Source organism: Esox lucius, chromosome 18, assembly GCF_011004845.1.
Source record: "Esox lucius isolate fEsoLuc1 chromosome 18, fEsoLuc1.pri, whole genome shotgun sequence".
Lineage (NCBI taxonomy): Eukaryota > Metazoa > Chordata > Actinopteri > Esociformes > Esocidae > Esox > Esox lucius.
The window spans coordinates 2939730-3008388 of record NC_047586.1 but is presented as its reverse complement, the minus strand read 5'-3'; the positions used below and the strand labels follow the sequence as shown (position 1 = coordinate 3008388).

Below are 68659 nucleotides of genomic sequence, written 5' to 3'. Positions count from 1 at the left end.
CGTTCCTCCCTGTCCTTCTGAAGTGGATTGTCACCACTCTCTATAAACATCCTTGACGATAAGAACGTTGGGCGAATGAGGATGATGACATGTAACAACATGCCCCGCCCGTCAGTAAAGGTCTCGCTGTCACGGGTCAGCCCCCAGGGATCTCCGCTAGACCACACCCGCATCAGACTACGGGTCAGGTCACAGAGGTCTTGGGGCAGACACCTTGACCCTGAACTAGGGCTCAAACCCTGTTTAAACGGCCTGGTTTATTGTAGTTTGTCCCAGAGGTGGTGTCACTTAACCCTGTTAAACAGAAGCCGGGGGCCTCTTGGTCAAAACGGTCCATGTTCCACTGAGCAAGGCACTGCTTAACCCTAACCTCTCCTGGGTGTGTCTCTGGATGACATCATTCGATCTCGTAAGGATTGCACTCTGTTTCGCTTCACGTATCAACACCGACACCTGGTTTCACAAGGCCAGGCCTCCCCTCAAATATAACAGATGCTCTCCCGAATCTGATCTCCATCTCCAGCTGTCCAGTAGACCTGCCCCCCCCCCCCGTCCTCCCCCCACAACACAGTCGGTGTCTTCAACACTGTGGAATAGTCAGGCTAACATTCCTTAGCCATTACCTCAGGATCTCAAAGCTGAAAGCTGTGATTTAGGAATCTCCCTCATTCGTAGTGGTACAGAGCAGCGGGTTTTTGGCTGATGAAAGCCTACCAAGGCCACATCAGGCTGCCTGCTTTGCTGTGTGAAAGGTCAAAGGTAAAGGCTCTCTCATGGAAATAGAGTGATTGAATGGCCACCATAAATGTCTGCCCTTATTTGTCATGTGCAGTGGGATAACTGTCCTGTGTAGTTCCCTACTTGAGACCAGAATCCTCTAGGGAAAGTAGGGCACTACAGAGGAACCATGTTGCCGTTTGGAACGCGGCCATGGTTGTAATGAGGGTAGGATTCCAACATGTGTTTTTCTCCATGCGCTTGGTTCCTTCAACCTCCCCCGTGGTGATTGGGTACAGGCTCCAGTATGTGGACCTCTAGGTGTTTTCTGAGTGTACTGTATGTTCTGTGAGTCCGTCTGGACAGGGCCGTGGTCGCGGGGGGGCTGAGTGTATGTCGGGGGGCGCTGAGTGTGTGTCGGGGGGGCTGAGTGTGCGTGCGGGGGGCTGAGTGTGCATGCGGGGGGCTGAGTGTGTGTCGGGGGGGGCTGAGTGTGTGTCGGGGGGGGCTGAATGTGTGTTGAGGGGGCTGAGTGTGTGTCGGGGAGCGCTGAGTGTGTGTTGAGGGGGCTGAGTGTGTGTCGGGGGGCTGAGTGTGTGTCGGGGGGCGCTGAGTGTGTGTTGAGGGGGCTGAGTGTGTGTCGGGGGGCTGAGTGTGTGTCGGGGGGCTGAGTGTGTGTCGAGGGGCTGATTACTGGTTCTGGCCCTGAATGGGGCAGTTGGACAAACTCGCTAAACATCAGTATGACCCTCATATACACACACACAAACAAACACAAATGCTTGTTTTACCATGTTTGTTGACCCCAGCAAAAATATTCCTTTAAAAAAATATATTTACCCTAAACCTTTACCTTGACCCCAAACCACAAAAGGATAGAACTGCGCCCTGTTTCCTCACTCCGTCCCTCACTATCAGCAGGTGTCCAGTCATCTCTTCTGTTTGCTCACTCCGTCCCTCACTATCAGCAGGTGTCCAGTCATCTCTTCTGTTTGCTCACGGCAGGAATTCTGGGAAGGCTGTTTACATAGCGTTGTGATGAACTCCACCACTGGGTGATTTATCTAGCAGATACAGTCCCTTCTTGTGTGTGTGTGATATGTGATGTGATAGGTCCCTGCTCATGTGTGTGTGTGTGTGTGATATGTGATGTGATAGGTCCCTTTCCATGTACATTTTAATCCTTCTGTTCCTCACTCAAAACTTTCCTTTTTGACTTTTTTGGAAAGGAAAGAAAAAGGTGTAGTGGTCTCTTAATTTTTTCCGGAGCTGTATGTGTGTGTGTGATAGGTGATGTGATAGTTCCCTTCTCGTGTGTGTGTGTGTGTGTGTGATAGGTGATGTGATAGTTCCCTTCTCGTGTGTGTGTGTGTGTGTGTGATAGGTGATGTGATAGTTCCCTTCTCGTGTGTGTGTGTGTGTGTGATAGGTGATGTGATAGTTCCCTTCTCATGTGTGTGTGTGTGTGATATGTGATGTGATAGTTCTCTTCTCATGTGTGTGTGTGTGTGTGTGATATGTGATGTGATAGTTCTCTTCTCATGTGTGTGTGTGTGTGATAGGTGATGTGATAGTTCCCTTCTCATGTATATGTGTGTGTGTGATAGGTGATGTGATAGTTCTCTTCTCATGTGTGTGTGTGTGTGATAGGTGATGTGATAGTTCCCTTCTCATGTAAATGTGTGTGTTACTATAAAGGTTTCAGTAGGTTCTGTTGTTTTTGATTGCATGCTTCCAATCTCAATGTAATCATGTATTAAGAAAGCCCGTTTTAGGCCTTTTTGGTCTTCTGTTGGTTGTTCTCAAAGTCTGGTACCCAAAGTCTTGAGCCCTTTTTACATGATTGGTTGTGGTTCCAACTGACGATAATATCGTGGGTTTCTTCCTCTCTGAGAAGCCAAATATGGCTGCTACCAGCTCATCTCCGGCTACTGTCTCAGAGTACAATTGATGCTTTTCCCTCCTTGTATTAGTTTATGGAGTGAACGCCGTTTGAGGGAGTTTCAAAGCAAACACCTTCGTTCCCTTTTGCTCTTTTCCCTCCATTCTGTGTTGTGCTTGTTCTTTCTGGGGAGAGGAGTTCACCGCGGAGGTCACGACCCCCACTGAGGTGCTGTCATTGGTACTTAAGGCCAAACCAAATGTATGTGGCAAGTTGACGCTCAGCAGCCAGTTCCTTCAAATAAACAGCCCAGTGCCAGACCTAATAAAACTGATGCGTGAGATACACACGCAGACACGCGATATGAAAGCACAGACACAAGCGCACGTGTGTAGACAGCACACACTCTGACACTCGCTCGCAAAAACACTGAAATCCAACCCCTACACTCCTGAAGTCTTTCCCTGAGCAGCCATGTATGGGAGTAATTAATATAAAACAGCCCAAAAGGTTTTCCTCTCAAGCTACTGTATGGTAGCCATTTTATTTTATCCCTCTATCAAATTTATTTATTTGTAACTTTTCCAAATTTTAAAGGTCATTTTTGATCTTGCCAAGATTTACAGCTGTCCCCATGTGGGTTTGTGAACGTGGGAAAACAATTTTATGATTGTTTTTTTAATGTAAAAATATTCACACAAAAAACATGTAATTTTTGGAGAAGTCTGATTGGACAGAACACTAGACATATTGGAAAGACCGGTTATTAATAACGAGAGGTGGGAAGCACATCACTTAAAGGGGAAGTCCACCCTCTTTCACATACACACCCCACGCACACATGCACACATTCCAGGACCCTGCATCAGAGGGGCTCACTAAGCCTGTCAAGAACCCCTGGCAAATGGACACTTGCCCCCACAGATACACCCCCTTCCTCCAACTGACCCAAGGGACCCCTGGATCACTAGTTCCTGTGAGTAATTGAATCAGAGCAATCCCAGTGATGAATGAGAGGTTCAGGGGATATTGTATCATCTCCTCTGGTTCTCTTAAGTTAAATGCCATGCCAGGTGCATTATGGGACCTCTAACCCTCCGTCCCAGAGGGTCTCCTGGGACGGATGAGGAGCCTGACAGGATAAGAGGGTTGCGGTATTTGGGGGCTGAGTGATTTGGGATGGTGGGGCGGTGTAAGGTTGGCTGGGGAAATGAGAAACAGGGTTTGAGGATGGGGCGTGGTTTAAGGAGGTCCCTGTGGGTGCTGATGTACCATGGAGACTGGCTGGGGTTAGGGTTAGGACCCTGGAGGTGAAGAGGTTCTGAACCGGTGCAATGATGAATCAGCGGCGTCTTGTACGAGGGCTCAGGGTTGTTTGGGCGTGGAATGCCTCATGTCTGTTCCTCCATGACAGAATTCAGGCTTAAAACGCCACAGGGTGACAGATTGGAAACACAAATTTGATAGTTCAAAGACACCTTCTAGAGTCGCCCAGAGGAGGTGAGGGGACCCAAATGACACACTATTTCCCTTTGAAGTGCACTACTTTTAATCAAGGCTCATGTGGGACACCTTTCCTACTAGTATATTTAATTCCTCGTGTAACGCCACATAGGGCTCCATAGGGCCCGGGTCAAAGGGGTCCATAGGGCCCGGGTCATAGGGGTCCATAGGGCCCGGGTCATAGGGGTCCATAGGGCCCGGGTCATAGGGCTCCATAGGGCCCGGGTCAAAGGGGTCCATAGGGCCCGGGTCATAGGGCTCCATTGGGCCCGGGTCAAAGGGGTCCATAGGGCCCGGGTCATAGGGCTCCATAGGGCCCGGGTCATAGGGCTCCATAGGGCCCGGGTCAAAGGGGTCCATAGGGCCCGGTTCATAGGGCTCCATAGGGCCCGGGTCAAAGGGGTCCATAGGCCCCGGGTCATATGGCTCCATAGGGCCCGGGTCATAGGGCTCCATAGGGCCCGGGTCAAAGGGGTCCATAGGGCCTGGGTCAAGGGAAGTGCACTAGGTAGGCCACAGAGTGCTACTTGGGACGTCTATGTGATGGAATCGAGTCGTCGTCTTAAAGAGAAACGGACCAGCAGATGTCAAGGGTTTTCTTGTTTCCAGTGCTGACTATTTAAAGAGCTTCTGCAGGCTTATGGGTTGGATTTAGAGTGAGACGAGAAGGGGAGGATTAGGTTTAGGCATAACAGTTAGGGGACTAAGGTAAATGCTAGGGGTTATGGTCTAATGGTCAAATTTTCTGGTCCCTACAAGGTTAGAGGAAAAAGTGTGTGTGTGTGTGTGCATGTTTGTGTGTATTGCCAAAGCCAGAGCTTGTCTCCACTGATTCTGTTTCCCTATGCCTGATTCCCTAAACCTGATTCCCTAAACCTGATTCCCTAAGACTCAGGATGCCATTTCTGATGGACAGTAGACCACCATACATGGAGAGAACAGAGATGTGAGGTCCAACTGAGGAGAGAAAGAGCAGCGTGCTTCTTTTTTCTTTTCATTCTCCTGTCATTCATATTCTCCCTTTTTTCCTTTCCATGTCTCACAGCAGATGGATCCAATCTGATTTACTGTTGTTGGAAAGTACAGTGACTGACTCTGACGGGACCCTGGGCCAGCGGTATCTTGAGCCAGACGGGTACTTCTGCAACTTATGAATGACTAAAGTTAATGACTAAAGTTAATGACTAAAGTTAATGACTAAAGTTCCCACGTCTGTACAATTTGCACACGGTTGAGGTATCAGAAATTAAACACCAAAGTGACAACACCGCCCTTCTGCTAGCGTTTGGATTTTGCCCAAAATGTCAGCCTTTCTTATCTACGTAACTTGTGATGTGTTTTGAGAGTTGTTCATCTGAAGAGAATACTTCTGAGGAACAATTTTCTTCTCCATTTCCAAATGTGAAAAACTAGCATTGTTACCAGACCTTGTGTTTTTACCCAAGGTCTACCCAGTTGAGACTAATAGGCAAGTATTACTTTGAGTACTACTACTGAGTTACTCATAAAGACACCGGTTATGGGATCGTCACTACTAGTATTTTAACTGAGTAGTACACAAGGAATTACACAAAGAAGCCATATTGGTTCCTGTTTGACCCTCAGTGCAGATATAGCCTACTTTCTGAAAGATCTTCAGATTTATGACATTGGACCAATCCTCTTTCATCATTGAAGAGCCTGTCTCTCTGTCCTGCATGTAAAGAAACAAGGCCTGTTTTCAACAAGCCAACAAAGTAAATCCAGGAGGCCTGTGCTGCACTGGGTCTGGGACCCCACACCTCAAAGGCTCTAGGGGTCAAAGTTCACCCAGAAGTAAGCCTAGCACACCCCTGTTCAGAACATCTCAGAACCCATAACACTGTTTTAAAAAATCATGTTCACCATAACACTGTTCAGAACATCTCATAACCCATAACACTGTTCTAAAAAATAATGTTCACCATAACACTGTTCAGAACATCCCATAAACCATAACACTGTTCTAAAAAATCATGTTCACCTTAATACTGTTTAGAACATCTCATCCCCCATAACACTGTTCAGAACATCTCAGAACCCATAACACTGTTCTAATAAATCATCTTCACCATAACACTGTTCAGAATATTCCATAACCCATAACACTGTTTCAAAAATCATGTTCACCATAACACTGTTCAGAACATCTCATAACCCATAACACTGTTTTAAAAAATCATGTTCACTTTAACACTGTTCAGAACATCTCAGAACCCATAACACTGTTCAGAACATCTCATAACCTGTAAAATTGGTGACCATATCTCAGAACCCATAACACTGTTCAGAACATCTCATATCCTGTAAAACTGTTCAGAACATCTCGTAACCCATAACAATGTTCAGAAAATGTAATATCCTGTAACTCTGTTCAGAACATCTCAGCACCTGTAAAACTGTTCAGAACATCTCATAACCCATAACACTGTTCAGAAAATGTGATATCCCTAAACACTGTTCAGAACATCTCAGAACCCATAACACTGTTCAGAAAATGTGATATCCTGTAACACTGTTCCGAACATTTTAGAACCCATAACACTGTTCAGAACATCTCAGAACCCATAACATTGTTCAGAACATCTCAGAACCCATAACACTGTCCATACCATTTCATAACACACAACAGTGTTCATAACTCCAGCCAAAACTGTCCTGGGCCGACCTCTAAACCACATTCCAGGTGATTAAGTGTTATAACAACAAAGTGTGGTTACAGTTCACATCAGAAGCAGAACTGAAACGACGTCAAACCCTGAACACTGGACAAGTAGTGAGGTTCGAATGCCAATAATGGCATTAACTCTGTTATTTCTGTTCTGCAGTGATAGTTTGGCTCTTATCTGTCTTTCAGTCAATTAGTCACGGTTACGTTTGTCTGCTGTTGCCCATACGATGTGAACAGAACTCTCAGAACCCAGAGGAATACTCTGGAAATCTACAGAGAACAACATTACATTCAATTAAGATTTTTGGGATGCATTTTCAGGATTTTTTTGGTGCATATTTTAATGCATGCTGTGCCAGATTGTTGTCCGAGGCCGTTTGACTACCCTCCTCGGATCATTCAGCTTCTCAACAACAAGGTTGATTTCCTTTTCCATATCAAGTGAATACAGAACATTGGTTGTGAAATGCAGTTAACTTTCCAAAGCAATCCCTAAAAAGAACATTAGCTTTTCAGAAATCCTGGTTCTAAAATTCCAGGATGTTTGGAAAACCTAGGAATTTTGGGACCGTTATAGTTTGCACATTAGATTTCTGACACCAGAGGGAGCTAGAACGAGGTTTCTCTACACAGGGCCAGGATGGTTTCCAACATTCAGCCGATTGGTCAGTTTATCACCGGCTATGTTTTACCAGCCTGGTGTCAGAACGGTCTGCGAATCATTTGCCAATGTGGCCGGATAGATGTCTCACATGTACACTCTGCGTGTTAACAGTGAGATTATTATGAAATCATGGCTTCTCTGTCAATCCATCAGTATGCACAAGATAGCTAACACCTGATGGTTTGATGTTGTTGGATTCAGACTTGGTGATAACTTACATAAGCCTTGGAGAATAAAAGTATGCATTAGGCTGGTCGGACTGAAAGTGAAGATTTGTACCGGCTGACACTCATGAAAGTGAACAGACATGCACACACTACCACACACACAAACACACACACACACATTCCTCTCGTCTTGCCTCTTGGAATCGCTCTGTCCTTTTTACTATACCCTCAGTTACCAGGACCATAACTGTCAACCATCAATGGAAAGCTGACATTTTACGACCTGTGGGCCAACCCTTACCAGACCTCACACACACACACACACACACACAGACACACACACCCCTTGAGACCGCTTCAAGACGGCATATCTTCAGATCACAGAGAGGAAGCTTCGGTCACATTCGGTAAAGGTGTTGGGAGAGCCCCTTTGGTGATCTTCAGAAGGTTTAATAAAGTTAGTCACACTCAGAGTCTCCCTCCCATATCAGTATGAAGGATGATGTCATTGTGTTGAAACAGGGCATGATGTCAGATTACCACCCACTCACAATCTGCTTCAGCTCGGATGACTTTCATGTCTTGCACTGCGTGTCTTTGAAAAAGGCTGAAACGTGTCTGTAATGTTCAGTGATTCATTACTACACGTTTTGTATTCTGCACCTGTTTCAGCTAGGTAAACAATTGTTTCTCATGCCAATGAAGCTTTAATCTGAAATTAAGGGAGGTGGTGCAGTAGCACGGGAAGGGGGGGCGCGGGGGGGTAGCGCGGGGGGGTGTAGCGTGGGGGGTGTAGCGCGGGGGGGTAGCGCGGGACGTCAAAGGAGGTTTAGGGAGAGGGGGAGAGATAGTGGGGGGGGGGGGTTTAGAGAATAAGTCCTGATGGTTTCTGTCTCTCCTTTGACCCTCCTTCATTCTCTCTCTCCTTCCTTCCCCCGTCTCTCCTCCCCCTCCCTCATTCTCTCTCTCTCCTTCCTTCCCCCGTCTTTCCTCCCCTCCCCCATTCTCTCCCTAGCTCAATCCATCCACTTCTAGTTTCCTCTCTTTCTGTCTCTCTATCTTTCTTGCTACAGTTCTCTGTACCTCTATACCCTTTATCCCCTTTCTGTCTCTCCCTTTCTCCCTCTCTCTTTCTTTCCCTTTCTCCCTCTCTCTATCTTTCCCTTTCTCCCTCTCTCTAACTCTCCCTCTCTCCCTCTCTTTCTCTCTCTAGCGATCTGATTTCCAGGATGTGTCAGATGTCTGATCTGAGGCGTGTACTTCCTGTCCGTGTCTGGAGGCACACATGGAGCGGAACTGAGAAGGGCAAAAAGGAGGGAGGAGGTGGGGGTTGGGAGGGGCCGGGCAGTAACAAAAGGACACGCCCTGACATGACCCCTTCCTCCATCATTCATTCGGTCTTGTGCTCTCTCTTTCCCTCTGTTCTCTCTCTTGTCTTTCCTTTTACTCTCTCTATCCCTCTCCCCTCTCCTCCCCATTATGCCTGCCCCCCGACCCCGCCGCCTCCCCCCCGCCGCCTCCCCCCTCCCCCGGTCTTAGGGTGGTGTACTGTAGACAGCATGGTGACATCATGATGGCTGTGTGAGCTGAATAGCAGATCAGCGGACGAGAACGGATGCTCAGTGGTGAAACCAAACACCTGCTCTGCGACCGGGAACGGCAGACCTCCTGGTTACCACGACTCCAACACGCTGTGCACCGCTGCAGCCAATGCATCAGCCACAGGTCCTTCTCTGAACGCCCGTCGGTGATGTCACCCAGAGATGATGTATCATCCTTCATGTTTTTAAGGTTTCCTGTTGAAATGAACACGTCATTCTGTGGTCCACGAAGGCTACACAGGTGACAACATCAGGCCATCCCAAACCTCCTGACAGAGGGAGAGAGAGAGAGAGAGGGAGAGGGGGGGAGGGGGAGACAGAAAGGGAGAGGGAGAGAAGGGGGGGGACAGAGGCATACAGGCAGAGAGACAGATAGGATGCAGTGTGATACATAAAATGAAAACAACGGACTGAAAAGGATTTCTCTTTGTCCTGTGTTTACAGTCAGGGAGACGTAAATAATTTAGTCATATCTTGTGCTGCCTGGCACACACACACACAGCAATACACCCACACCCAAATTCACACAGCAATACACACACACATATATACACACACATGGAAACACGCACACAGAAACACACACAGTACCACACACACAGAAACACACCCTCATCCACTCCTTCCAAAGATATTGAAGGGTTAACATCCCTCCCCCTCCCTGCGCTCTCACCTGATTGGCTGCAGGTGCTGAATGCTGGCACTCAAGTGGACCAATCCCAAGCCTTGGCAGTGATGTCATGGGGAGAGGGACTGTTGCTGATGCTAGGCTGTATCCAAGGAGACAGCCAGAGAGAGAGAGAAAGAGAGAGAGAGAGAGAGAGAGACGGCCTGATAACTGGGACTCACAGCAGCATCCTTATAACAGGCAGGGACCGCTCCGGAGCAGACGGGGACAAATCCGCATCTCTTCCAAACAGAGACGCTCAGAACCAGGGAGATAGAGAGAGGTTGGTGACGCAGGTGTGTTCCGTTAGTTATTGGACCGGTGTGTTCTGTTCCGGTAGGATGCGATGGGAGACGCGCTGTCGCTTATGGACTGCAGCACGTCTCTCTGAAACATCCACACGGAGAGACAAGGAAGGGAGACAGGCAGGGAGACAGGGAGGGAGACATGTTGGGAGACAGAGAGGGAGACAGAGAGGGAGACAGGGAGGGAGACAGGGAGGGGTGAGGCAGGGAGGGAGGCAGGGAGGGCGGAGTATCTCATCAGTGTGGTTATTACGGTGTTATAAGATATATTTCAGTTGTTGTACGAGGCAGTTTTGATAATATTATGGGATGGTGTAGAGGGAGGTGACGTGGAATGCGCTTTGATGATTCAGGGTCTATGGTCTGGAGGAGGCGATCAGTTTGTATCCACGCACTGTGCTTCGATCTGCTCTTAATACTGGAGCCAATGTTGAATTTCTGCCCTGACGTGCATGTGTGTGTGTGTGTGTGTGTGTGGGGAGGGGGACACACGCCTGTCTCCCCTTGTGTCTGACTGTTAAAAAGAGATTACATAAGACATTGGTTCAGTATTTTCTTTGGGGGGGGGGCGGTGCGGGGGTGATGTCAAAAATAACCTTAAAAAATATGTTCAGCAGTGATGTCTCATTAGCTTAAGAGTTCGAGAGTCTGTGTGTTTGTGTTATAACGGGAATGTGTTATAACAGGCAAGAAGAGGAGAATATAGACAGTAGACTTCATTTTGTCACACCCTGGTGAGAGAAAGACAATAGAGCAGAGAAAGACAGGAAGAGATGAAGACAGGAAGAAAGGAAGACAGGAAAAAGATTATAGGGTTTAATGTCTCCTTCATTGACTGTAAATGACCACCTGACCCTGCAGAATGCCGGTATCCAATCACAGTCTACCGGGTGGTTATGCTGGAGGGTGGCGCATGTGTGTGTCTGTGTGTGTGTGTGTCTCTGTGTGTGTGTGTGTGCGTGTGTGTCTGTCTGTCTGTGTGTTAAGGGCAGGGTCTCTCCATGGGGATCTGTGTCACAGGATTGGTGATTATGTAGGTATGGGGACAAAGACAGAGCAGCTATCAATGAGGCATGCTGCAGTGTGTGTGTGTGTGTGTGTGTGTGCGGGCAGGCGTGGTCTCCGTGGTGATTATGTTTCTGGACAGGCAGGGACCAGACTGCCATGTAGGCTTGGCTGCAGTTAACATGCATGTCAACAGCATCTCTACTGCATCACTACGGTATCTCTACTGTATCTCTACGGTATCTCTACTGTATCTCTACTGTATCTCTACTGTAACTCTACTGTTTAGATGGATGTTGGTGGCCATTAAATGGCTCTGTTTTCAGCGCCTGCTGTTCGTTTCAAAGCCTTATTTCATCCAAGAACCTGCAGTATACTACTGCTGAGAAAGAACATCTTCTGTAAGAAAATGTGTTGTTATTTTCCAAAGATGTTGTTGAAGAGACCACCTGTATAAGGAGAGAGTGGAGGAGGAAAAGGAGGTGGAGAGAGAGAGGGGGGGGAGAGGTGGAGGGGGTGAAGAGAGGGGGGTGGAGGAAAAGGGAGGTGGAGAGAGAGATGGGAACAGGAGTAGGAACGTGCAGGGAGAAAGGCTCGCTCTGTCTCCATCTTCCTCTCCCTCCCTCTCTCTTTCTCTCCCTGCTCTCTCTCTATCCCTCCCTCCTTCTATGCCTCCCCCTGTTTCCTTCTCCCTCCTTCTCTTTCCCTTGTTTAATTCACTTGGCTATGGCTGGAACACATCCAGTATTGTAGCAACTCAAACAAACAAACCCTATTTAACAGTTAAAACGGAGTACATCAAAGATTTTATAAAACAAAGGAATTTAAAATGTTCAAATTATTACCTATGTACAGAAAACAAACAAACCAAAACAAATCTATCCATCTTTGGTCTAAAACTTTTGAAAAAATAGCTCTCTCACCCCTTCTCCTTCCTCTCTCACCCCCCTCCCACCTCTCTCTCACCCCCCTCCCACCTCTCTCTCACCCCCCTCCCACCTCTCTCTCACCCCTTCTCCTTCCTCTCTGTTTGTCTTTTTCTTTCTCTCTATATCATTCAGTCTCTAGTTTCCTCTACATGCATCACGACATTGATTCATCACATTGCAAGGAGAGACAACATATGCTTTTGTAAACGCCCACACACACACGCACACACACACACACACACACACACGCACACACACACAAATATTCACCCATAAACACGTATGACCACACTCGTAAACACACAGCATTGCGTGTTGTATAGAGAAGCGCTACAATATGACGAGGGATCTTTCACCAACATGAACAGTAACAAATGTACATCAGATTTAGGTCATTCGTTCCCTTGCTTATCAGAACCTGCACGTACACTTTGAGTAGCTTGTCTGACATTACATTTGATGGGTGACTTTGTCAATCGTAAGACATTTCTCAGTTAGGCTCCCGTGCATTGTTCTCTTGAACAAAGTGTGGCCAAAGGCAGTGTGGTAACCCACTTCTCTACGAATCAAGAACTCTTCTGAAGCAAAGCCTCCCACAATCTTACTAAAGCTCTCTGGCTCTAAATCGTTCCCTTTCTATCTATCTTTCTACCTGCAGGAACTGAAGGAACAACATTGTAAGGACAAGAGGTCATCTCTGAAACTAGACACAGTGGAAAAATGACCCTAGCTGGTAAGATTGAACTTATATACAGTTTGTATATAATAAAGATGATTCACATATACATACTTTCTGTTAGTGACGACATGACCCCAATATGTTGACCATCATGGAGACATAATGAATGTACACAAATGAAAAAATATATTATTTTCCTAAATATCACTCCCAGGGTACCTTGAACAAATACCCTGAAGAACACAGAACATTGACAGAAATACATGGATTATACTTTAACAATACATTACCTCATGGATTATACTTCTACAATACATTACCTCATGGATTATAATTCTACAATACATTACCTCATGGATTATACTTCTACAATACATGACCTCATGCAATGTCAAACAAAAGGTAACTTAGATTAAATGTACTATTGAGAGGTAGAATTGCAACACAATGTATCATTTTCAGACATAGTTTTGGATATAGTTTTGTGTATCAGCAATTTTTAAGCTAAAGACACTCAAGTTAGCGAAATAAATAAGCAACCAGCTATTTAAATCTGGTCCACCCATTGATTTTGTTAGTTGCTCTCACTCAGATACTGTATATTAAATAATGAATGTATTTCCCCCAACGTAAACATGTGGAGTGTTGTAGTCTTTTTCTCCACCCCAGTTTGGTTACCTGAAAGGAGTTTCAAATTTAAATAATCTGTCCCTTTGCACAATGTGTGAAATTGATTTAAAACAAGATCTCAGTGCTTTGACTTTTGACTAAAATGTTATGACTTAATTAAATGTCACAATGGCAAAATTTGTACAGTTCCAGAGGCATTCTGGATGAGGATACGCAAACCTGTGAACCATCGCAGCCCTTTGTGATGAAGTCAGATGTTTTCTCTCCAAGCCACGCCCCCATGAAAGTGGCCCTTCCCTGTTCTGCTACTGCTGGGTGATAATGGAAACTGTTCATGTCCGTCCCCAGAGCCAGGTGAACGCGTGCCCACCAAATCTCCTGTCTCTGGGGACGGACAAAAACTGCCTAATGAGCCAAATCCAGCAGGATTCAATGTCCTTTTCCATATACAAGCCATTATCACTGGATGAAACTCCTTGTACCTCAGAGACCATTAACCCAGTAATACGCTTGCAGAGCAGCTTCTGTGTGTCCAGCTGCCTGAGAGACAGTGTGCTAAACGCTTTCAAACATGGCCTCCGAGGATAATGCTTTGTTTATTATTGGAAGGTCGGCCTGACTTCAGAATCTAGCTTAGCCTGGGCTCCATTTACTGGTTGGCATGGAAGGTTTACACTTCCAGATGGGTGGGCACTTGGCTGTGCTGCACCTCGACCAACCCTTCTGTCCTCGCCTGACCCGCTTCACACCTAGGGATAAGAAAATGATGTGCTACATTTTAATTAAACAAATACATCTCTGGTCAGCTTTTCCATTTGGCCTTGCGCTGAACACTTACGTGTTGACTGTCATGAGAAATGTGCATGTGTGTGTCTGTGCGTGTGTGTGTGTGTGTGCGTGCGTGTGTGTGCGTGGGTGGGTCTGTATGTGACCTACAGCTTACAGAGATAAGGTGAAAGAGCTCCCCCTGGTGTCTCTGTTCTGTTCCTGCCTGAACCCTCAGACTGTTGATGGAGTGCCCACCTACAAAGCAGAAGGTGAAACCCCCACACTACAACCTTTATTCATAAACCTAGTAAATACTTTATCACTCAATTCATACAGTTATTATAACATTCGTAGATAGAATTGAAAGAGAATAGACAGCATTATTTTTACCTTTAGAGAAATCAAACTGAGACCAATGTCTCTTTCATAGCTGAGGCCTGTATTTCAGCAATAATAACACATACAAAGTGGAAATAAAAACATACATTGAGAAAAACAACCACAATAGCCTGTGTTCGGTCACATTTGGAATCCAATAAATACGTAAGGAAACGCTAGAAGCGGTCAAATCGCGCGGGTTTACATAAATGGTTTATTATAAGTTTGTGAAATCCACCTGGTCCTCCGAGGCTGGAAACACTCAGTCTGTTTATGGGATTGTGTTTCGAAGTGCTTCCTTCTGCTGCCCTCCCTCTGCTAGATGCGGTGGATCTGGGCTGGTGTGTCATCAAAGATGTGGAGGTCATTGAGTTGAACAAGCGTTCCTCAGGTCAGGCCTTTGAGGTCATCCTGAAGCCCCCGTCGTTTGACAGCATCCCAGAGCTCAATGCTGCGATGCCCCAACGCAGAGACCTCTCCATGGAGGAGATCCAGAAGAAACTGGAGGCTGCAGAGGAAAGGAGGAAGGTGAGGAGGAGAAGAGGGAAGAGGAGGAGTGGGGAGGAGGAGATGGAGAAGGAAACATTCACAAAGATATACGTATTCACACACACACACACACACACACAGGCATTAACATTTAAACATACAGGCTTAAAAGACACACCGATACACACACACACCATGAACACCAGTGTCCTAAGGTGATATTCTCCTCACATCGCCCTTTAGTGTCAGGAGGCTGAGTTGCTGAAGCACCTGGCGGAGAAGAGAGAGCACGAGAGGGAGGTGATCCAGAAGGCCTTGGAGGAGAACAACAACTTTATTAAGAACGCCAAGGAGAAGCTGGAGCAGAAGATGGAGGCCAACAAGGAGAACCGAGAAGCTCTGCTGGCGGCCATGTTGGAGCGACTGCAGGAGAAGGTAACGTTTAAGTTGGTCTGTGTCTCCTCTTGAATTCCTCTCTGTCTATCTCTCTACCTCTTTATCTATGTTTTTATCTGTCTGTATCTATGGTCTGTGTCTTTCTGTCTCTATGTTTTTGTGTCTGTCTGTGTCTGCCTATGCTGATTAATACAGGAAGTATTTTAATTACTATGTTTAATCCCAGGTTTTACCTATTTAATTCTATTGTTTTCTTGAAATTAAATACTGTAATTACTGTTGTTTAATTTTTCTGTGTGTCAGGATAAGCATGCAGAAGAAGTGAGGAAAAAGGTTCTTGCTTTGGCCGATGCGGTGGATCTGGGCTGGTGTGTCATCAAAGATGTGGAGGTCATTGAGTTGAACAAGCGTTCCTCAGGTCAGGCCTTTGAGGTCATCCTGAAGCCCCCGTCGTTTGACAGCATCCCAGAGCTCAATGCTGCGATGCCCCTACGCAGAGACCTCTCCATGGAGGAGATCCAGAACAAACTGGAGGCTGCAGAGGAGAGGAGGAAGGTGAGGAGGAGAAGAGGGAAGAGGAGGAGTAGGGAGGAGGAGATGGAGAAGGAAACATTCACAAAGATATAAGTATTCACACACACACACACAGGCATTAACATTTAAACATACAGGCTTAAAGGACACAGCGATACACACACACACCATGAACACCAGTGTCCTAAGGTGATACTCTCCTCACATCGCCCTCTAGTGTCAGGAGGCTGAGTTGCTGAAGCACCTGGCGGAGAAGAGAGAGCACGAGAGGGAGGTGATCCAGAAGGCCTTGGAGGAGAACAACAACTTTATTAAGAACGCCAAGGAGAAGCTGGAGCAGAAGATGGAGGCCAACAAGGAGAACCGAGAAGCTCTGCTGGCGGCCATGTTGGAGCGACTGCAGGAGAAGGTAACGTTTAAGTTGACTTAGTCTCCCGTTCTCCTTTCTCAAACTCAGTCTCTCTTTTGTCTTTCTCTCATTTCACTCTGTTCTATTTTCTCCCCCTTTACTTACTTTGTATTTCAGTCTAGTTTCATTCTCTATCTTTTTCTCTCAGCTGAGTTCTCAAATGTCTAGAGTCCTGTTGAATAATATGTGGTGTAATATAGTATAATATACTGTATGTGTCTTGTTTGATCCTTTTCTTGTTCTGTAACTCCCTTGTGGAGGTATGAATGCAGGAATATATTTGGGTGTTTTTGTTTCACGCTGTTTACACTGAATAAATGCTAATGTATTCCTTGTTTGCTCTGTGGCAGGAGAAACATGCAGAGGAGGTGAGGAAGAACAAAGAGAGGAAGGAGGAAGCCTGCCGGTAGACGAGTCAAAGACAAACGGAGAGAAAGTGAAAGAAGGACTGGTTTTGTGAGTCAATAAAAAAATTAATAATGAGATCAAGACAAATGAGAAAAATAAAAAGGAAAATATAACCCCCATCAGGACTTTGAAGGGTATCATTTTGTTTCAGTACAATTTGGACACTTGAGGGGAATCCAATAATTATCAACAAAAAACGTGATTGGATAAAAGAGAGGCGTGTTTTGTCTGGGTGGCAAATAAACTCTTCATCAGAGTGTATAGGTTGATATTGATGTTGTGATGATGATGGTGGTGTGTCGACAGAGGGTGCATGTTGAAGCAGAGGTTTGTGACGAAGCTCAGTACGAGTGGTGGCAGGTTGTCTTTAGGTTTTCTTTTCAAAAATACAATCAGCGTAGCATACGTATGTCCATTCTTCTTTCTCACTCATTCACACACACAGACACACACAGACACACACAGACACACACAGACACACACAGACACACACAGACACACACAGACACACACAAACTGGCTGAGTTCATACAGGCAGATCAGTTCTGATCTTTTTCCCAATCAGTGCTGATCTGTTTGATTTGGGGGACAGAGGAAAAAGGGTCCCAGTGGAAACCAAGCATTGGTATTTAACACACAGGCGCTCATACATAAAACCTATTTCTACTGTGAAACCTTCTCCCGATAGCTCTAACAGGATGCTGCAACCAGCTTCATGCACGTTTAGTCAAGCACTGCACTATTTTGAATTTACCAGGGAAAGCCAGATGATACACGATTTGTGAATGTCAGATTAAGGGTTGGGTTGTGTCATTTGATGAAGCTCAAGGTGTATTTGATGCATTTTTAACTTTCCTAGGAACTTTATCAGCTAGCTATTAGCTACTAGAAGATAGAACTTGTGCTTCTAGCTAGACTTTGAGCACAAAATGCACTCTAGCTCATTTAGATATGTTCACTTTTTTTAAACTCAAAAGCACACAGATGCAATATGGTAGAAATGTTTAAAGGGCAGTACACAGTTAGGATATTTGGGAAGACCTGGTAAAGCAAAAACCTGGTTATTATTTCTTGATCGACCAATGCACAGGATGCTAGACTGCTTCACCTGTCAGACCATCTAATGCTGCATTTTGCTTTAGCATGAGGGCACTGTGCTTGGTTAACTGTAATTGGTTAATGTTTTTACAATGTGGGAAAAGAGAAAACCTGAAAGTGTGGTGAAAGAGGGAGAGATGAAGAGAGAGATAAGAGAGCAAGAGAGGAGATAGACAAAGTGAAAGAAAAGAGAGAAAGTGAGGAGAAACTGAAAGAGAGCAAGGAGAGAGGAAGATGAGGAGAGAGAGCTGGGGATTGATGTTTTCCCTCTGTACATGTCCTAAATGACACCCACTTCCCTTCATAGTACACCTCTTACGCCCAGCGACTCATGAGCTTGGGTTAAAAACAGTGTTCTACATGGGGACTAGGGCACAATTGGGACATGTCCACTTCAATGGGGGGTTGTTGTGAAAGGTTCAATGTTTCAACTGTTATTGGGAATGTGGGGTTTTAACAAGCTCTCTGTGTGTGTGTTTATGTGTGTTATACAGACCAAGTTGACTGTCTCTCCTTGGCATGGACAGTAAAGGTGTCTCTTGACTGAACTAAATCTCGCCTGCTTGTCTGAAAAGTGTTTTAATGTTTTCAATGGTTATTTAATTGGTTATTCAACAGGCACTCTTGTACAGAGCGATGACAACAACGATTCATAACAGAATAACAACTGATTAGTAAAAATCTCTCTTACACAAAATGTATTCTTTATTGATTATTATTATTTATGTGTACACAACATACTTTCATGCATTTTAAGAATATTTCATATTTAAACAATCTACTACTGACTAGAGAAAATATTATATTTGGTCACAAGCTATAGATCACACTGACTTTTGTTCATACAGAGAATTCAACCTGAGACATTGAACTTGTTTACAGTTGAGCCCTCAATTACAGCGATATTAAAAAAAGTAACAATACATAGATATAGATGGAGATAAGATATAGAAGTACACAATAAGCAATGAAAACAGTGAACAATATGAATTTAATTTATAAATATTTGAATTGCCTAATTGACCACAAGACAACTAGCTTACTGTTAGTCTGCAAGAAAGTCCATGTTTTCCAGTTTATATTTGAGGTAAGATAATATTGAATTTAACACAGATATTTGAATTAGAAGTGAAAGAAATTATGTCAATAAATTAAAACTTGAGAAAAGCATGAACAGAATTGTAAACCTCTATTTGACCTCAGATGTTACCAGGTAAAGGTCAGAGTTTAGGGGTCACTAATACATCACTACATCCATGAACACAGGTCAACATCAAAACAAATACATCATCCTCCTTATTCAGTCCTTTGACATTTAATCCTCAGTCAAGCTTCACTGAAATGTACAAAGGAAGGCGCTCCTCTCTACACCTGGGGTCAAAATTAAATTTAGTTCAGCCAACTTTGAATGTGTACAAACATTATAATTCCAATTGGGACACTGAAAATTCTAAAGAAGACAGTTTCCTGACTTCACTGAATCAGTGTTTTCAAATGTATTTGGATCCCCATTAGCTTTGGAAGGAAGCCCCTCCCACTGGGGTCTAGTAATGAGGTAGCTGGATTGGCCTCACACAGGTACAGCCCACTGTAACAATCTCTGTTTTCAGTGTGTAGAAATATCTCTTCCCCTTCCTGTTCTTCTTCACATTCCCTTTCTTCCTCTTCTCTTTGCGGCCATCGTCTTTCTCAACTCTGCAGAGAATTCCGACAAATCAAACAATCATTTCACAACATGTAGGGCAGGCTAGACAGAAAAGGAAGTTTGCCAAGTTACCAAGCAATTACTTCTCACTGGAAAAAAAGAGATGATAAACTGAAGCTCCTTTTTGAATGGCTCTTCAACCGGTTGGATGCTCCTTTCTGTCTATCTTGAGAACAATTCCAAAAGTAAAAGCAATTTTCATGTGTTCCACCTCAAACTGTAATAAAACAATCTGAAAGTATTCCAGCTCCAATCTACACTGATTGAAATCCATCTCTGTTCAGATATTATTGGTTAAAAAAACATATTCCTCTTTTGCAAAAGCTCTGTTGAAAGCAAAAACTCAAAAGGTATCTTCAAATATGATTTTATTACTGCCACGTAACACAAAACATCAAATGTGGTTTTGTTCCACCAAGGAAATTGTTAATTTAAAGAACAATAAGAAGGAGAACGTTATAATCTTCTAGTTTTTTTTATTCAACCCTTATTTTACCAGGTATATTGACATCTTATTTTACCAGGTATATTGACATCTTATTGTACCAGGTATATTGACATCTTATTGTATCAGGTATATTGATAGAATACTCAGATGCAAGAGAAATAATGTGCCTACCTTAAAGCATTCACAAAGAAAGAACTAGGTTATAATGTTTAGTTTCTTTTTTAAAATGGCTCTTTTGCCTGAAACGTATGCAGTGTGCTGTTTATGAACACATAATATACTATAGATGCACCAGTAATAAAAAACACCTAATCAATTAATAATTCAAATATTTTTTGGAAAGGTAATACACCAATTTATTACTGTAAGAAATTATCAAAGCAACTATTACATTTGAACATCTAAACATGAAATTCGTTAGGAAAAATTTATCTCAGACAGATGTTGAAAAGAATGCGTCGAATTTTTTTTTAAACCAAAAATAAATGACTAGCTGAAACACATTCACTACTTCACTACTCCTGAACACCACCTTCTGCCTGGGACAAAGTTAAAGTGAGATGAGCTGAGTTAGGTGAAATGTAAATCGACTTCATTCGTCCCTACAGTAGTATCATAACATTAATAATCGATTTACGTTAATAATCGATATGTTAATAAACGTATTAACGTAACGTTAATAAGGATCACCTGTGTAGCACCAGGATCTGATACAGAATGGGTTTGGACTCCATGGACAAGTCCTCCCTTCCGTCAGGCGTTAGACAGCCAGACATCTGGCACTGAGCCTGGGCAATGTATTCAGGAAACCGGTTCTTAACATGGGAGTTCCTGGTTAGGCATGGGAGGAGAAAGTGTTTATACATAAATGTGTAAACACATAGCGTGTTATTCACGTTAAACAGATTAAACCCAATTTAAATGTATTTTGAAGAATGAGAACACAATGAAGGCGTGCGTAGTGAGGGCAAAATGTAAAAAAGTGCTTCCCCGTGGGACACCGGAACCAAATGACCAGTGAAGCCTCACCTGAATGTCCATGGAGACAGGGACCTGTTGGCTACAGAGGACACTGAGAGGGTGGGGGTGGCTATTTTAGAATCCAGATAGAGAAACGTGGTGTCCTCTGGGCCGGAGCCTTTCCCCAGCCTCGCTCGGTTCTTCGAACCTTTCTTCAGTCCATGCAATGATGTGACCAGACCCAGCACCAGCAAACCTCTGAAGAACTAAGAGAGCTACGCTTCAATACGATGTCTCCTGTCTCTAATGTTTTGTTATCTCTGAAGAACTAAGAGAGCTACGCTTCAACACGGTATCTCCTGTCTCTAATGTTACGTTATCTTCAATAATTCCTTACAAAGAAGCAATCTAACACCATGCAGAACAAAGATGAATTACAAAAAAGATCTTCCAGTATTTGCTTGAATTGAAATTAGTATTTTTACCAATTTAACCCTATCTGAAATAATGACCTGGGTTGGGGTCGATTCCACTTCAAGTCTAGTCAATTCTGAATGTGCACAGAATTGAAATACGATTGACCCTAAACCTGATCCTAGCAGCAGAGTCCCTTCCAATCTTCAGAGTTTCTGAAAACCCTCTTTGATGAGTATCTTAATTAACTTGTGTTTCCCCACCATCCCCAGAAAAAAAGAAAGCACTTAATTTTGATTTCTCTGGCAGCCAACTAACGGCTTTGATGAAGGAAAGTATATTTATTATGATTGTCAGATGTTGGTTTTCCAAGACACCTCAAGTGGAAGGCACTTATTGTACGTTTCTCTGGATAAGAGCTTCTGCTAAATGAATAAAATGTAAATGTACACATTGAAAGACCTTTTCCTAGTCTGAAGAAGAACACCACTCACCGCGATCAGAAGCATCTCTGTCTCTCGTCGTCTGTCTGTCTGTCTTCAGTGTGGAATGTAACTTCAGAGGTTTTTTATCCAGGCTTTGTTCTAGAAACGTTTAGGTGCAGACAGTTTTCTGAAACAGTAAGCATTTCCGCTATGACTGTCTGACTGTGATCAAGAGATAAAGCAATCAGATAGACGGTAGATTTTATGCAAAATCTTATTTATGCAAATGCTAAACCGTACAATATCTACACAGTACTATGCTTATTACTTTTACAAGGTATGTGCAGTTGGTTTTACATCAGACAAAGATCTAAAAAAAGGCACAGATTCAGGAAATTTATTGTTAGCCTAAATATTTCATTAAAAAGCCAACATACAGCACTGTTAAACTCTGTGTGAGTGTTCTGCAGTAGTGTGACTTAAATAAGGTAGAGTACATAAAATACTTCCTGTATTATACTAAGTATAAGTGTGACAAGTTTGGAAACTCTAATGTATAAAGTAAAATATGTATTATTTTCCTCAGGTTTTCCCTGATGTCCAAAAGTAGTTTCTCTTGAGAAGTACTTAAATGTCCAATGCTTTGCAGGACAGGAAACATTCAAATCCAAATTACACACATATCAAGAAAACACCACCGGTCATCCATAAATCTTCTGACCAGGACTTTTGCGGCAAGTTAAGGTTATCATTTTTTATTATTAACGTTCTACTAAAATACTGGTTTTTCAGTCTTTCAGTTGGTCTTTTAGATGCACCAGCAGCCTGAATATTAGTTATTTAATAGAAGAAAATGCAATGACTAAAATAGCAGACTAATATGACCATTATTTTAGTCACAGCATTATATGCCAATGTAGAAAGATGCTAACGTGTACATTTTAAAGTCTTGCCCAAATACTGAACAGCTCAAATTCAAAGAGTTAAACTGAAATAGCTGCCAGAATTCACACTACTGAACACAAATGCTTTGTTATGGATCACATCAGTATTGAAATGTCCCTGACTATCCTGAAACATAACTTAATATAAACATCATACCTTTTGGTTTTCTTAATGTGAAGAATAAGAAATGTTACGCAATTTTGTCCTTTAAGCAAAACATTTATAAAATGTAATGTTTCACTGGGTGACTCACTTTCAGTACTTTTTATTTTGGGTATCTTTATCTGCTGGGTATACTTTGTTATAATTCTGCAACACTTTTTGAGCTGAGCTCCTTCTGCAATACTGTTAACAAATCTTTAGAAACTGCACAAATAGACCTGTTAACCCAATTCCCTAGTTGGTTGACAGGAAAAACTAGAGCTCTGAAACTCATGACCCAGGGGTGACATGACCTAGGATGTGACAGGTATTCACATGTGAGAGTAACACTTCCTTCACCCTAAGCTATCGAAAGAAGAGTAAAGGTGGCTCAGAGTTTTAGGCGTTCATTTGTAGCACCAAGCTGACCACCACAGTCCAGGTTGAAGTCTTGACCGGGGGCGTTAGTTGACAAGAGGCTGGGAACCCCCAACAGAGCTGCTGACTGGTCATCATTGCTTGGGTTCGGGGGGTTTCCCTGGTCTCAATTGGCTCAGGTTTTGCCGCACTCCCTAGACTAGTTTCCCATCGTCATACCATGTACAAAAACATGGTTAAGTACAGTATCACAAATGGCATTATTGTTCTATTGTTATTGTTCATTCTTCCTCTGCCTGTCCCTCATTATGATGTTGTTACAGTTCCAAAACATAGGTGCTCTTACCTGTGGTCCTTTTTATTCACGCCAACATCCTGATTGTGTGTCTACATTCAACTCTGACCAGTGTCCTGGTCCTGGATGATGAGAAACATCCCCATAACATGATGCTGCCACCACCGCACTATGCGTACATACTTCACAGTAGGGATGTGGGAGGCTGTGTTGGGTTTAGGCTAAGCGTAATACTTCGAATTAAAGCCAAGAAGTTCTATTTGGTTTTATCACACTACTCAGTATGGACTTTCTGAGGAAATAGCATTCCTCCGGCCACCCTGCAATACCGGCCAGATATGTGGAGCATTTGGGATGTTGTCACATTAAAACATTTCTTGGCCTGTAAGCCTTTAGATCGGTCAAATTTGCCATTGGCCTCTTTGTGGCCTCTTAGGTCAGTCTGTCATCCAGTTTGGGGGGATGGCCTGATATAGCCACTACGTAATAATCATCTTGACTGTGCCCTGAAGGATCTTCAAGGCCTTTGAAGTAGTTTTATCAGCGTCCCCTAATTTGTCTTTCCACAAATGTAACACGTAGTTCTATTGTGAAATCCTTAGTTCGGACATTTGCTTTGCACTGTACTTCCCAAGACAGATAACCTACGGAAAACTGCTGAATATATCCTGAAACGATGCAAATCACTACAGTTTAACACAGGGAGAGGCTGTTTAACTTGGCACCGGACAGAGACCCAGCCCTTATTGCTGACAACAAGAAGATAGCAGACACGTAACAGAGCACTGCTGTGGTCTTGAGAAAGCCGTCGACAGAGGTCTTCAGGGACAGTCCACCCACTCCTCCAAATGCACTCCTATCCAGGTCACAAAGACGGCGATTGGTTTCTCAAAATGACTCAGCATTACCTCTGTTAAGTCAGGCTGAACCCACTGACACAGGCACCATAACCCCCCCCCCCAAATGTTTTTTCCTGAGACAGATCATTTACCCTAAATACCAAATAAAATGAGAACCATCAAGCACTTATTACCATTTAGTTGGTGAACCAGTAAACTGATGTTAGGTTTGCAGTTCTCGTTAAAGGGGAATTTACTTGAAGGTGATCCACCCAAAAATATTTTTTTGAATTGCATTTGTTATGGAAATAATTGGTTTTGGAATCTTACCAAATCATCACTTGCATTTAAGGTAATTATGAAGACACATCCAAATGTTAGATTTAACTTTCCACAAAAAGCCTGACAAAATAATGTAATCATTATTTTTTGGTTGCTTGCTCATTTTAAGAGCATTAAACAATAACCTTAAATTTCAAATCAGAGTAATAATATTTAGAAGACAAAATAAAATGTTGGCTTCAGCTTTGCTTTTCATAAAAATCTTACAGTACAATTGAAATAAATTAAAATGTCTGCTTGCTGGGAAAAAAACATGATACAAAGACCCAAACGTGCAAGAGATTGTTATCCATGATGGGAGGTATTGTTCAATTAAAAGCTTTCATCAAAAACCTTAGGGTAAATGATTCCAACATTATTCAGGCATTTTAAAATGTTCTAATCAAATTCTAAACACATACCATATTCACCCTCGTTGGACCTTTCCAAAATTAAATCAGATTAAATAATTTTGTTACAAAATTAATTCAGAATGGACTAAATGAAGTTTTGCCACTCATCAACGCAAAAATATCTATTTAACGTCAGAGAAAAATAAAAACTACAAATGTAACATTTACTTTCACAAATACAAAACAGAAATGAAAAAGAACCCCACCACCCAAGCTGATAAAGAGCTCTTCAACACCTGAAACTACACCTGACCTGTGTCATCATTCCAGTCCTGACTGGAATCCACCAGAGGTTAAGATGGAGGTCAGGTGTGGGCTGAGTTACCTGCCAGTCGAGATGACTCAGCCGTGGGTATGGAGAGTAGCCGGGGTGAGCCCTCATCTCGGAGGCGGCTAAGGCCCCTTCGCCGACATACATTTACAGTATACAGCACAAGCCAAATAAATAAATGTCTGTCAGTGAAGGTAGAAACTTCTGGCTGTACAGGGTTGTCACCACTCCGGGGCCCTCACACCCTGCTAAATATTTACACTCGTGGTGTAGTATTTTCGAGGACCATAGTTCTTAGAAGCAAGGCTTTTTTGTTTGGTTCTCCTGTTTTTGTTTTCAGTATTAAGGGTCAGTGTTTGATTAACGTAAAGGTTTAAGACAGTGGCGTCGTTAAGCCTGGGTGTCCAGGGCTATAGCCCCAAATTGAGCAAAAAATTGTTTAGGGGTCAGCGTTTGAATTAAGGTTTTGGTTTATGGAAAATAGGTTTCAGTAATGTAACCAAGTTACATCATGCAATTGGTTCAATTAAAATGTAAATGAAATACATCTGCTCCTCAATAGTACATACGAAACTGACCAACACAAGCTGTTAGTTTGCTGAGAGCAACCACCCACTCAACGCTCAACATTAAAGGTTTTAATTTTCCATCTCAATAGTTAACAAACCTTTACAATGAAAACCTGTTTGAACAATATTTACAATAATCTTTCCCTGAAAACAAAACTGAGGCAAAACAAAGGCAGGGGCTGTAGAGGAAATGGTTTGTCAAGCTCTCCGCTCCTCATTTTAACCAGACCATGTATCCAAGAAGATTTAATAGTTACCTAAAAACACTTTAAAACAAAAGCATTATACTTTAAACCCCTTTTTTATCGTACACAGACAGCTACTGACCCAAATCCAACCGTAAGAAGCAAACAGGACCCAGAACCCAGATGAAACAGGCAAAGTGGACTTCCATCATCCATCTTCCTTCAGCTCTTCCTTCAAACAGTCTTACAACGGGAAAACTTCTCTCCATTCAGACTTTCCTTCCCCTCTTCCTTCTCCCGTCCCAGGAGGAGACGACCCAGACATGGGTCATTAGATGAGGAAGATGATGTCATCAGCCACCATGATCTGGTTGTCATCCTGCATGCGAGCCAGGGCCGCACGGACCTCAGACTGGTCGAAGGGCTCGTCTCTGTCCTTGTTGACAGACTCCATCACAGACTTCAAACCCACGGACTGGGCATGTGCAGAACGGAACACCTCCAGGAGAGACGACTTGAACTCCTTCAGCCTGCAGGAGGGAGGGGGCGAGGAGTTAGTCAGCCTCGCATCCAAAACATGCGGAAGACAAAAACTACCCTTTCTAACATTGCGACTTGAGTCGCTTGCCAAACATTTCTGAATATGACATGCAATTCTCCAGCGCAGAGCCACAAATACTCGCCAATTCCTTTCCAGTAATGTGGTCCCTGTGTGGTGAAAGCATTTGATTCTTGTGGGTTGACAGAAATACTTTCTGCTTCCCCGAAAAACTTTTTCATGCTTCCAAGTAGGCTTATCTGGCGGATGTATTCGGTTTCTGTCTAGATTGTACTGGTGTAGCAACCTTTGCCTTCAAGAGGTTAATCAGTAAGGTGCTCACTAAACTGGCACATTCAAAGTGAGGTGCAATTAAAGGCATTCAAAAACACAGACGGAAAATACAAATCACCGACGCTTTCTGTCCACGTCCTGTGATTCAACCTTTCGATTTTTTAAAAGGATTATGGGGGTTCAACGGTTTACTCCACATGGTAGATTTCATTGGGCCCCGTCGACACCCCGCAAACAAATAATGCCTACTGACAGGTCAGTTCAGTCTCAAAGCCCAGAAGCGAGGACACGGTTTCTGAAACGGGAAGACTGGAAGTGGCGGATTTGACCTAATTAAAATTTACTTAAGTTTGATAGATTGACCCCTGAAGTAGCAAAAACACTGGTGGCTGATCCAATGCAAAGAGCTCAACATGCATTTTAATAACCAATAATATACTGTTAAGTCGGTGTCTCCCCAGCTTGTTTGGTGCTCCAGCTCAGGTCTGATGTCCGTTACCAACACTGGCAAAGAAACCCACCTGTCGGCAGACACCTCCGTCTGGCTGTCTTGGCTCGGAGGGACTGGGGCGTCCACGGACGGTTCGTCCTCGGTGGGTTTGGGCGTGCCAGCTTGGACTGTTGAGAATATATAGTATATGGTCAGACAACAAACAGTCACGCACGCACGCACGCACGCACGCACAGAAGGTCAAATTCTTACTCTCAGGGATGTCCTTCTCTCCAGCGAAGTCATACGGGTCGTAGGTCTCGGTGCTCTGGGAACCGCGACGACTCCTCTTCCTCTCAGAACGAGGGGTCCGCTGGGACGGTGCTTCCTCCTCCTGTTCCTCTTCATCAGAGTCCTGCTCTTTTCTGGAGCGTTTCTTGTCCTTCTCCAAAACCTGAACGACGCAGAATATATTACAACCAGACAGAACTAACAACGTGTCCCCAACCAAGTCAGTCCCGGTGTTGTTCGGTAGCTTAGCTTAGTCTGCTCAAAGGGCTCAAAGGGCTAAAACCCAAAGCAACCGGGTACCTTTAGCTGACTGAAGACACCGACACAATAATTCAATCAAGTCCGCGTGGCTAGCTGAGGCAAGCTGCTGACCTTTTTGAAGTAGGCGAACTGGACCAGTTCCACCGCGACCTCAGAGTCTTCCAGCTCCACGGCTTTGCTCATCCGGGCTTTAGCGTGGGCCGTGGACAGACGAATCAGGGTCTCCAGAGTACGAGCGGTCACCGGAGACGTCTGGAGGGAGGAGTTAAAGGGTTAGTGACTGTGTGTGTGTGTGTGTGTGTGTGTGTGTGTGTGTCGGTCTACACTACTCACCCGGGCAATGTCGGAACCCATCTGCTCCTGGCTCCTCAAGCGGGCGTATTCTTCTGCAATGTGATTGGCTGCCTCCTGGGTCAGTGTCGGGGTCAACACCTTGGCGATGTGGATGTACTTCCTCATGAACTCCTTACTTACGATCTTGTCCCTGCCAACAAACGTGCACCACCATCCGTTTAATATTGGGAGGGACTTAGAGAACAGAAAGCCTTTGAGGCAGTGAGTGACGGGAGACAGGAAGAGACACAGCCTGAGAGACAATCAGTCAGGGAGTGTGGCCAGTCGTACAAAAAAGTAATAATAATAATAATAATAAAAAGGGTTATTTTGTGCTTGTGGTTAGGATAATATTATGGTTAGGTTTAGGATTATATTATTACATTAATTAGGTTTAGGGTTTGGATTATATTAGGTTTTGGAATATATTATTATATTAGGGTTAGGTTTAGGTTTAGGATTATATTAGGGTTAGGTTTAGGATTATATTAGGGTTAGGTTTAGGGTTTGGATTAGATTATTATATTAGGGTTAGGTTTAGGGTTTGGAATATATTATATTAGGGTTAGGTTTAGGATTATATGAGGGTTAGGTTTAGGGTTTGGATTATATTAGGGTTAGGTTTAGGGGTTTGGATTATATTAGGGTTTGAGGTTAGGGTTAGTATTAGGGGTCAAGGAAAAATAGAATTGTTTAGAGAAAAAAGATATTAGGCCCTAAAAAGTGGTCACAAGTATAGTGAAAGAAACAAGAGTGTGTGTACCTGCGTCTCTTCGATCCATGCAGGAGGTTGTTGTGTTTCTCGTAGACCTGCAGCTCCTCCTGCTCGTCCTGAGCTGCATCCGGATCCTCGGTGGCCAAGATGTCTACTGAGCCGCCAAAGGCCATCGCTGAGACACACACACACACAGAGATTTAAGTACCGAAACTCAGCAGATCACATATCAGCAACCACACACATCCATGTTCAGAAAGGCTAGGCACTAAAGAACCTGATTTAGAGAAAAACCGTCACAAACAGTTCCCCTAGATTAGTCAGGATGAATCAGGCCTTCACACCCAGCTACCACTCCAGGTGTCTTGACATTTATGGGGAGTTTTTCCCAGCCACTGTGCTCTAACATCTGATTGCTTGCTCTCTAGGGTTTTCAGGCGGGTTGTATAAGAGATAAGGTTATATCCTGAGGGTACAGTGACATCTAGAACAGTTAAATTCTCCAAAAAAAAAAAGGCCCTTTTCAATTGCTGAGAACCGAAATTAAATGCTGAGATTGCTGAGATATCTATACATTGATATTTACTATATATGTGTAGTATATCAATTTATAATATATAAATGTATAGTAAGTCATTACGCTGTGTAGTTGCATAGTAGGACGGTTTATTATTTGATGGATGTAACACTAGGCTTGTTCCTAGGTAATTCTTTTTCACTTGGCCACATCTCATAACTTGGTGCATTAAAGGAGCCTCTCTACTGCCCCCTGGTGGATAAAATCAAAGCCTCCACTGCCCCCTGGTGGATAATCATATAGCAGCCTCTACTACCCACTGGTGGATAATATCAAAGAGACGCCTCTCTGCTGCCCCCTGGGGGGAAATAATATAACAGAGCATCCTCTCTCCTGCCCCCTGGTGGATAATAATATCACAGAAGACTCTACTGCCCTCTGGTGGATAATATCACAGAAGCCTCTCTGCTGCCCCCTGGTGGATAATATAATATCATTGAGAAGCCTCAATCCCATACTTTTTCAATGAACCGTGCATTGAATAGAAAAAACTATTAATGACAGCATTTCTCTTTCCACACCCCTACGGTGTGACTAATCCAGTCAGATCTGGTGTGTGTTACCCAGTCAGATCTGGTGTGTGTTACCCAGTCAGATCTGGTGTGTGTTACCCAGTCAGATCTGGTGTGTGTTACCCAGTCAGATCTGGTGTGTGTTACCCAGTCAGATCTGGTGTGTGTTACCCAGTCAGATCTGGTGTGTGTTATCCAGTCAGATCTGGTGTGTGTTACCCAGTCAGATCTGGTGTGTGTTACCCAGTCAGATCTGGTGTGTGTTACCCAGTCAGATCTGGTGTGTGTTATCCAGTCAGATCTGGTGTGTGTTACCCAGTCAGATCTGGTGTGTGTTACCTGTTCCGTCCTGTTCGCGGGGGTCCCTGTATCGGTGCATGCGGAGGACATGGTCGGAGATCTCTCTGTCTTGTTCAGCGTCCATCTGGTCCAGCATGATGAAGAGGAGGTCGAAACGAGACAGCAGAGAGTCCTGCAGCCCGATGTTCTCCATGGGGGTTTTATACTGGTCATACTGGAGGTGGGGGGGGGGGGGGGGGCAGAGACGGACGTTACTCTACGTTCTATCACACACACCACCACGGTTCACCCGCAGAGAAGATTTAAAGGGGAGGAGCCTTGAAAACGTCTGGTTCCACGGTCACCGCTTGCCGAAATGTCTCCACCTACCCTGCCATAGACCGGGTTGGCAGCCGCCAGGACGGAGCAGCGGGCGTTGAGCCGGGCATGGATGCCGGCCTTGGCGATGGTGACGCGGCCCTGCTCCATGACCTCGTGGATGGCCGTGCGGTCCATGTCAGACATCTTGTCGAACTCGTCGATGCAGACCACACCCCTGTCCCCCAGAACCATCGCCCCGGCCTCCAGACGCCGCTCCCCTGCGAGATAAAGAGGGGGGTGTTTGGTTTGTTCAGTTCGACCGGCATTTCCTCATTTCTGAACATGACCCTGTGTTATTCTGCATGCTGGTTGCGAGCGGACGTGTCTTTTTTACCGGTCTCCTGATCAGTGGTGACGGCAGCGGTCAGGCCGACCCCGGATGACCCCCGGCCTGTCGTGGGGATGGCCCGGGGAGCCGTGTGCAGGACGTATCGTAGCAACTGAGACTTCGCCACCGAAGGGTCACCTAGAGGACAGAGAGAAAGGTTCCTGAAGAAAAGTGACATCTCACTAACCTCCACTGTCTTTTTGTTTTAAGGAGGAAAACTTTTTTTTACTTAATAAAGAGAGTACAGAGCAAGGAGAAGGAGCTGTGTCGCCCTACCTATGAGCAGTACATTGATATCTCCTCGAATGCGCGATCCATTATCCAGAACCTTCTCCACACCTCCGAGCAGCAGACACAGAATGGCTTTCTTAATGTACTCGTGGCCATGAATACTGGGGGCCAGGGAGTGTGCCAACTGGTCAAACACATCCTGAGGAGACCGACAGAGGCAGTTAGTTCAGACGGAGGGGGTCAATTATGTTTCATCAAACAGACGCTATGGATGAACTCATCAAACATCCTGAAGAGGAGAAGACGAGGGGTGAGAAAGTGAGACAGCGGACGCCTGGAAGCCAATGACAGACTGATGTTGTATCCAGAGTGATAGCTAGATGATTGTATTTTATTACCACCAGGCTTTTTACCAACATCGTTGAGACGATCAGTCTCTTCTGGATAACAGTGACTGCTAAAAGACGTATGAAACCCGGCTAAATGTATGTCCTTACGATCTTCGACTTGCTGAAGAGTTTGATCTTGGAGACGTCGTCAGCAGAGAAGAACGGAGACACTTCCTTACTCAGCTGTTTCACCTGGCAGGCGATCATGATGGTCCTGGAGGAAGAGCGAACACCATTTATGGTCTCCATCAACCCATCAGAGTATAAAAAAAAGACTCCAACAACACACATCCTCCCGTGTTTTACTGGCCTACCTGAACGCTCCGGATGTAAACCCTCCCTTCTTGCCCGGCAGGCAGCGGTAGGTCCCTATGACCTGAACCCTGTCCCCCGGCTTCACCACGTCCACCAGGTCATTGTCCAGGATGATGTCCACAGAGCGTGGCAGCTGGCCGGCCGGGGCCTTCTCCGGCATCTCCTGGACGGTGATGGACTGGTGGTCCTTGTAGATGGACAGGCCGAACTCTGTCTCCAGCGGGTTGTTCTCCTCATCCTGGTGGGAGAAAGACGGGAGGAGGGGGAGATGTGGTCAGTGGGTGTGCTGGTCTGGCAGTCCTCAGATGGACCGTGTGTGTGTGTGTGTGTGTGTCTACCTTGGTGGGGTAGATGGCAGAGGAGGGGAAGGCATCAAGACTGGTCATGTCAGTGTATTTCCGTTCCATCGTCTTCTTTGTGGCTGGACAGTAATGGACACTTCTCACCACTTTGGGACGTACCAGAGAGCCTGCAGGGAACAGCAGAGACAGAGCATCTGGACCTGGTTCCCACAAAGGCTGGAGACCAGAACAGGATAGCAACAGTATGTCCCGGGACATTCTACAGGCTAACGAGGCCCGGGACATTCTACAGGCTAACGAGGCCCGGGACATTCTACAGGATAACGAGGCCCGGGACATTTTACAGGATAACGAGGCCCGGAACATTCTACAGGATAACGAGGCCGGGACATTCTACAGGCTAACGAGGCCCGGGACATTCTACAGGCTAACGAGGCCCGGGACATTCTACAGGATAACGAGGCCCGGGACATTCTACAGGATAACCAGGCCCGGGACATTCTACAGGATAACGAGGCCCGGGACATTCTACAGGATAACGAGGCCCGGGACATTCTACAGGATAACGAGGCCCGGGACATTCTACAGGATAACGAGGCCCGGGACATTCTACAGGATAACGAGGCCCGGGACATTCTACAGGATAACGAGGCTGGAACATTCTACAGGATAACGAGGCCGGGACATTCTACAGGCTAACGAGGCCCGGGACATTCTACAGGATAACGAGGCCCGGGACATTCTACAGGATAACGAGGCCCGGGACATTCTACAGGATAACGAGGCCCGGGACATTCTACAGGATAACGAGGCCCGGGACATTCTACAGGATAACGAGGCCCGGGACATTCTACAGGACAATGATTCTAAATGTGAGAGGAGGATTCTGCATTTGTCTGGGTGAAGACTATGAGGAAGAGGGGCTGGACTGGACGCCGTGGTACCCACACTTGGTGACGATGCCCTCCACACAGACCACGGAGCCCAGAAGACGGGAGGTCAGGGTCCGGGGGGTTACGTGCTTGTTGCCGAAGCTCCCCTCCAGACCAATGAAGAACTCCTCGTACTGCTTGGCGTATGTAGCATCCACAGACGCCACCAGGTCCTTCAAAGCACGCTGGAACGCCAGCAGCTCGTCAAACGCATTATTCATCAATCTGGGAAGGGAGGGGTGGGCGGTCATTAAAATCTACAATAAGATGGGGGTGTTGTCTAATGATCTGTAATATTAGAACATTTAGAAAAATTCTAGTATCTTTCTCAAAACGTCTGCGTTAAATGCCTGTATGCAGCAACTCAACAACTAAATGGTACTGAAATAGAGGGTCAAAATCCTCAATTTGTTTATATTCGATTCAGAGCCAAACAGACAAAATGCATACTAAGTTGCAAATTCCGTAGTTAGATCAAATGTATTGCATAAATGAGTGCATAGCTGCATATAAAATATATGTGTGCGTGTGAATCCTGTCCAGTTGCGTTTATACGCAAATAAACTAAGTGCCACATCAGAACAACAGCAGTTGAAAGTCTGAACAACATGGCTGCGGAACATAGTCTTGGACCATTTCAACAGATTTTCCGGATACTTAAAGCAGTCACAGTCAAACACAGTATTGCTGGTAGAATATAGTGTGTAGTGTTGTGATCTTCCTACTTGGCCGCCCGAGTTTCGTTGCGTCTTCTCAGGTCGTTTATGTTGACGATAAGTCGGTTCTTGTTCTCGCCGATCATGTCGCGTACCTTACTCTGGTAGACCCCCTGGTCTTGCTGCAGCCGGAACACAGACAGAGAGGATATTAGGCTATCAGACACTATCTAAGGCTATTCAATGCAGTCACTCACTGGCAATCAATATACGATGGTAGAGATTAAATGTTGGTTCGATGCATGTAGCTAGGCAGCGTACTCATTAAAAGTGTATGCTGTTGTTTATTGACCGGATATTTTACTTTGAAGACTAGTTCTATCAAAACAGCTAACATTGTTCAGTCCCGCAAGCTAGCTAGCGGCAGGGTATTCCTCTATTGTCACATAACCCCGCGTGGTTTCTTTTCCAAGGTACTTTATCAACCCATTCTGCCACTTACATCATCATCTAAGAAGTCCAGATATTCTCTTTGCGCCTCTCTCATCTCCTGATCGTCCACCGAATCACCCGCCATTGTGTAATTAGTTATTTTCCAAAGACAAAAACTTCTACAGATTCTGACGTTATGGTGTCAGCAGATGTTGTTACAGAACTGCAGGACTTTCGCGCCAACAAGTACCCGATGGACACACATCCGAATACTGATTGGTCCATGTGATAAATTATATTTTACATATTCGGCGCGGAATCTGTATCTGTCCAATCAGATAGCCTATTCTTCAATGCAGACTCGCCCCCCCAGCAACTAGCGGGAAACTTTCAGCGAAGGTGGGGGCACCAAGAGAAGTTAGCCTGAGTTCCTGCCCAATGTTTGTGTTTTGTGACTTTTTTCCGTTCTCTTTCGAACGACGTTGCATTGACTTTTCCTCCTTGACGTCCAATTAGCTTTCAGCAGATCAAAAGGACAAATTCTTTACAAGGAGTGAAATCATAACTATCAACTCCTTGAAACTCATTATGTCTGTGATTTTCACATGCGAAAAAACAAGATCTGGGACCAGGCTATGGATCTATCAGAAATAGGATATGCGCAGGAGGCAGCTGACAACGCTCTTCCACATGTAGTACAATAGATGGCGCTATTTAGCTATGTATTCGTTGTTGTGCATTTAATGTTATACTTAGTCAAAAATAGCCCTTATGATTAGACACCTAATTATAAGGGCTAGTTTATGTGGCCTAAGCACTGGTCTGTTGAGGTCATATATCAATACATTTAAGAATGCCCAAATGACCTAAAATGACATTCAGTTTGATGATAAGATCACATGCTCTGATTCCACAGAAGTCATGTGTTCTCTCCTGTGAGTAATAAAAGGTTGTGTACTGCGATAAGTGCATCTGAATAAAAGCCTCTGCTAAATGACTCAGATGTTGCAGTAGCTTTTGGATTAAGGTTATTTATTTAATCGCGCCACTGGCCGGGAAAACAATGTAGGTCAGGAGTTGAGTTTGGGGCGTTCTGTAGTCCGCCTTTTCTTTAGCCACGCCCACTTGCCCAGTCTCCCAAAATCTCATCTTTGCGGCGCGAGGATGCTCTTGCCGCTTGTTGCTGTATTTCAACTCTACTGCCTTGGAGCTACGACCACTGGCTCATTGAAAATACACCGCTGCATCGTTCGGCATGAGGAACTGGGTGTAGAGATGAAGAAAAACGGTGTTAATGGGAGATCTAGTTTAGTCTAGACTAGAGCTTCACCAGGATTTTCATACTGCGACTTCTCCCAGCAACAGGTGTTGTTGTGTTGTCAGCAGACACAAGCAGGTGAGATGTCCGTGTCATTGTTTCTACTGATCAGTTCCGTTTTTGATGAGGACAACAGCTTGCCTAGTATGTCCTTTATTCATTTATTTAGATATTGGTTGTTCTACAAGCAACATTTTACTCTAGACATACCTCGCTTAGGTAATTTCACTTCTAAACTAGATCTAAGGGCTAGATCTAAGAGCTTTTCATGCAGTATTAAGACAGCTGTAGAATGCATGGCAAGGAGTTGTATGATACCCTAGAGTGGTACTGATCCAACTGCAGAAGCCTTACACCCACAGAAGACACCTAGGAAATTCAATCAACCGTAAATGTCACCAACAGTCATTCACACTCTGATCCAATCTGAAAGATTAGAGTTTTACAAGGGTCCCTTTCCAGGTGTGTCACAGTTCTGTTCTCCTGGTGGGTGCAGTATTTGTCTTGGTTCTCCATTTGTTCTTGTTGGCATGGCTGCCCTGGGGAGTGTAGCTGTGGTCACTTCTTACAGTACCATTGGATGTCTAGGGCAGGCTGGCAACAGGCTGAACAGGTATGACTGCATGTTATCTCTTTCTGTTGGTGAAGTGTCAAGGGCAGAGTTAGCAAAACATTCAGTGTGGGTTTTAGCTGCAGCTGGTAGTGTGGGCAGACAGGAGTTCAGACTTCACCCATTTTAAATCTATGAACAATGACTCTTGTGTGCAAGAATCTGTATTGAAAAAAAGCTCAGCGACTTCGGCGCTCCAATCCACCTTCACTGGTCACTGCTCAACTCCCATGCAAAACTTTATGTTGAGGTCAATTGCCTGGGGTAGTGAGAGTACAGGTGATATAATAGCAGACAAGAGACAGGTGTTAGCAGACAGGTATTACCGCATGCTAGCATTCCTACCTGTCTACCTTGAGTTGACGACAGCTAGCGTGTTAACAGGAGAGGTCCTGGGTTGTAATCATTCCTTCAGGTTCATATTGTAAAGATTAGTTCGGTTTGACAAAATGTTTCTCAGTAAAAACCTTTTGTTTTCATTTTCACAGCATAGGCAAGTTCCCAAGTCAACCCTTGACCCTACTCCTCCTTGACCCTACTCCTCCTTGACCCTACTCCTCCTCTTTCCAACCTCATCCCTCCATCCTATCCCACCCTCACCCCATCCCCCGCTCCCTCTCCTCCATCATGTCGGGCGGAGCCCTGGGCCGTCTCAGCACCCTGAGCCTGAGTGTGAAGCAGCTCAGCCGGCTTCTCCTCCTCCCCTCCCTGCCCACCTCCCTGCCCTCGCCCAGCCCCACCGTCCCGGTCTCCCACGTCCCTGCGCTGTTCCGTGAGCCCTACATCCTCTCTGGGTATCGCCCGGTGGGCCAGGACTGGCGCTGCTACCTCCTCAGCGTCTTCCAGAGGCACAACGAGACCCTGAACATCTGGACCCACCTGCTGGCGGGCCCCCTGGTGCTACTGCGCGTCTGGGCCTACGTCGGGGTGCATGGGCTACCCCTGGACGCGGCCTCCCTGCCGCTCTGCCTCTACGTGCTGTCGGCCCTCACCTACCTGGGCTGCAGTGTGACCGCCCACCTCCTGCAGTCCCACTCCGAGCTGGCCCACTACTCCCTGTTCTTCCTGGACTACGTGGGCGTGGCGGTGTACCAGTACGGCTGCGCCCTGGCCCACTACTTCTACTGCTCGGAGCCGGCGTGGCGGGAGAGCGCCGTAGGTACCTGCCGTTTATCCGGCCGTTTCTCCGCTCTGTGGTGCACATTATGGCACTCGGGCTGCTTCCAGAATTAGGCCCTGTTCCCTGGGTGTGGTGTGCTCCTGTTGACCAGGGCCCCGGTCCAAATTAGTGTGCTACACAGGGAAGAGGGGGCCATTTGGAACGCTGTAAGTACTCAGGGATCTTTTTTTAAAGATGAGTATATATGATAGAGGATTGGGGGGGCTTAGTGTTATATTATTGTCTAAAGTTGTTACAGGTTACGACAGTATCTTCAATTATTACGGTATCTACAGGTTACGACAGTATCTTCAATTATTACGGTATCTACAGGTTACGACAGTATCTTCAATTATTACGGTATCTACAGGTTACGACAGTATCTTCAATTATTACGGTATCTACAGGTTACGACAGTATCTTCAGTTATTACGGTATCTACAGGTTACGACAGTATCTTCAGTTATTACAGTATCTACAGGTTATGACAGTATCTTAAGTTATTACAGTATCTACAGGTTATGACAGTATCTTAAGTTATTACAGTATCTACAGGGTTACAACATTATCTTAAGTTATTACGGTATCTACAAGGTAATAAAGTATGAACAGGTATTATGTAGACGACCTTCTCAAAGTGGTATTGTCCACTGTGGCATTTTGTTCCTGCTTTAGATGTGAGGGATTCCACTTTTTAGCGGATTTTTGAGAATTTGTATCCATCTTTTGTACAAAATGTGGGTATTATGACCTCGGGAGATTTTAATATTCATATTATGTTAGTAAAAGTGTTATGTTGCTACTAAGGTAGCATCAATATGCCCCTCTCTTCACTGCCTCCTCCTGTGATGATCTAGTAAATATTTCAATCCAGATTGCTTTCTCACCACAGAGATCATTAAAGGAGTAATCCTCACTTAGAATGTCATTCATCAAGCTCGAAGTGCTAACGTATGTATCTCGATGAAAATGGAGGCTTTCTTCTGGCAACAGATCCAAATAGCCTGGAGAGGATTTTTTATTTAATTTGGAAGACCAGGTGACCGCAGGATCATTGACTCCTCCTGTTTTTTAAGGCTATTTTTGAGGTATTTTTCAGGCTACAATCTACCTTGATTTTATGGAGAGAGAAAGAAAAATCAGCTTTAACCCATCTCTATATATGGAAACATACTTTGATTTTACTTGTGTTTTTATGGCCTGTGATTGTAATATTGAGTTGGGTGACACTCCACTTGGGTCACATTTTCCCGAATCTGATCCTAGACCTGTAGGCTCCACATGACCGTGGCGTGTGTTGGACTGGAGCATGACGTTCCTTCTGCCTCTAGGTGTTTGGTTCCTGCCCGGTGCCGCCCTGCTTGCTTGGCTGTCCTGTGCCAGCTGCTGCTTTGCCAAGTATCGTTACCGACGGCCGTACCCACTCCAGAGGAAGATCTGCCAGCTGATACCCACCAGCATGGCCTACTTCCTGGACATAAGCCCCGTGGCCCATCGCCTAGCGACGGTATCCTGGGGACAGGACCCCGCCCTGCCCCTCCACGCCCTGCAGGTAGGCGGGTGGGCGGGTACGTTTGCATTCGTTTGACAGACTTGTGTGGGTTTGGCTTCCCGGGTTCAGACTAAATTCATCACCGAAAAGCGTGTTCAATTGAGAATGTGTGCGCGGAGGCCTTTGTCCTGTGTTTTGGCAAATCGTCACACAGAAATGAAAACAGCTAAAGTTTCAACATATTTTTTGTCTAAAATAGGAGATTAAAATATAGAACTTAACGCACTGCGACAAATGATTATATGAAAAGAGACGAAATACGATATTAAGTTTTGATGTTTGTGATATTAGGTTTGTTATGTGATAGCTGAAAGAACCAGTTCCCTGGGCATACAGGACATAAATAGGTGTCCCTTTTTCCTCACCTAATTACACCCATTTTCACAGTTCGGCATCATCGTCAAATTCTCATGATCCCTTTTTGCACCTGTTACCCTAAAACACCCAAAATGTGGGGGAAAACAGGAACCTGCGAAAACACCCCCCCTAACCATTGCAGAATCTCAATCGACGATCCAAGCTTTTGATAATACAGGCTTTCTATGTTTTAAACATTTCACAGTAAAATAATGCATGAACAGAAGAGCAACAATTCTAAAGCTTCCGGCTCAAATACCACCATGGTTCACACCCATGGGAGGGAAAGCTGAGCTCCACCCCTGCAGAGTTGAAAAGCACTGAAAGCACCTCACACAACTAACAGTGACTTTTCCCCGTTATCGATTGTCCGTTTCTAGATGGCCTTCTTCCTGCTGGCCTCGCTGTTCTTCTCCTGCCCTGTTCCCGAGAGGTTCTTCCCGGGTCGTTGTGACATCATGGGCCAGGGACACCAGGTCTTCCATCTCTTCCTGTCGCTGTGCACCCTGAGTCAGCTCGAGGCCCTGTTCCTGGACTACGGCAGGCAGAGGGATACGCTACTGGAGGTGTCCGGGGAGAGGGAGCTGTGGTCCGCCGGCGTGTCCTTCCTCGGCCTGGCACTAATCAGCGCCCTGACCGCGGTCGTCATGAGGTGGCACGTACGGAGACGACTGGAGAAAAGTGAAAAGGTTCAACAGTGAGGAGAGGAGAGGAGTGGCAGAAGGAGGGAGATATGACACATATTCATCTTTGTTCTGAATGTAAGGATGACCATGTGCTCTGACTGTAGCGGTTATGTATTCAAACTAAAGAACAAATTTGTCTTCTTCTGATGAAGATGCATTGCCTTAAAGATCATTAGATTTCTTTACAATTGGACAGTTGGTTTTTTCTTACATTTTCTCTGGACAAAGTGTAAGTTATTCTTCATTATCCTCTTCATTGAACTAATTGGAATTATTTTGTGCTGGTTCTAGACCAGTCTGGGCTCAACCCACAACCCGAACCCAACACGTTATGTCTTATGTTGTTATGTCCAGGACCAGAGGGTTTTTATGACAGGGTTTCCACTGACATTTACATTTGAGTCATTTAGCTGACACCATTATCCAGAGCGACGTACAGTAGTGAGTGCATAGATTTCCAACCTGGTCCGCCGTGGGAATCAAACCCACAACCGCTGGTGTTGCAAGTGTCATGCTCAACCAATTGATGGGCGACGGGATGACATATGACCCTGTTGTGGATGACATATGAGGTTTCCAGGACTCAAAAGTAGCTATGGGGTGACACAGTGGTTAAATACAAATGTGGAGTGAAGAAGACTGAGTGGTGATTAAGAAGTGGAAACAGGTGCCAAAATGGGTGTGGCCTGAATCAATTAGACAGGTGTTGGCCAGCCTTCAGAACAGGATATGAAAGGAGGAATGATGACAATTGTTCTGCGTAAATATAAGTGGGTAATAAAGTATTTAATGTAAAATTTGCACAACTGGCTAATGAGATTATTTTTTCAAACATCATAAAATGAGAATTCAAAACAATGATCTGGGACCAGGCTTGAGATTCATCTTATTTATGGTTAACCCTTGAGGTAGCCTGGATGACCCGACAAAGCACCATTTCCAGAGAGCCGGGAGTCAGCCAGGCTGGCCATTAAGGGGTTTTATGGTTGAAGTTAATAGAATTTCTGATGATGTGTCTCTCTCAGTGTCTGTAAAATGTTAAAACCTGATACTGGGTGTTTCTTTTCATCCTAGTGAGTCTGGTCAAATTGGACAAGACAGGCTGTGTGGAGACAACAAAGAAATTGTTTTATTTTGCAGCGACCAGAACGGGCTACAATTGGTTCTTAGTGACTGGCAGACTTTTTGTTGTGACTAGAACAGGATATAATTGGTTCTTAGCGACTGGTAGTCTTTTTGTTGTGACTAGAACAGGCTATGATTGGTTCTCAGTGACTGGCAGACAAAACAGAATCTGCCTGCGTGTGTTTTAGAAAAGACTACTGTAGTGTTCTAAAAGATCAATAATGGATGACAGTGTGACCTAAGTGGTCTAGGGATGAGATCCATTATGGATGACAGTGTGACCTAAACAGGCTAGGGGTGTAATTGTTTTATACAGTGGGTCATATAGGACTGACTCAATACCATTTTTAAAGGACGTGCAAACACACTAAAACTTGTTTGGTCAAATGAAAAACACGACACCTGTCAGAATCAGAAAGTATGACGCTGACACCCCCAAATCAGGGTGTCATGGGAACAGGAACGTCCATTCCATCAACAAGGCTACAGTGTCCCAAAGAAAGATGTGTTCTTCATGTAGCACCGCTGTGGAATCGACTCAGCTGGAATCGACTCAGCTCTCCTTGCAGTCATGAAAACCACGCCAGCACCGGACCGGCTGAAAGAGCTGAGCAAACATTGGGTCCCAAATGGCACCATCTTCCAAATGGACCAAAGCCACAGGGTGCAGTTTGGGACACTATCTCTCCCTAATACTGCCACCAGACACACTCCATCAGGTTTTTCTGTTGCACACCACTGAGTCCCTGTTTGCATCCCAAACGACACCTAATGCCCCATAGCATCCTGGCCAAAGGAGTACACTATGTAGGGAATAGTGGTCCATTTATGATTGGTCACGTGATTATTTTTTTCAGCCCTGATTGGCCCGTGTCTAACACTGACGGTGGTGCTGAGTAACAAAGATATTCCTGTGGACTTAAGACCTTCCTTGTGAAAACTCTTATTATGGGGATTTAGTCAACCTGGAGTGGTGAACATAAGACTCTGAGAATTTGGCTCATATGAAAGTTCTTTTGTTGAATGCAATATTGCTAATTCTCTGACTGAAACAGACCTAAGAGGGATATTATGGCAAGAAATGTTTTGTGACCAGCAGTGTCAAGGGACAGCAGGGTATCCTAGGGGTTTGGTCCTCTGAACAGTGAACAAAAGATTGCTAGGTTGAATCCCAGAGACAGAAAGTGAACATTAGCTCTTTCCTTGAGCTAGGCAGTTAACCTCAGTTGTTCCCAAGAAGTTACTGAAAATGAGAGAAAAGTCAAAGAATAACAATCCATTGATTTACCAGATTCAACTACTCAAAGTCTTTGATGATAAGTTTCATCAAGTGTTAGAATGTTGGCATAGCCGGGATAAAAATATGGCGGTTTTAAGAAGGCCCTGTACACATTTGAAAACCACCCAAATGACTATGGGCTTTTTGTGATTTCCTCTAATTCAAAAAGAGAACTGTAGATGTCAGTGTTGTCGTGGTGATGTTATGCCACAGGACAATGTGCACCCAATGAGAGAGTCACAATGGGTCAACCACACTCAACTCAACACCTGTCGCAGAAAATCCTTTAGAACATTTACATTTAAAATACAGAGATTACACATTTCATCCAGTTTCATAAATTGAAAATGTTAAAACCAATGAAGGAAAACCTTGATGGTCTTCAAATAGAGATATATTAAACTTTAATGATTTCCTGAATGATCCACTACTATCTGCCTGACATACAGGCCATCCTTCATGGTTGTGACGCAAAAATATATACAAAAATGTACGGCTCACCGAATGTCAAAGGTCAAACCAGACATTCTTAATCATGATCAGACAGGTTTTGTAAAAAGGAAAATACACTGAGCATAATTATGATCACTGTACCATGTTAGAAATATGTTTGTTTTTTATTTGCCGTCTGATCAAATGGGTGGGTGGCAAAGTTGATGTCCTCGGTGTGTTGGTGAGTCCTCGGTGTGTTGGTGAGTCCTCGGTGTGTTGGTGAATCCTCGGTGTGTTGGATGAATCCTCGGTGTGTTGGTGAATCCTCTGTGTGTTGGTGAATCCTCTGTGTGTTGGTGAGTCCTCGGTGTGTTGGTGAGTCCTCGGTGTGTTGGTGAGTCCTCGGTGTGTTGGTGAATCCTCGGTGTGTTGGTGAATCCTCGGTGTGTTGGTGAATCCTCTGTGTGTTGGTGAGTCCTCGGTGTGTTGGTGAGTCCTCGGTGTGTTGGTGAGTCCTCGGTGTGTTGGTGAATCCTCTGTGTGTTGGTGAGTCCTCGGTGTGTTGGTGAATCCTCGGTGTGTTGGTGAGTCCTCGGTGTGTTGGTGAGTCCTCGGTGTGTTGGTGAATCCTCTGTGTGTTGGTGAGTCCTCGGTGTGTTGGTGAATCCTCGGTGTGTTGGTGAGTCTCTGAAAACCAACATCAGACCAGTGAACAACGGGTGGCCAGAGAGGAAGGGAAAGACTGGAGGATAACCTCCACTTTGGGGGAGACGGTTTTGGCAAGAGGAACATAAAAGCGGGACGTGAGATGATGACAGACGTGTTGTGTGATGTCCTGTGACTTGAGCCGTCTACACCCTAAGAAATAAAACACAAGCACTTGTGTTCACTTGTCGCTGGAACGTTAGAAATGTCACCACACCCTTCGCCAGCCCGTTGTGTCCGTCAAGCGTTTCCAGAAGACATCAGGAATGTGCGTGGTTTCAGACAAGGATCAGTGACAGGTTACTAGAGAAATAGGAACTGTGGATTAGAAAACATCCTCTCGCACAGAGATCACATAACCTCATTCAGCCACCGAGGGCAGAAGATCATCCAGTCAATCTAGCCACTGTCGACTTCTTTTGACTAGCTGACCAAAGTATTGACTTTGACAGCTGAAGTTGTGGGGCTACCTCGTAAGGAAGATAAAGTAAGTGTCAAGCAAAGAAATAAATAATTGCTTATCTTTATACAATAGTCTTTGGGTGTGTACTTTGCTGCATTCTACCTTTTGGGTGTGTTATGTGCTTTTGTGTCTTCCACTTTATAGCAATAGTTTGTTGTATCAGAACAAGTGCTTGTGTTTAAGTTTGAGTCCTGCAAAATATTTGCATGATTACTGTTGTAATAACAAATTATTATTATTATTTTTGACAGATCCAGGTCATCCCTGACTGTGGACGTGGTAGAATGTCATCTAACTCATTCATTCTTCCGTTTTCTCTTTCTTTTATCTCCTTGTTTATTTCTTTCTCTCTCCCTTTTCGCTTGTTCTCCCTCTGTGTCTGTCCATCTCTCTCTCCTACTCTCTCTGTTCCTTAAGCAGGAATACAAAGCCACTGAGAGAGGAAGGTGTAGGTAACAAAAGTCATGGCTCCAGCAGGGGTGTTGGGGGTGACAGGTTGGTCTTTATGGTCCTCTTCGTCCCCTGAGGTGTGTTTCGTCTCTATCCTCATCTTCCTCATTCTCACCATCACGGTCGTCACCATCTGTATCAAGTGCCGCAGGTGAGTGTCCATTCCTGCCTCAGAGTTTGAGGGTCTATCTATTCAGTGTCATGTCTGGGAGGCACAAGGGGTTTGTTCGTCTGTTTCTGTAGGGGAATCCTTTTACTGTTTAGAACTGTTTTCCGTTCCTGGTTGAACCTTTTTCTTCCTGATAGAACCCTTTTTGGTTCCATGTGTGTTGTTCCCCATAATTTTTTGGAATTTAGAAATACAAGCATTTCACCCGGGATTTTGTAAAACAGAACTAAAATAGTTGTTCCGCACCCATTCTCCAGCATTCTAGTTGGGGAAGTAGAGTGGCTTATTCATTCAATTCACATCTGGACAACATTGCTGCTATTACCTTTTTAGTGGCTGCAAAAATCTTAGTGGTTAGGGTTAGGGCATTTTTTTTTTTTTTTTTTTTTAAATAATAATAACATGTTGAATGAAGAATTTAATATTTTGAATTAATGCTCATGCTGCTGAGCATCTTCTGTCAATTCAACGTTTGGAAGCAGGATAACCAGAAATGTTGTCGAAATGTCTATGAGAGGAAATTAGTGTCTGTTCCATCACCCGAAACACTGAGGTTGCAAATATTTCTATTACAAAGATTAAATGTTCCCTTTTGCCATTAATACTCACCCCATGAAATGGGATACGGTCATATGTTCACAACTAGAGATTTCTATGTCCCTGTCACACCTTTTTCCTTCACTCCAAATCCATGGGAAAGTGCAGAAGAGAGACAATACATTCAGTTAGAAAGTTCAGGGTGTGTTTAAAGAGCTGACTGGTGTCACAGGGAGTGTCGGGCTGCTGTTCTGTAGGTGTGCCCTGCCCACAGGGCAATAGGAAAGCCCAGGCCCCTTGCCCAGTGCATTATGGGTGGGGTCATGTCGTTGAACATTCCGGGAGCAGAGCCTGCATTGTCACCGGAGTACCTTTACCGGAATTAAGCTTGTAAAGATTGACTGCTAGGCACGGCAGGGTTTTTACAGTAATGTTTAACGGTAAATTGCTATGTTTTTCAACATTATTCTTTAAATCATGATGGCAGAGACGCATCTTAATGTGAATGGGTTATAAACGTGAATTCTGTTGTTAAAGTAACCGTCGCTTTTCTTTCCTTCAACATCTTGTCTCCTATTTCATTGGATACATTCACCTGTTGAATAAATACTACGGCTGATATATTCATTGCCTTGTGTTCCTACCTCTAGAAAACAAGATGTCCAGATTGAGGTTATAAACCAAGGACAGGTAGGATGGACACACACACACACACACACACACATGCATACATTGACACACACACACATGCATACATTGACACACACACACACACAATAAACCGATTATGTGGGATTTGAACATCACAACGGTTATTTGCACTGAGACACCAACGAACAAAACAGCACCTTCTTCTTCATTCATCAGAGCCTTGACCTCTGACCGGTCACAGCAACTTGCTAGCCTTTCTGCTTCTGTCTTATGTAGGCCCATAAACAGGAAGTCAGGCGTTGTCGTCATGGATACGTGACTCCTGCCTATCAGCACCGCCGGCCCGCCCTGATGGCCGAGGCTGTTAAGACTTGTTACGGGCGGCTGGTTTTTCAGAATGTTATCAACAAGGCCTCCTTCATGAGTAGAACATTTATCAATCCGTGATGTTCGTAGTGCTGCCTGTGTCACTTTGCCAGCTAATAGTCTAGTGATGTGCCGGCCATTGACCGCTGACCAGATTTAAAGCGGTTTACGTGATATCACAGTGCTAACTGGTTCTGTGTTGGTAGAACCCGTTGCCTCGCCTTAACAGGATAGTTGAGGATTTCTCCAATAACAACGTTCGGTCTCATGGAACCGATTGGTCAGCACTGCCCACACACACAATCACACGTGTCTTTCTTTCCTCCAGACTTTACCCAAGACAGAAGCCTTTCCTGCAAATAAGTCCTTCAGCAATGATGACCAACCCCAAGGTACTCCTCCCTTATCTCCTCCTCCTCTCTCCTCCCCTCTCCTCCCCTCTTCTCTCCCCTCTTCTCTCCCCTCTTCTCTCCTCTCTTCTCTCCTCTCTTCTCTATACTGTGTGAGGTTCTGTTTCTGTTCCACAGTATCTGTCACATTGTTGTATTTCTGTCTGTTCCAGGTACCCAGTTACCTGACTTACCTTCATGGAGGCACCACAAGAACATGCCAGAGAACAAGCTCCCTCAGGCCCTCCCCCGCAACCAGGCCTCACCGTAATAGAGATAAACCAGCCAGCCAGGTGTCCCCAAATAGAGATAAACCAACCTGCCGGGTGTCCCCCAATAGAAATAAACCAGCCAGACAGGTCCCCCCCAACAGAAATAAACCAGCCAGCCAGGTGTCCCCAAATAGAAATAAACCAGCCAGCTGGGTGTCCCCATCAGAGGTAAACCAGCCAGCCAGGTGTCCCCAGCAGAGATAAAACAGCCAGCCTAGTGTCCCCAATAGAGATAAACCAGCCAGCCAGGTTCCCCCAAAAGAGAAAAAACAGCCAGCCTGGTGTACCCATTAGAGATAAGCAAGCTTGACTGGTGTACCCAGAAGAGATAAAACAGTCTCGTGTTCTGAATACAGATAAACCAGCCAGGCAGGTGACATCAGTAGAGTTAAACCCACCAGTCAAGTGTCCCCGTCTGAGATAAACCAACCACCCAAGTGTCTCCAGTAGAGATGAAACAGCCAGCCAAGTGTCTCCGATAGAGATGAAACAGTCAGCCATGTGTATTCAAAATAGATGAGGCAGCCAGCCAAGTGTCCCCAGTAGAGATGAAGCAGCCAACCAAGTGTCTAATAGAGATGAAGCAGCCAGCTTGTATAAAATCTCCCTGGTCCCCAAGCAGACCACCAGACACCCACCCTGCTGATCGATATAATTGTGGTGGTTAGAACCCAATTGACTGATTGACTGATTCATTCATGTTCTTTGATTTAAAAAATTGTCAACCTTCAAATGGGAAATAGCATACATTTACAATAATCTTATGAACTGATGATGTCACTGTATTGTGTATCATTGATATTCAACTGGGAGCAATACTTTGATTCTATTTTTAAAAAACACTGTAGTTATTGCATCATTGTAAGAACATTCTCTCCTTTCATGAAATCTGACATTGTGTTAAACTGTTTTTTTCTCAAATAAAAGAAAATCTCCATGTGATAATTTAATAGTAGGAAATAAGATACAGTCAGACACCTTGTGACTCCAACACAGTTTAATCTGGGTTGTTTTAGGTCAGACAAGGTCACATGATTTTATAAATAGACAGGATTCTGTCTGGGTCGGGATTGGACTGAGCTGAGTGGGTCTGTCTGTCGCTCCGACTTTATGTGTCTGTCTGTCTGTTTCTGCCTTTTTTGTCTGCCTGTGTCTGTCTGTCTGTGACTCTCTGTCTGTGTCTGTCTGTCTGATGGAACAGATAGGCTAAACATTAATTCCAGAATAACAGATGGAGGCCTGGTCAGTAATCCCTTTACACATTTCCGCCTGGTTTCTGTTGTGCAGTGTCTTTGGAAAGAATTCAGACCCCTTCACTTTCCCCACATTTTGTTGTGTTATAGCCTGAGTTTATAATTTATTAAATTGAATTGCCATCAATCTACACACAAAACCTAACAATGGCAAAGCAGAAACATGTTTGTTGAAATTTGTGCCAATTTGTTGAAACCAAAAAGATGAAGTATCTCATGTACATAAACTCACTATCACATTTTCGAGTCTTCCTTGGTGTGCCCCTACAAGCTTTGTACACCTGGATTTGGGCAGTTTCTATTATTCTTTCTTGCAGATTTTCGTGAGCTCTGTGAAATTGGATGGGGAGCTTCAGTGAACTAGTGACATTCTGGTTTCCCCACAGATGTTCAATGGGCCTTAAGTCCAGGCTTTGGCTGTGTCACTCAGGCAGATTTACAAACATCTCTAAAAGCCACTTCTCCCCAGTCTATGCACTCTGGATCAGGTTTTATTTAAGGACCTCTCTGTATTTTGTTCTGTTCTTCCTTCACTCAGTCCTGACCAGACTCCCAGTTCCTGGTTACTGAGAATCAACCCCATAGCATGATGCTCCCATCATCGACTTCACCGTAGGGACGGGATTGGCCAGGTGATGAGCGGTGCCTTGATTTCACCAAACATAGCCCTGGGACTTCAGGCCTAATAGTTTGATTTTGGTTCCATCAGAACAGGCTGTTTTCCTTATGCTCGCAGAGGTCATATCATGTGCAATTTATTCAGGAGAGGCTTCCATCTAACCACTCTACCACCAAGGCCTGATTGATTGATTGATCTTCAGAGGTGGTTGCAATTCTGGCAGGTTCTCCCATCTCTGCAGATAAATTCTGATGCTCTTTTAGAGTGGCAGTTGGATTCTTGGTCATCTCCTTGACCAAGGCCCTTCCTGCCTAGTTATTTAGTTTGGCTGGGTGATCAGCCCTAACTAGAATCCCAGTGGTCTTCCATATCAGAATGATGGAGACCGCTGCTCCTGGGAACTTTCAGTGCTTTAGCAAAAAAAATGTTAACCTTGCCCAGATTTGTGTCTGGACAAATCTGGACATCTCAGAGGTATATGAAGAGTTCCTTAGATTTTATGGTTTGTTTATTTTCTCTGATATGAATTGTGAAGTGTCTGACTTATATAGACAGGCCTTTCGAAATCATGTCCAATCAATTGAATGTGTACACATCTGTTACTGCTCTGTCATTATTGAATATTGTGTGTAGATTGACTGCAAAAACAGAAATGTAATAAATAATAAATTCAGTAAATAACAACAGAATGTGGACCAAATGAAGGGGTTTGAATACGTTATGAAGTAATCTGTCTAATGTCACATTAAACACATTAAAACAATTTAATTGAATACACTGTAACTGTTTAGACCTAATGGTGTGATAACATTATACGCTAGTCTGTTTCAAGAGATTAGGAAAATTCAGAGGGAAAGATATAGGCAATATATTTTTGGGATGACAAATTATTTGGTAGTGGGAAACACTGGACATGTGTAGCCTATTCAAACTAAAATATCTGCATCTCATCTCAGGAGATTACGAATGGAGGCAAGCCATCGCACTGGTGTGTTTATCAAACCTATTTTTTTCCCCCGGCGCAGTAACGCTCTGTCTGTCTGGCATTTGCGCTAAGGGCATCGTTTTGCTCTGGTAACCTATCACCCAGATATGCTTTTGTGACAGTCTCAATGCAGCAGACTGATATCAGCGCTGTGGCCAGCTGTCGCACTCGACTAGTTGGAATTGCTCCACCATACGCCCGCACCAGAGACACACGTAGCCACCGCGGTGTGGCGCGCATCCGTCCCTCCGCATCCAACCCCCCCTTTCACTGGCAGGCAGCAAGAACCGGTGGAGACACCGAAATCGTTTCACTCAGGCTCCAAACCGGACGTCGCCATCGATCGGTTAGTATTTTTAAGGTTACTAATAAATAGTATAGTGGTTGTGCTTATAACATGTTAAAAACGATGATGATGTAGTTATTTTCTATCAATTTGTTTGTACATACTTGTGTAATGGGGGAGGGTTTTCTAATCGTTCTCAGTTGCCGGGTAGGATAGCGGTGTTTTTATTGAGTTCATCAGTGCTAGTCTTGTTTTGACATTTGTCCCGTTTTTTCCCCACTATTATTGTGGAGGAAGACTAATAGGTCCTTACTCTGGACAGTGTGTTTACTTTTTTATTAATAATTAAGCGAACTTTAATACATTTCCATTGTTCCGTCAACTTCTCCTACCAAAACTCGTGTCCGAACACGTTGTCAGAAAAGGGTGTGTGCCCTGGGAAGCAGCTCACAGCCAATCAACGCTCGTCTACTCCACATTGGGGCTGTTGTTTACCCATGGAAGTGAGCGCCTATTGGACGAGGCGACCATACCTCCGGCTTCTGAAGTAACCTATAAGAACCCTGCAAATAATGCATTTTAATAGAATGTTTTGAACGTGAAAACGTTGCGTCAATACAATTTGTATTTTTATTCGAATCAGACAGAAACGGATTATTGAGCTCTACCCGGCAACTTAATTGTCCAGGGCGCAAATATACCTCGAACTCACTGCTGCGGCATGGTTCCAGGCAGACGGAGGGGGATGTAATGTATTGTTCTCATAAAGGGATGATGTCATTGGTCGTGTAGTTGACTTCTAAACCTAACAGTGCCTTGATCTTCACAGCCACACCAGGGTGGAAACTTGGGATTCTGTATCCCTTAAACACTGCACAACATTTATGTAGTACAGGATAAGCACATGTAAGTTGTTTTTGTGTCTCCTCCCTCTTCGTCTCTGGAGAGTGTAGTCGCACGAGGGCAGGGTGCAGGATCACCATGGCAGCTATGGGACCAGGGGGCAAAGGGCAGGAGAGCCTCCCCCCACCGGCACCACTCACCTGTCCCTCCAGGGAGGGCCCGCGGCCCGGAGAGCCCAGACCGGAGGGACTGGTAGGTTCACGGAGGTGGAGTGGTCGGTTTTAGAAGGGAGGGAGAGCTAAAAAAAAATTATTGGGGGGGGGGGTCGTGTCTGCTGTCGCAGCAAGGACACATTTTTCTCACACGGGCGCCTGCGACTCTATCCAAATGCAGGTGCACATGCAGTGTCGTGGGAAGGAGGTCCCTGCCGAGACAGAGAGGAAAAGTCATAAGGACGTGAAGGAGACAAACTTGGAAGGGCTAGTATTTGTGCCCCATGGGAGGGCAGAAGTGGGCTGGACCCATGTCTCTTCCCCCCAGCAGACTACAAGTCCCACAATGCCCTCCTGCCAAGGCTCCACCCCTTGCAGGTAATCTCTTCCTGTGGGGGTACTGAAGTCAGAAGCTGATAATCGTTTGAGTAGCTGTTCCAAATTTTTGGCACTGTCTACTTTCAGGTGTCTGAGCACAAACAAAGGGCTAAAAGCTGTGTGTTGCTACGGTGTATCAGCAATCAACTATCCAATAAATCACATTTATACTACAAAGCCCTTTTTGCATTAGCAGCTGTCACCAGACACCCAGCCTAAGACCTCAAAGAACCAGAACGGTGACTAGAACATACCACAGGTCTAGAGATCCCAGACAACACACAATGGACAGATTCAACCACCCCCAGCACTTAAACTATTGCAATGCAGGACATCCCTAACTGGGAGGGAGCCAGAGGCTAGCTGGATTCAATCCCACGCTGCAATGGTACATGTGCTTAAACTGCCAGACCACCAGACACGTACAGTCTTAATTTACTTTCTTTCTTTATATTTATTCTTTATTTTACAAGGGTTAGAACCGGACTGAGAACCAACGCTCATTTATAGTGACTACCTGGCCAAAGTCAAAACGACTGCAAGGCAAAACGCTCAGTTATATGATGAATAGTTGGATAGTGTGGGTAGGTCCTCTAGGTCAGTGTCTCCCAACCTTTTTCAGTTACTGTGCCCCCAAAATGCTTTTGCACTACTTTCAGTACCCCTGAAGTACCCCCTCATGTTAATTTCACTAGTAAGTCTATGGTGTCATGAGTGTTTTCAAGTACCCCCTGTGGAGAGGCCAAGTACCCCCAGGGGTCCTAGTACCCCTGGTTGGGAACCACTGCTCTAGGTGATGGTCAGAGGAGGTCACCAACTCTGCTTTTAACCGCTGGTGGTTGCGGTGTGTCCAATGCAATCGACATCATTGCTACATGCTCTGTAATGTTGATGGTGTTGTCGTTGTTGATGTTATTGCTGCTGTTAGTGACGTTGCATTGTGGATGTTGTCACTGTTCACGAGTTGTTGATTCACATGTTGATTTTGTTGTTGTTGTTGTTGTTGTTGTGTGCTCCTCTCCTCAGTTTCCGGAGCCCGGGGTCAGTGGACATGGACGAGATCATGGCCGCCATGGTTCTGACCAGTTTGTCCTGCACCTCGGTGGTCCATGACTCTCCTCACAGTTACATTGACCCGGTACCAGGTAGGTTCAGTACCCAGACCCAGGATATCACATCCCCTCCGTGTCTCTCTAGTTTGCTGGCTAGCCGGCGTACTGGACCTGTTTCTACTTTGGCCAACCTGTGTGATTTGACCAGGGAACAATATACCTCCCCTAGTGTAGAGCTTGGTATCTCTTACAGCAAGGTTGGAGACATGGAGGGTGGAGACATGGAGGGTGGGGACATGGAGGGTGGGGACATGGAGGGTGGAGACATGGAGGGTGGAGACATGGAGGGTGGGGACATGGAGGGTGGGGACATGGAGGGTGGAGACATGGAGGGTGGAGACATGGAGGGTGGGATGAAGTCTGACTGGAGCTTCCATCACCTGGCCAGATTGTGACATTCTGTCTGTATGTCTGCCTGTCTGTCTCTGGGTGCAGCGTCATCGTCAGGGGGTGGAGACATGGAGTGTGGGGGCGGGGAGCTGTCTGACAGTGGAAGCAGTGGCTACTGGAGCTGGGACCATGGCAACGTTAGTCCCGCCCCCTCCCCGTCTGTCGCGGAGATGGACAGCAGTCCAGACGAAGGTCTGCACATGGAACTGGAGCAGGGGGAGGAGCTTAACCATGCCAAGAGGTCAAAGGTGAGGAGGGCTATCAGACTGTTGTCATAGACACAGAGGGAGTTCAAGAATCATTGTAATATTTTGTTTAGAGATTTGTGTTTAAAACTGTAATTTATTCCCTCTTTATTTGTCAATTTCCTGTTTCTCCCCATCTCTCTCCCCATCTCTCTTTCTCCCCCTCAGAGTGGTTTCAGAGGGGGGTACAGGTGTCTGTGGCCTGGCTGTGGAAAGGTGCTGACGTCTTCCGTGGGGATGAGGAAACATGTTCGCCTGTTACACCTGGGGTGAGACACTCTTCCTCCACACATTCAGTCATGGGTGTTGTCGTGTTGGTAAGAAACAGGACTATAATTAAAATATTGTTTCTGTTCTAAATTCACACACAAACACAACACACACACTCCACACACAAACACACAACAAACATAACCTGCGCCACACACACCCACAGGAGTGGATCGGAACACTCTCAGAGAGAGGAGGACTTCTACTACACAAAGATCTCCTGTGAAGTCCCCTCAGCGGACCACCCTGTCTCCTCCATCCCACCGGCACCACCAGCCCCCGTCTTGACCTCGTCTCCTCCCGGTGCCGGGCTTCAGATCCCGTCCACCTCGTCAGGGAGCTCCAGACCGGGCCCCGACCCGGTCCAACCCAGCGCCCTCAGCCAGTCTGCCCCCAGCTCCTTCTGGCAGATACAGACAGAGCACCTCTACCCGGTAGGTCTCTGGGCTCCACATCCATCCCTTCGTTTATGTTACGGCTTTGTATTAGGACTTCCCCTGTCTGGAATGTGGTAAATCTCTCATTGCCTTTCCTCTTTCTGCACCCTTTTACTATTCAAGCCTTCAGAGTGTTCTGCCCCTGTCAGGTTGCGTTAGTCTCCAGTCTGGGTGCGTTGCGAGCAGGTCTCGTCCACACTGGAAGGTGTGGTCTGGTTTGGCTTGCGGTGACGCTGTCCGCTGTGTTCTGCTTCTCTCTAGGCCTGCACTCCCATCCGGGGGGGTGTGGCCTCTTGCAGCCCTGCACTCTGTCAATGGACTCCACCTCCTCTAACCGCCACTAGACCGCACAGCCATACCAACACCCAGGTTTGTCTCACCTTAACATCGTAACACAGCCATACCAACACCCAGGTTTGTCTCACCTTAACATCGTAACACAGCCATACCAACACCCAGGTTTGTCTCACCTTAACATCGTAACACAGCCATACCAACACCCAGCTTCGTCTCACCTTAACACAGCCATACCAACACCCAGGTTTGTCTCACCTTAACATCGTAACACAGCCATACCAACACCCAGGTTTGTCTCACCTTAACATCGTAACACAGCCATACCAACACCCAGCTTCGTCTCACCTTAACACAGCCATACCAACACCCAGCTTCGTCTCACCTTAACACAGCCATACCAACACCCAGCTTCGTCTCACCTTAACACAGCCATACCAACACCCAGCTTCGTCTCACCTTAACACAGCCACACCAACACCCATGGTTTGTCTCACCGTGACACCTTAACACAGCCATCCCAAAATCTCAACACCTCAAACCAGATAAAATGACTTCTGGGCCCAGAACAGGAAAGGCGGGAGATTCTGTACTTGTTCTATTAATGGGGACTATTTAAATATATTAGTATGGTTATTATGCATTTCTCAACTAAAAAATAAATGTTAATCCTCTCCCTTTCCCCTCTGCTGCCCCCTGCAGGTAGCGACCGTTCGCTGCAGGTCTGTGAGTGTAGGCGAACAGTGGCTTCAACAGAACAGTGCCACCAGCAGGCTGACTACCATGACTGCAGCTTCTCCATCACGTTCTCACTGCTCTTTCAGGTGAGCCTCTGTCACCCTCATCCTTCTCACTCTCTTACGTGTTACTCACAACCCTGTCACTCTTATTACATGGGACAAATAATGTAGTGGTTATCAGTGTTAGGCAAATAACCCAAAAGGTTGCTGGATCAAATCCCAAACCTACAAGTTGAGAAAATATATTTTTTTGACTTTGAGCAAAGCATTCCACCCTGATTGCTCCAAAATACCTGTCAGTGACTGATCCACTGTCCATGAGCCCATTTGATGTGGATAAATGCTTCGTTGACTATAATGGACACCTCTTTAGTCCTCATGTTGACAGACAACAATGTTTGACTCCAAAGGCAAACCCAAAGCCTTGAATCAAGACATGACAGCTCTCTTGTGCCTGCAAGCCAATTGTCCCAGGACAGTCAGCTGTTGAAATTTCAGATGGATGGGCCCCTGACCAGAGAGGCCCTTTTAAAAGACTTGTTGTTTCTAAATACTGACACCATTATATATTAACACAGATACCCTCACATAAAAATTTGAGGGTATCCGTTTGTCCCCATATTAGCTTTTCTTACATTTCAAATCGAGTCCTTTGGAGTATAGAGCCAAAATAAGATTATTTGTATGTCCCAATAATTAGAGGGCTCTGTATATCGATTGCATGACTACAGTATGAGGAACTCACCGTGGCTGTATCTGCTCTTCCCAGTCGCAAGGCACGAGGCGAGGCCAAGAAATGCCGTAAGGTGTACGGCCTGGAGCACAAGGACCAATGGTGCACCTCCTGTCGCTGGAAGAAGGCGTGCCAACGCTTCCCCGACTGAACGACCGCACGAATGAATGACGGCGAAATGAGAGACTTGGGGGGGGGGGAAGGACACAAACGCGATCAGAGCCTGTAAACCATCAAGAACAAAAACTTTTCTACCTTTTTTCCACACTTTTAGGAGTAGAGTGATTCCTCTTCTTTCTTTTTTTTTGCTGTCGTAGCAGTTGACCCGAGATGTTCAGTAGATTATTGTGCGATGGTGCTGCTAGCTTGTAGTTGACAGTGTCTACATGTAGTAGGTCTTCCTTCTTAGCCTGGTTCCTTATCTGTTTGTGGTGTATAGCATGATGACAAACATAGGAGTTCGCTATGATCCCCCTTGGGACTTTAAGGGCCCAGGCTAGTAACCCAGGGTAATGTTCTGGTCCACACTCTGTGCCATGCAATATTTCTAAAGACTCTGACTAGCCTATCGGGGCACCTTTTGTACTTGCCCAATCTGGAAAGAACTAGCCTTTGGACTAACCGGCTACTTTACTTTTAAATACTAGCCTAGTCTTTTCGTTTGTCTTCTATACAGCACAAACAAATCTTGCAGCTGGTCTCATCCTTTCCACTACAAATGTTTCACCATCCACTGTAATGCAGCTCTCTTCCAACTCTTTCCTGCTCTGTCTACAGTGGTTATGGAATGCCTATACCTCTATGGCATGCTGTTTAGGAGTTTTTCCCTTTAGACTGTTTTGTATTTTTATCTCTTTTTTTTTTTTATTATTGTGTTTTCATCAGACTTATGTTTTGGCACAGTTTATTGCATTGTATTTTACAAGGATAATGACGAATAAGCTATATTTGGTTTGACTCATTGCTGTGGTTCAAATTGAGTCAGTTCCTGTCACACGGTGTTGCCCATTTGGCAAACAGTGTTGTAGTCCTGTTTCTATAAGCTAATACTTGGTTGGGGTCTGTTCGAAGTGAAGTCATTTGATTCCAAAATTACACAGAGATGTAAATTCAATAATTGTTGAGAATAATCCTCAACTATTTCTGAATAAATTAAAAGAGAGAAGCTATTTGTTTACAAAGCTTTTCAGATTGTTCATTCTTTATTCAAATAATTTCCCGAATTGAGTGAATTCATTTCGAATTGAACCAGAACCTTCCATTGGACCACTTCCAGGGATCAGGCAATCTTAGACAGCTTTGTAACCGCCTTCTAGGAATTAAGAAACATATTGTCTAACGTTATTACAAAACACAATCAAATAAAGTACCAAAAAAATAAACAATGAAAAGTGAGACACTGAGTGTTTTCTGCATCACAATCCACAAGAGAAATAGCAAACTAATTTATTTAATATTGTCTCTATACAGGTTGGGAGACGTTAGAAGAATGATACACATTAGAAATGTGGTTAGAACTGTACACTGTATTCACAAAGTCTGTCTGCTGACGAGAGACTAACAACACACACACGCACCCACACATACACACACACACACACCGTAGTGGTTTACTAAGGTACTAGTGTAGATACTGCCTAGATGCACAAAACATTAGTGATTGATTGGTGAGATTGTAAACTACACTAAAACCATATAGTGTTGTGCAGTTGTTTAGCTTTTATGTTAAATTGTGTTGTGTTGTAAACAAAACAAACCCATACATTTACAGGTATATAACATGCACAATATACCTCTTGCCTTTGTCGAAATCAGATATGTGGCAAGTTAGGTCTGGTGTGGATCCTGGAAGACCGCTCAAAAGAACGTTTGCATTACCACCACTAGGGGGCAGTACTACGACACGGTATGTGGTAATGGTCCTCCCAAAGACTGGCACTTCATGACCAAGCTGCAGAGTTGAAATCGTCTACTTCGGGGAGGAAAATACGCGTCTCCCTAGGTCAGGGCTAAACACACGGTTGGCAGTTTCGACAGGGCCAGGGTCAATGGTGGGGTTCAGATTTACGAAGGGAGAAGAACTGTAGAGGCTGTGTCGCTTCCGACGCTGCAACTTGGCCAGGAAGCAAATACTGCTGTCTTGTCCAGTGAGATGGAGGGTGAGGGTGACTCAGAGCCCCGGCTGTAAAAGGACCTAGAGGCCATGCACAGTGAAAGCCACTGGAGCCCCTGGCAAGCTTTAAATGAAAGAGAACAGACACTTGGCATGCATCAACAACCATCCGGCCGTCATCATCACACGGGTGGCGCCTGGGGTCTGTCATCACACCGTACGGCCTTCTGACGATACTGACAAACAATATTCAATTGCACTTTTTATTTTTCAGGATGCAGTTCATGTAATGGAGGGAAGCAACGTCGATTGGCATAGGGGAAACACTCCTCGCTACAGAGGCGAGGAAAAATTCGGGGAGGGGGGAGAGGGAATGAAAGAGGTCGGGAAAGGAAGAAAGGGGAGGGGAGGGGAGGAGAGAGGATGTGGGAGACGATGGGAAAGGAAGAAAGGAGAGGCAAGAATGGGATAGTGGAGAGGGGGAGGAGATGCGAAAGGAAGAGAGGGGAGGATGGGAGAGGATGGGGAGGAGGAAGATGGCCGTCCAGACACGCTACAGACGCTTGTGCTGCCTCCTGGGCCCCGCTCCAGGGTTTGAGAACCTCCCGGCCCGGCCAGACGTACGGCTGCTGGTCATCTCCAGGTACTGGCGGAGGAGCTGACTCACCCTCTTCTGGTTGTTCCACTTCCTGGCCGACTTCCTGATCCCAATGAAACCCCCGAGGCGCTTCTGGAGTGGACGCCCCACCGGCCCGCCCATCAACTTCCTGTAGCCATGGCGACCTTTCAGGAAGCCGCCGAAGCGCTTGGTCAGCTGGACCACGGCCTCCTCTTCCGTGTCTTCCCCATGGCTCCTCCTCCTCCGGTCCTCCTCCTCCCGGTCCTCCAGAGCCAGGGAGTTCTCCGTGGAGCCGTAGGAGTCGTAGTTGGCGTCGCTGCGCTCCAGAGCGCCCTCCTCCTGGTCCTCTCCGTCTTGCTGGTAGCGCTCCATGGCTGCGGAGTAGAGCAGTTTGCCGTCCGACTCCAGATCTCCAGGGACCATGTTTAAGGACAATGCTTCCTCTGCTCTCTTTGACACACTGCCTCCCTCTGGCGAGAGGGGGTAGTGGGGCAGCGTGGCTCGCTGGCAAAGCTCCCAGGAAAGAGCAGGGGAGAGTTGACCCTCACACTCCAGCAAACATACCTAGAGACAGACAGACAGACAGAGGTGTAATTGTCATTTTTCATGAGTTAAATGGATTGACTAATCCTTTTCAGATTGGCAATGAATTTAAGATTAGAGGGTCTGCTCACATCAAGGAGGCAGGAAAATGGGGAGATATCCACGTAAATGAACTAGCTAATGAAATACACTCACCAGGGGATTCTCCTCAGATCAGATGTCTCTCTGCACTTCAGTAATCTGGATTTGTGTGTTTGTGTGCTTTTGTGAATGTGTGTATACAAGTGTGTTGTCCCCCAATACTGGAGGGTTTTGGAGGTGCATGTGTTCAACAACCTTATGATCTCTTTGTGGCTAGCGAGGGAAAATCCCTAACATACATTCCCCCCATACAAACATATACCTATATACAATTTATAATAAAACAATTATATATAAATGCAGCACCAGTCAAAAGTGTGTGCGCATACACATTCAAGTGAATGTGTATATATGTTGGTGAGTTTCTCCACTAGCCACAAAAAAATGGTACGGTTGTCAAATGCCTTCAACTCCTCAAGACTTTATTCCTCATTTATAAAGGATTCCATCTGGCCTCAGTAAAATGATTGTATGATTTGGCAATTACAGTCAATCTCCTCGAACCAGCTGATACAAAGCAGACAATCAGTTACCACAGAGCAACAGGTTCTCCACCTCCTACCATCACCACCTCCATCAGGGCCGTTACTAATCACACCTGGCTGCCAATCAATTTAAAATACCTAAGATGGGCATGACAGAGCTGAAGTAGTACGATGGAACCAACAAAAGGAAAACCACTAGATAATCCGGCCTTCCAGGCAAGCTTGAACATAGGCTTCACGTGTCTAAAGGATGTTGAACTGCACCAAGCTCTGTCATTAACTACATTACCGTTCAAAAGTTTGGGGTCACTAAGAAATGTCCTTGTTTTCTATGAAAACATGCATGAAATTAGTTTGAATGGGAAATATAGCAAAATGAATAGGAAATACTGTCAATGACAAGGTTAGGAATAATGATTTTTAATTGAAATAATTATTGTGTCCTTCAAACTTTTTGTCAAAGATCCTTAATTTGAAATAATTACAGCCTTGCAGACCTTTGGCATTCTAGTTGTCAATCTGCTCAGGTAATCTGATGAGATTTCACCCCATGCTTCCTGAAGCACCTCCAACAAGTTGAATTGGCTTGATGAGCACTTATTACCATACGGTCAAGCTGCTCCCACAACAGCTCAGTAGGGTTGAGATCCGGTGACTGTGCTGCCACTCCATTATAGACAGAATACAAGCTGACTGCTTCTTCCCTAAATAGTTCTTGCATAGTTTGGAGCTGGGCTTTGGGTCATTGTCCTGTTGTTGGAGGAAATTGGCTCCAATCAAGCGCTGTCCACAGGGTATGGCATTGAGTTACTGAATGGGATGATAGCCTTCCTTCTTCAAGATCCCTTTTACCCTGTACAAATTTCCCACTTTACCACGAAAGCACCATGAGAACATCACATTGCCTCCACCATGCTTGACAGTTGGTGTCAAGCACTCCTCCAGCATCTTTTCATTTGGTCTGTGTCTCACAAATGTTCTTCTTTGTGATGTGAACACCTCAAACATTTTAGATAAGTCTGTCCATAACACCCCCCCCCCCCCAATCTACCTCTGTCCAGTGTCTGTGTTCCTTTGCCCATCTTAATCTTTTCTTTTTCCTGGCCAGTCTGAGATATGTCTTTTTCTTTGCAACCAGCACCAAAAGTCACCTCTTCACTGCTGACATTGAGACTGGTGTTTTGCGGTTACTTTTTAATGAATCTGCCATTTGAGGACCTGTGGGGTGTCTGTTTCTCCCTCAACTAGACATTTATGTATTTGTCCTCTTGTTCAGTTGTGCACCGGGGCCTCCCACTCCTCTTTCTGTTCTGGTTAGAGACAGTTTGCCCTGATCTATGAAGGGATTAGTACACAGTGTTGTACAAGATCCTCAGTTTCTTGGCAATTTCTCACATGGAATAGCCTTCATTTCACCGAACAAGAATAGACTAGCAAGTAATTGTTTTTGTTTCGGGACATTTTGAGCCTGTAATTGAACCCACAGTTGCTGATGCTCCAGTTACTCAACTAGTCTAAAGGAGGCCAGTTGTATTGCTTCTTTTATCAGCACAATAGTTTTCAGCTATGCTAAATTAAGTGCAAAAAGGTTTTCTAATGATCAATTAGCCTTTTAAAATGATAAATGTGGATTAGCCAACACAATGTGCCACTGGAACACAGGACTGATGGTTACTGATAATGGGCCTCTGTACAAATATGCAGATATTCCATTGAAAATCAGCCGTTTCCAGCTACAATAGTCATTCACAACATTAACAATGTCTACACTGTATTTCTGATAAATGTTATGTTATTTTCGTGAACAATGACATTTTTAAGTGACCCCAAACTTTTGAACGGTAGTGTACTTGAAAGCTGCCAGTCTAGAGCCCCATTAGCATATTAAGCTACGTTTACGCTGTCAAAATATCACATTTGGTTTCCAATGTTGTAAAAGATGCGTGGTGAATCTTTTGTGGGAGAATTTTTTTTCTTCCAAAAAGCAATCACAAAACACACGCGCACACACACGCACACACATGCCACTCACCAGTGTGTTGAAGCCTTGCTCCTGGCCCAGGGTCTGGGGGAGGGGTGGAGGGAGAAGGGGGACACAGGCCAGGCAGTCCCCCTGACAGTCACTCCGTCCAGGGGAGGACAGACACACCAGTAGCAGCATGCTCCACAGGGCTGGCTTCATGACTGCTGACGGAGGGACAGACTGGCGGGCGGCGGGACGGATGGACAGGTTGAGGTTGTAGGACAGGGGGTGCAGGGTGCTGGGAGAAAATAAGATTAGGAGAAAGGATGTGAGACATTTCACCTTTAAAGGGAGGAGCAGGGTAGAGGTGATGTCATTACAAAGACAACAAGAACAATGAAAGATTCAAGCGAGTTTCAGTGTAATTTTCACAATTTTCTGTGACGTTCTGTATTTTAAGACGCTACTCCTCTGAAACCACTGGACCGATTCACATAACATTTTGGATGCTGCATCAACGCGCATCATCGGCTTGTTTACAGAAATCTTGCTACAGCAACATGGCCGCTAAGAGCCAATGTACTGGAATTACGTTTCTTTTTCTCCATACAACAGTGACCCACTGTGTCAAACTGAACCACACTTCACAGTTCAACTAGACTGATATCCCTGAGCGTGCATGCGTGAGTTTCCCCACTAAATGTCAAACACATTGCCGGGCCTTAACCTTTTGGGGACCCTAGGCAAAATTTGATTTGGGGGCGCGGTCTCCCATAGTGGTCTGGGGTTCAGTAGCAGTCCCGGGCCCCCTGGTGGCCAGGGGCTCTAAGCGACCGCTTGAGTCGCTTATACCTAGGGCCAGCCTTGGTGAAATGGTTAAGGAGAAATTAAAACATGGTGTGAACCCGTCTACATGGGCATTCATTGGCCAGTAGTGGCCAGGTGTTTTGATGTAGTAGTCTGGAAAATATAGCAACCTCCTCCACAGACCCTACATGACAAATCACATACAGAATGGTCGTTCTGTCCCAGAGTGGCGATTCGATTTTAAAAAATCGAAACGTGGCCGATTTTATGGGTTCTCGCAAACTTTCCACGGCAGAGACTGAAGAATAATAATAACCAAAGCAAACACACCCAACGGGATTCCCAAAGCCATGCTGCTGAAACCCTAACAACGGCATATTACAACATTAAACATGGAAATTTGCCAGGCGTGTCCGCTTTCCAGCGACATGAACGGCAGACCTGGAGAGCCCGTCGTGACAGATTGGCAGGTAGTTGCGGCAGCTGTTGCATAGTGCGGTAAGTTCATTTCAGAGATTTAAGAAGTGAGGTCCATTAATGGAACTCAAACTCGCCCGGCTCAGTAATTGGGGTATGAATCAGCGCCGCTGTTGTTATAATGAGCAGGAAATGAATGAGAACAAAAGAAAAAAAATAACGTAATGGAGCGAGCGAGAGAGACAGGGCGGGAAGGGGGTGAATGAACACGCGCAGAGCTCGCTCGCTCACGATCCGAACAGCCGACGAAAGCTTTGTCCCTCTGACTCATTTTGTTCCCCTTCACATTACTCCCGCATCTGTCACAAAACACGATGCCCAAGACCATTGAATCGCTAAGCCTGAAAGACATAATGGACCGCTAAAACACTGAGTATCTGTCCTATCTCTCAATGTGTCTACCAAATGGCGTTCTATTTCCTATGTAGTGCGCTACCTCCCACAGGGTTGTGGTCTAAAGTAGCCTAGTGTACTACATAACCAATGGGGTGTCGCTTGGGATAGATGCTGTCTACAGTCGTGAAGTGAGATCAGCAAATCCGCTGACGATAAAGCTTTCAGACTTGATATAAGACAGTGGCTAGGCTCTTGGTATTTCCCTGCCTATATTAAAATCTTCTCGTTTATTATTGAATGGGCTATTCTATTTGGCCTGAGTCAGACTAGGAAATATAAAGAACAATCCTTTTTTGAAGAGAGAATTATTGAAATCCGTCCCATGCCTATTAAACCTCACACATCATTAATATTTCTTGATTGATTTCCGAAAGTGTTTTGTATAATCTTCCCTGCTTAATAATTGCCTGTTTAATGTGTTTGTTTGAGATGATACAAAAAGCCAAATGGCATAAAAAATTTGACTATATAGGGTCCAAAGTACTGCTCTTTTTAGGGTCCAGGGACACAATGAAACAAGACAGAAGATATTATTTCCACATTGGGGAAGTGAAGTGTAAAATGAAATTGGCTGAACTATTAAATTCAATGGGCAATCCATCAAGATACAATGTACAAACTCAGTGTCTGATCAAGATTAACTAGGTTTTCTACCCTTGCTGTAAACCAAAACAAAAAACTGATTGTTTTCTGAGGCAAGTTTTTAGGGAAGGCCGAGGGCGGTTTTCACGGATACAGATTAAGCCTAGTCCAGGACAAAAAATATCACCATTAGCTCCTTCGAACGTCAGCATCTTAGTGAGACAGATAGTTGTGGCTAAGCTGGTTGCCTTGAGATATCGACTCTTTTTTTGGAGGGTGACAGGTTACATGGTGTTTAGTGCCATTCCAAGACAATGCATTATGCCCTGTCTTTCAGCCACCAGGGCTGGGCTGGGGTTGTCCGTTTGGTGAATGAGCATGCTTCTATAAGAGGCAGGTACTGTGATAGTTTTAATTCTATAGGAGGTACTGGTACTCAATAGTAGTTTTATTCTGTAGGAGGTGTTGGTACTCAGTAGTAGTTTTATTCTATAGGAGGTGCAGGTACTCAGTAGTTGTTTTATTCTATAGGAGATGCTGGTATTCAGTAGTAGTTTTATTCTATAGGAGGTGTTGGTACTCAGTAGTAGTTTTATTCTATAGGAGGTGCAGGTACTCAGTAGTTGTTTTATTCTATAGGAGATGCTGGTATTCAGTAGTTGTTTTATTCTATAGGAGATGCTGGTATTCAGTAGTTGTTTTATTCTATAGGAGATGCTGGTATTCAGTAGTAGTTTTATTCTATAGGAGGTGTTGGTACTCAGTAGTAGTTTTATTCTATAGGAGGTGCAGGTACTCAGTAGTAGTTTTTACCATTTCCATTTTTGCTCCATTCACTCCCACTGCATGACCACTGGGTTTCCTCCAGGCTTAGGGAGAGCAAGGAACAATTGGATGTTTGAAGTTAGTAAATTAAGCCGTCAGGGCAAAAGCAGAAAAATTTCTCCACAGAGGGACATTGACTGTAACTGTCTCACTCGATTCTATAGATCTGGGTTCAAATATTATTTAAAAATAATTTAAATAACTTAAAAACTTTAGCTGGGAATGCATTTTGTTCTTTATGTCGTCACAAAACAATGTTGAAGTCACTAAAACCGCAAACCCCGCCCACGCGGAAACCACTCACAGACAAAGCGTACGGGAAAGATTTCAATTAGCACCTGAACCCAGGGCTGCAACAGCCCCCTGTGCAAATCCTATTAGAGCGCTGTGCAGCCAGCCAGCACTGGTATCACACAAGAGCCAGTCAGATCACTGTCACAGAGCCGAACCCAGGCCACTGGGAGGGGAGTCTGAATGGGGGATGAATGTCAAGGTGGAGAATGGAGTCTCGCCATGTGCAGCCCGCTGATTGTAACCAAGACGAGTTTCCCCCCCCCCGGCGACAGGCGTCCCTGGATACAAGTCCTTTAGTCAAATGACTACAATGCGAAAGGAAATGGAAATGGGGCGTCAGAAGAAAGGACACATGGGTGTATTACGATGGATGTAGCTGTGTCTCAATGCTGTACCCACCTGTTTAATGTTATTACACGTTTTAGGATATATGTGGGCCCTGGGAGAAGACGTTGTCTGCCTAGAGAGATAAAGGGTCAGCATGTATTGCTGGTATGGAGCATTGTGTCTAGGTCTAATAGTGGTCATTGTTTCATTTTAGCCATTTCTAACGTACAAAATAAGAACTACGTTCTTCATATAATCTTACTGATGCATTATATCATTATCAGTATGGCTATTAATTATCAGGATAACCATACCAAGCTTGTCACTATTTTCCTTAAATTGTTTTGTACTTTTGAAAAAGATAATGTGCTTTGAACAAGAAAGTATTCTGGAAAGTATCAACAAAATACAATGAATAAGAGTGTGCAGAGATAAAAGATGTGATGTTATTTCAAAGCCAGCGTGCGAAGATTATAGACAACCTGATGATATCTGCATCCCGGTATTATCGTCTTAGTTTAATTGAGCATGTCTTCACTGTCTTCAGATGTCTTTACTGTCTGTTTGTAATAGAACAGTATGACACAGGGCTTCTACGATAGAGAACACACGCGTGCTGATGTACATCCTCGGGGCACAGCGTTCGGCAGCGCAGGGCTTATTTATTTTCCAATCATGTTCACAACAGTTGTCGTACCCTATCATATGGAGAAGAACAACAACCATTGAAGACCACGGAGAAAAACTACAGTCCTCATCTCATTCCGCCTATCTAAGGCAAATCCATCCCCAGGCTCCAGTTTCTGTAAATTATAATATTAACTGTCTAGCGTAACTGTTTACCGAAGCAGAAGAGGAGGAACAGAATTAAGAAAATCAAGTCCACAGAGTCAGTTGTAAAGTAAAATTACCAAAAATATTCGGTGGGTTTTTTAACTTGTGTACCACTGTGTCAGGGGTTTGAATCCTGCTCACTGCTCTTTCAGCAACAACAACAAAATAAATCCTCTATATTCCACCACTTCCTCTAGGAAATGTAAGTATTATGCGTGGTATATGGCAGATATACCACGGCTAACAGCTTCTTAGGCACGTCACTTTGCGTGCTATAAAAAATGCTTTGATGCGTTGGGCCTGAGAAGAGCTCTTAGCCGTGGTATATTGCCGGTATACCACACCCCCTCATGCCATATTGCCCACATGTACCACTGCCATCAGCCAATCAGCATTCAGGATTGTAAGCACCCAGTGTAATAAATATATAATCGCACATTGTGTGTCAAATATGAAACAGCGAAAGGGGCTCCGTAGCTTGGCCATGACTCAGCGTGGATCTCAGTTAAGTCCCCCTGCAGAACACACAAGTCCACCTGATACCACCACATAAAACACTACTCAAAACACCACATAAAACACCACTCAAAACACCACATAAAACACAACTCAAAACACCACATAAAACACCACTCAAAACACCACATAAAACACCACTCAAAACACTACTCAAAACACCATGTAAAACACCACATAAAACACCACTCACAACACCCCATTAAACACCACTCAAAACACTACTCAAAACACCATGTAAAACACCACATAAAACACCACTCACAACACCACATAAAACACCACTCAAAACATTCCATAAAACTCCATGTAAAAGTGTGTATGTGAATCGTTAAACGTGTGTGTACACTTAAACCAATACTTTGGCTCAGTGGACCGTCATACACTTAAAAAGACTACACTACAAAGAACTCTGATAGATTATTGTTGATGAGGGCGTGAAAACACATTGTTAATTATAAAACTCCTAACCTCACAGTAAAGTCACTTAATTTAAATCCACTTATAACACGTGTATGTGTATTTTACAATTAAAACTACCATGTTTTAAACAGTAATGGTTTATGTTAGGAAATCAATTGTGCACTCTTGCATAATTGAAATCAATTGTGCACTCTTGCATAATTGATTTTTGACCAAAATTACACGGTCAAGGCATTAAAGGGGCTTCCAGTGAATGCTTGTGTTGGTATTGGAGTCCCAAACGGCACCCTGGGCAGAGCACTAGTTTTGAACAGAGACCTATGACTGCAGATGTTTGGGATAAGGGGACATTGGAGTAGAAAACATTGTCTGAATGTTCAGGGGGGGTTGGAGCAGGTCTAAAGACCGATCTGATGGTTTTTCATTAGTCATATGCTAGTCGTTCTACTGTCATTTTCATCAATAGTTATTACACATATCTTGAGTCTGTAGTTATATGGGTCTTTTCTGAGTCCAAAAGCAGATTAAAACCCATCCATTGTAAGTTTCTTAATGAGCTTCTTACCAATTTTATTTTGTCTTTAATTTTGTCTTTTCCCATCATGAGCAGATAATGTACATTCATTACCACTATCACCATAATCACAGTCATTATTAAATGATTAGGCTGGAGAATGCTTAGGCTGCTACTTAACATACTGATGCAGTCATTTAAGGATTAAACAGATTTAGGCAACTGACTTCTGAATCTGTTTTGGTCGGGTGGTGGAAATGAGAGGCTGGAATCAAAACAAATTCCTCTGACTTCCAGTACATGCCCCTTGACCATATATGTCGTTGTGTCCTCGAGCAAGGCAAGGAACCCTACAGTTATTATGTCATGTATAAGTTGGTTTGGACAAGTACATCTGTTAAATGAATGACACTGAATTCTTCAGGCTGACATTTCCTTGACTAAAGTTACATTTAGTCAGTAACATTCACATATGAGTTCTTCAAATAACAAAAAAAAACATTCCAAGAAATCTATATGTTGAGATTAAGATATTAGCAACACTGTATTTCAAAAACATATGAACTACTTCAAAGACCTGTTAAGGAACTATGAATGTGTATGTATAATGAAAAGATAAAAGCTGGAAAAAATTAGTTAATAGAAATGTGTTTTATTATGTGTTTTACCAACATGAAAACCGGATCCCAGTAAGCTGAACGACTTCTACAAATCAAATTAATTATCAGAATCACATTTATTTGTTAGGTACATTCAAACATTCCCAGAATATCTGAATTCTAGTGACAGACAACATTTAGGGACAGGGTACAGAAAACTTCTCAAATAAATACAGATCTGTATTCAGTGGTGAGCATATGACATGAATAATATATCCTATATATCCTATACAGTAATTTACCCTACACTAACTAAATAATCAGAGTAAATGGAATGATATCTACAGTGCCTTTGGAATGTATGTGTATGAAATGAAGTATGTATGTAATGAAGTTCTGTGCGCTTTGGATCAGGATTTCTTCAAGGACCTCTCTGTATTTTGCTGAGAAGCATCCCCATA

The 68659-nt window shown here is 44.7% G+C and overlaps 7 protein-coding genes across 12 annotated transcripts in view; 4 read left to right on the top strand and 3 right to left on the bottom strand.

Annotated features, from left to right (window-relative positions):
• The first annotated feature begins 10020 nt into the window (after positions 1-10020).
• Positions 10021-18471, top strand: stmn4 (stathmin-like 4). Of its 3 annotated transcripts, none has more exons than XM_029114753.2 (8): positions 10026-10173; positions 12788-12862; positions 14377-14475; positions 14907-15112; positions 15317-15508; positions 15773-16024; positions 16221-16412; positions 16763-18471. In XM_029114753.2, the coding sequence occupies exons 2-8, from the start codon at positions 12850-12852 to the stop codon at positions 16820-16822; spliced, it is 1014 nt and encodes a 337-aa protein (XP_028970586.1). In that variant the 5' UTR covers positions 10026-10173; positions 12788-12849; the 3' UTR covers positions 16823-18471. The 3 variants fall into 3 exon arrangements, with proteins under 3 accessions (XP_010881430.1, XP_028970586.1, XP_028970585.1); XM_029114752.2 differs by having other exon boundaries at positions 10026-10186; XM_010883128.5 differs by lacking the exons at positions 15773-16024; positions 16221-16412 and having other exon boundaries at positions 10021-10186.
• A 991-nt stretch (positions 18472-19462) lies between these two features.
• On the bottom strand, positions 19463-22050 carry il17a/f3 (interleukin 17a/f3). The gene is made up of 4 exons (XM_010883130.4): positions 21940-22050; positions 21101-21297; positions 20762-20902; positions 19463-19613 (listed from the first exon to the last, which is right to left on the bottom strand). Exons 1-4 carry the CDS (start codon positions 21952-21954, stop codon positions 19463-19465), a joined length of 504 nt encoding a protein of 167 aa, XP_010881432.1. The 5' UTR covers positions 21955-22050.
• Positions 22051-26061: 4011 nt separating this feature from the next.
• mcm3 (minichromosome maintenance complex component 3) lies at positions 26062-34687 on the bottom strand. Its single transcript, XM_013138480.3, has 16 exons — positions 34494-34687; positions 34061-34173; positions 33352-33560; positions 32440-32570; positions 32101-32339; positions 31895-32000; positions 31443-31596; positions 31173-31304; positions 30848-31056; positions 30518-30692; positions 29138-29264; positions 28375-28525; positions 28153-28293; positions 27763-27943; positions 27581-27677; positions 26062-26757 (listed from the first exon to the last, which is right to left on the bottom strand). Exons 1-16 carry the CDS (start codon positions 34566-34568, stop codon positions 26559-26561), a joined length of 2439 nt encoding a protein of 812 aa, XP_012993934.1. The 5' UTR covers positions 34569-34687; the 3' UTR covers positions 26062-26558.
• Positions 34688-35573: 886 nt separating this feature from the next.
• paqr8 (progestin and adipoQ receptor family member VIII) lies at positions 35574-41708 on the top strand. Of its 2 annotated transcripts, none has more exons than XM_010883132.4 (4): positions 35574-35819; positions 36840-37510; positions 38842-39062; positions 39800-41708. In XM_010883132.4, the coding sequence occupies exons 2-4, from the start codon at positions 36979-36981 to the stop codon at positions 40118-40120; spliced, it is 1074 nt and encodes a 357-aa protein (XP_010881434.2). In that variant the 5' UTR covers positions 35574-35819; positions 36840-36978; the 3' UTR covers positions 40121-41708. The 2 variants fall into 2 exon arrangements, with proteins under 2 accessions (XP_010881434.2, XP_010881435.2); XM_010883133.4 differs by lacking the exon at positions 35574-35819 and adding an exon at positions 35841-36354.
• A 2162-nt stretch (positions 41709-43870) lies between these two features.
• Positions 43871-47880, top strand: LOC105018035. Of its 2 annotated transcripts, none has more exons than XM_020056396.3 (5): positions 43871-44133; positions 44527-44710; positions 45916-45955; positions 46611-46674; positions 46845-47880. In XM_020056396.3, exons 2-5 carry the CDS (start codon positions 44574-44576, stop codon positions 46940-46942), a joined length of 339 nt encoding a protein of 112 aa, XP_019911955.1. In that variant the 5' UTR covers positions 43871-44133; positions 44527-44573; the 3' UTR covers positions 46943-47880. The 2 variants fall into 2 exon arrangements, with proteins under 2 accessions (XP_019911955.1, XP_019911954.1); XM_020056395.3 differs by having other exon boundaries at positions 43874-44133; positions 44530-44710.
• Positions 47881-49800: 1920 nt separating this feature from the next.
• On the top strand, positions 49801-57131 carry znf395b (zinc finger protein 395b). 2 transcript variants are annotated; one of them, XM_020056394.3, is made up of 10 exons: positions 49801-50146; positions 51040-51181; positions 51323-51519; positions 52546-52664; positions 53067-53269; positions 53435-53535; positions 53703-53970; positions 54235-54342; positions 54970-55091; positions 55777-57131. In XM_020056394.3, the coding sequence occupies exons 2-10, from the start codon at positions 51068-51070 to the stop codon at positions 55889-55891; spliced, it is 1347 nt and encodes a 448-aa protein (XP_019911953.2). In that variant the 5' UTR covers positions 49801-50146; positions 51040-51067; the 3' UTR covers positions 55892-57131. The 2 variants fall into 2 exon arrangements, with proteins under 2 accessions (XP_019911953.2, XP_034143685.1); XM_034287794.1 differs by having other exon boundaries at positions 49802-50146; positions 51033-51181.
• Positions 57132-58314: 1183 nt separating this feature from the next.
• The window catches only part of pnocb (prepronociceptin b), a 13285-nt gene continuing 2940 nt past the window's right edge, over positions 58315-68659 (bottom strand). Inside the window, exons 4-5 of the mRNA XM_010883138.3 lie at positions 61674-61902; positions 58315-59036 (exon numbers count right to left, since the gene is read on the bottom strand). Of these exons, the coding sequence (XP_010881440.1) occupies positions 58407-59036; positions 61674-61823 (780 nt within the window). The 5' untranslated portion in view covers positions 61824-61902 and the 3' untranslated portion in view covers positions 58315-58406. The remainder of the gene's footprint in view (positions 59037-61673; positions 61903-68659) is intronic.

Excerpts from the sequence above, each read along its gene's own strand:
- stmn4 (XM_029114753.2), top strand. Across the intron at positions 14,476-14,906 it reads GCCCACCTACAAAGCAGAAG|ATGCGGTGGATCTGGGCTGG; the intron begins GTGAAACCCCCA and ends TCCCTCTGCTAG. Across the intron at positions 16,413-16,762 it reads TGGAGCGACTGCAGGAGAAG|GAGAAACATGCAGAGGAGGT; the intron begins GTAACGTTTAAG and ends GCTCTGTGGCAG.
- il17a/f3 (XM_010883130.4), bottom strand. Across the intron at positions 20,903-21,100 it reads CTGTCTCCATGGACATTCAG|GAACTCCCATGTTAAGAACC; the intron begins GTGAGGCTTCAC and ends ATGCCTAACCAG. Across the intron at positions 19,614-20,761 it reads CAGATCCTGGTGCTACACAG|AGTTGAGAAAGACGATGGCC; the intron begins GTGATCCTTATT and ends AATTCTCTGCAG.
- mcm3 (XM_013138480.3), bottom strand. The coding sequence starts at position 34,568 with ATGGCGGGTGATTCGGTGGACGATCAGGAGATGAGAGAGGCGCAAAGA. Across the intron at positions 31,597-31,894 it reads TCTTCAGCAAGTCGAAGATC|GATGTGTTTGACCAGTTGGC; the intron begins GTAAGGACATAC and ends CGGTCTCCTCAG. Across the intron at positions 27,944-28,152 it reads AGTTCGCCTACTTCAAAAAG|GTTTTGGAGAAGGACAAGAA; the intron begins GTCAGCAGCTTG and ends TGCGTCGTTCAG.
- paqr8 (XM_010883132.4), top strand. The coding sequence starts at position 36,979 with ATGTCGGGCGGAGCCCTGGGCCGTCTCAGCACCCTGAGCCTGAGTGTG. Across the intron at positions 37,511-38,841 it reads GTGGCGGGAGAGCGCCGTAG|GTGTTTGGTTCCTGCCCGGT; the intron begins GTACCTGCCGTT and ends TTCTGCCTCTAG. Across the intron at positions 39,063-39,799 it reads TGCCCCTCCACGCCCTGCAG|ATGGCCTTCTTCCTGCTGGC; the intron begins GTAGGCGGGTGG and ends GTCCGTTTCTAG.
- LOC105018035 (XM_020056396.3), top strand. The coding sequence starts at position 44,574 with ATGGCTCCAGCAGGGGTGTTGGGGGTGACAGGTTGGTCTTTATGGTCC. Across the intron at positions 44,711-45,915 it reads ATCTGTATCAAGTGCCGCAG|AAAACAAGATGTCCAGATTG; the intron begins GTGAGTGTCCAT and ends TCCTACCTCTAG. Across the intron at positions 46,675-46,844 it reads CAATGATGACCAACCCCAAG|GTACCCAGTTACCTGACTTA; the intron begins GTACTCCTCCCT and ends TGTCTGTTCCAG.
- znf395b (XM_020056394.3), top strand. The coding sequence starts at position 51,068 with ATGGCAGCTATGGGACCAGGGGGCAAAGGGCAGGAGAGCCTCCCCCCA. Across the intron at positions 52,665-53,066 it reads TTACATTGACCCGGTACCAG|CGTCATCGTCAGGGGGTGGA; the intron begins GTAGGTTCAGTA and ends CTCTGGGTGCAG. Across the intron at positions 53,270-53,434 it reads ACCATGCCAAGAGGTCAAAG|AGTGGTTTCAGAGGGGGGTA; the intron begins GTGAGGAGGGCT and ends TCTCCCCCTCAG.